At 45.1% G+C, this 70,290-nt stretch overlaps 4 protein-coding genes and 1 long non-coding RNA gene across 5 annotated transcripts in view; 4 read left to right on the forward strand and 1 right to left on the reverse strand.

The window, feature by feature from the left end:
• Positions 1-8,998: 8,998 nt before the first annotated feature.
• On the forward strand, positions 8,999-22,392 carry LOC307223742 (cytochrome P450 4V2-like). The gene is made up of 11 exons (XM_079990043.1): positions 8,999-9,227; positions 10,124-10,236; positions 16,339-16,424; positions 17,290-17,480; positions 17,824-17,893; positions 18,429-18,555; positions 19,103-19,294; positions 20,536-20,638; positions 21,002-21,136; positions 21,241-21,420; positions 21,821-22,392. The coding sequence occupies exons 1-11, from the start codon at positions 9,017-9,019 to the stop codon at positions 21,991-21,993; spliced, it is 1,581 nt and encodes a 526-aa protein (XP_079846169.1). The 5' UTR covers positions 8,999-9,016; the 3' UTR covers positions 21,994-22,392.
• A 3,821-nt stretch (positions 22,393-26,213) lies between these two features.
• Positions 26,214-43,061, forward strand: LOC307223745 (cytochrome P450 4V2-like). The gene is made up of 11 exons (XM_079990047.1): positions 26,214-26,908; positions 31,990-32,102; positions 34,468-34,553; positions 35,729-35,919; positions 36,139-36,208; positions 37,760-37,886; positions 38,673-38,864; positions 40,436-40,538; positions 41,543-41,677; positions 42,090-42,269; positions 42,698-43,061. Exons 1-11 carry the CDS (start codon positions 26,722-26,724, stop codon positions 42,868-42,870), a joined length of 1,557 nt encoding a protein of 518 aa, XP_079846173.1. The 5' UTR covers positions 26,214-26,721; the 3' UTR covers positions 42,871-43,061.
• A 3,058-nt stretch (positions 43,062-46,119) lies between these two features.
• Positions 46,120-59,558, forward strand: LOC307223744 (cytochrome P450 4V2-like). The gene is made up of 11 exons (XM_079990046.1): positions 46,120-46,381; positions 48,353-48,465; positions 50,015-50,100; positions 51,501-51,691; positions 52,290-52,359; positions 53,032-53,158; positions 53,785-53,976; positions 55,555-55,657; positions 56,952-57,086; positions 57,318-57,497; positions 58,123-59,558. Exons 1-11 carry the CDS (start codon positions 46,171-46,173, stop codon positions 58,281-58,283), a joined length of 1,569 nt encoding a protein of 522 aa, XP_079846172.1. The 5' UTR covers positions 46,120-46,170; the 3' UTR covers positions 58,284-59,558.
• Positions 56,951-57,341, reverse strand: LOC307223779. Its single transcript, XR_013842272.1, has 2 exons — positions 57,265-57,341; positions 56,951-57,120 (listed from the first exon to the last, which is right to left on the reverse strand). It is a non-coding gene; the product is annotated as an uncharacterized lncRNA (long non-coding RNA).
• Positions 59,559-61,864: 2,306 nt separating the features above from the next.
• The window catches only part of KLKB1 (kallikrein B1), a 22,460-nt gene continuing 14,034 nt past the window's right edge, over positions 61,865-70,290 (forward strand). Inside the window, exons 1-3 of the mRNA XM_079990056.1 lie at positions 61,865-61,933; positions 62,531-62,589; positions 64,243-64,402. Coding sequence (XP_079846182.1) covers positions 62,532-62,589; positions 64,243-64,402 — 218 coding nt within the window. The 5' untranslated portion in view covers positions 61,865-61,933; position 62,531. The remainder of the gene's footprint in view (positions 61,934-62,530; positions 62,590-64,242; positions 64,403-70,290) is intronic.

Genomic DNA, 70,290 nt, shown 5'->3' on the forward strand with positions numbered 1-70,290 from the left:
TAATTGAACCATTACGTGTAGTGCTGTATATAAGGAAACCATTACGATTGTAACTAACGCCTTATCTCGGTGGGGAGGGGTGTTATGTACTGAAGTTCTCACCCTGGGCCAGCAGGGGGATACTGTAGATAGTTTTCACTCAGGTCCATGTCAGTTATTTTAGGCGGGAAACCCTGGGTTGTTGTTGCTACAATGTTGACAGCCGGCTGCCTATAAAAGCAGGCCGGCTGAGCTGTTTGCTGTTCAGTTCTGCCAGTGTACAAATAAAGAGCTGCTCTGGAGAAATTGCTGTGTCGTCTGCTATGTTTGCCCACAACTTAACAGTGCTGACACTAATTGCACCCCCGGAAGAGATGGGAGTTGCCCCCCAATCCCACATCGTCCCGACCCAGCCAAAGGACCTCTGTCTTCAAAGGATTTAACTTCAACAGATAGAGTTGGGTGTCATCAGCATACTGATGACAGCCCAAACCAAAACTTCGGACAAGCTGGGCAAGGGGGCGCATAAAGATGTTGAAAAGCATCGGGAGTATTGCACCCTGCGGCACTCCACACAGCAAGGACTGGCTCAACAACAGTTCCCCCCCCCAAGCGCCACCCTCTGTCCCCGACCAGAGAGAAACGAGCGCAGCCATTGAAGGACTGTGCCCTGGATCCCCATGTCAGCGAGGCAGTGGTCCAGGAGTTTGTGATCGACCATGTCAAAGGCTGCCGACAGCTCTAAAAGAATCAGCAGCCCCGTGTCGTGAATTCCTCACGGCGCTTTTCAGCGAAACGCTCAGAGTCCCAGGTTTCTTTTCAGTGCAGTCTTTTTAATGTGAGCTATATACAAGTATTTACAAAAACAGTCCATACAGAGTATCTGCTCCTTAAGGCAAACGAATACTCTCCACCACAGCACCACCACACCACAGCACAACCACCACAACCACTGTTGAACAGGCTTTCCTTTTAAAAAAGGTGATAGCCAATCATATTCCTGCTGAGTCACTCTGACCCAGTACTTTACAGAGTATTGCATCAGCCTGTTGAAGCCTGCAGACTTACTCAGTATCCTGCGGATCCCAACACCCCGACCCACCTTGATCCAGCTGCCTGCAGAGATCATCTGTTAGGGCGACCAGAGCTGTCTCGGTCCCATGACAAGAGCGGAAGCCGGGATGGAATGGATCCAGAGCCGATATAGAAAAGAGGCGATAGGGAAAGGGTTGACCATGGGTAGGGAAACTAAGCCCCAGGGGCTGGATCCAGCCCAATCGCATTCTAAATCCGGCCAGCAGATGGTCCAGAAATCAGCATGTTTTTACATGAGTAGAATGTGTGCTTTTATTAAAAATGCATCTCTAGGTTATTTGTGGGGCACAGGAATCAGTTCTTATCCCCCCCCAACAAAAAAAATATAGTCTGGGCCCCCCATAAGGTCTGAGGGACAGTGGACCAGCCCCCTGCTAAAAAAGTTTGCTGACCTTGGGGTTGACTTATCAAGAGCTATTAGAGTGGAGTCAATAGGACTGTAAAATTAAAACAAGGGAATGGTTAACAATGGAAGGTTATAGATTCCAGTGGTTATCTCATTTACAACTAGCAGAATGATCAAAGTTGGATGAAAGGGCTAAGATTTACATTGTGCTATGGTATATAGATGATAGAGATATAAAGATGATAGAGATAGAGATAGAGATAGAGATAGAGATGATAGAGATAGAGATAGAGAGAGATGATATATAGATATAGATATAGATATAGACATAGATATATAGATATATATATAGATATAGATAGATAGATGTATTGACACTTTCTAACTCTGGTGAATTTATTTAGAATGTACAAAGGTGTTGCAATTATTTGTGGGAAGAATATGAAGGGACATTTTATCATGCCTGGTAGAAATGTAAAAAAAAAAAAAAAAAAACACCCTAAGAAATATTGGATGCAAATACAGAAGATTTTAAAAGTTAACATTCAGCTGAAACAGGAACTTTTCCTGCTATGAATCATAGAATCATAGAATCATAGAGTTGGAAGAGACCACAAGGGCCATCGAGTCCAACCCCCTGCCAAGCAGGAAACACCATCAGAGCACTCCTGACATATGGTTGTCAAGCCTCTGCTTAAAGACCTCCAAAGAAGGAGACTCCACCACACTCCTTGGCAGCAAATTCCACTGTCGAACAGCTCTTACTGTCAGGAAGTTCTTTTTTTTTATCTGCATAATTTTTATTGTTTTTTAAATCATAACTGTCAGGGACTCAGCGGGAGCGCAGGGAGGAGAGGAGATGGAAAGCGAGGGGGAGCAATCCGAGGGCAGCGTAGGAGAATATGACAGCAGCCCGATAGATTCCATGAGCCTCTCCAGCGAATCGGAAGATTCACAGAAGGGGGCGCCGATGGGCAGGGCAAGGGGCGACCCAAGGGGGACACCCCAGAAGCAAGGGGCCAGCGGGGACTCCCAGAGCAGCAGTTGCAAATCAGGACCAGCTTCCCCACCAGAGCGTAGTGGGGGGGAGGAGTCCCAGGTGTCAGAGCCCACATATGCACCACCAGCGAGAGAAGATGAGTCAGGGTGGACCACGCCTCCATCGGAGAGCGAGTTAACGGTTAAGAGGAAAGTTGCAGGCTGGGCGCGCGCGCCAAGTTCAAAGGTACAGGCGAGCGGCACAGAAGGTAGCCCGGATAGGGAACCAGGTCCTAAAGCCCGCCGGAAGGAGGGGCAAGAATCGTCAGGGTCAGCGTCAGAGGAGTCCAGGAAGGATGAGACCCTAGCGGGCAGGAGGGCCCAGAGGAGAAAGGAATTTAGGAAGAGGTGGAGCAAAGCGAGAGTCTTAAACTGGTGTGGAGGGGGAGGAGACTCAGACAGGACTTCGCCGGTCTAAGGTCGGGACGTAGAGCTGCACGCTGCGGCTTTAAAATGGAGACTGAATCTCAATAAAGACTTTTGTACATAACTACAGCCTAGCGTTGGTCCTCTGTGAGCTGGGACCTGGAGGCAGCTCTGACAATAACAAACAAAAAATAAAGCAGTTTACACCTTATTGTCACAGATTTCTCTCTTTGAGACTTCCTTCAGCTTCCCCTCGAATCATCCATACCCTTATTTAACAAATTCACACAAATCCTAGCTTATATTGACATTATTTTCTCTTTTCTTCTTTTTCTCTTTAGACAATATTCCAACCTTTTCACAGAGCCTTTTTAAACCCGACTAGCGTTATCCCGACCTCACTTATATTTTCCAGATATTCCACGAGTTTCCCCCAGTCCTCAATGAACCTTTGGTCTTTTAAATATCTAATTTTCCCCGTCAATCTGTCCATCTCCGCGTATTCTAGTAGTTTTGCTCTCCATTCCTCAAGCGTCGGTATGTTCTGTTGTTTCCAATTTTGAGCCAATAGGACCCTTGCGGCCGTTGTTGCATATTGGAAGAATTTACCGTCATTGTTCTTTATATCACTTCCTGCTAATCCTAACAGAAAAGTCTCCGGTTTTTCCCCAAAGTTATATCTTAATATACTCTTCATTTCATTATATACACTTTCCCAAAAACCTTTAACCTTTCTGCAGTCCCACCACATGTGGAAGAAGGATCCCTTTTTCCCTGCATTTCCAGCATTTATTGCAAGTTTTGTATATTTTTGCTAATTTTGCAGGTGTTATATACCAATGGTAGAACATCTTCATAAGGTTCTCTTTTAACGTTATGCAAGCTGTGAATTTAATATTTTTTTTCCAGAGTTTCTCCCATTCTTCATAGTATATGTTATGGCCGATGTCCCTTGCCCAGTGAATCATCACCGACTTCACTTCCTCATCTATCAGGTTATACTCTAATAGCAGATTGTACATTTTAGAAATAATTTTATAATCATTATTTATTATTTCAGTCTGGAATTTAGATTCTTTGTCCACATATCCTCTCTCTTTAACATCTTGTCTAAACATTTCGTTTATTTGGAAATAGTGTAGCCAATCATAAACTTTTTCTTTAACCTGGTCATACGGTTTCAGTTTCCATGTCCCCCCTACTTTTATTAACAGTTGTTCGTAAGTTATCCAATCACCTCTCATGTTTACTAGGAAGTTCTTCCTAATGTTTAGGTGGAATCTTTTTTCTTGTAGTTTGGAACCATTGCTCCGTGTCCGCTTCTCTGGAGCAGCAGAAAACAACCTTTCTCCCTCCTCTATGTGACATCCTTTTATATATTTGAACATGGCTATCATATCACCCCTTAACCTCCTCTTCTCCAGGCTAAACATGCCCAGCTCCCTTAGCCGTTCTTCATAAGGCATTGTTTCCAGACCTTTGACCATTTTGGTTGCCCTCCTCTGGACATGTTCCAGTTTGTCAGTGTCCTTCTTGAACTGTGGTGCCCAGAACTGGACACAGTACTCCAGGTGAGGTCTGACCAGAGCAGAATACAGTGGCACTATTACTTCCCTTGATCTAGATGCAATACTCCTATTGATGCAGCCCAGAATTGCATTGGCTTTTTTAGCTGCCGCGTCACACTGTTGGCTCATGTCAAGTTTGTGGTCAACCAAGACTCCTAGATCCTTTTCACATGTACTGCTCTCAAGCCAGGTGTCACCCATCTTGTATTTGTGCCTCTCATTTTTTTTGCCCAAGTGCAATACTTTACATTTCTTCCTATTAAAATTCATCTTGTTTGTTTTGGCTCAGTTCTCTAATCTGTCAAGGTCATTTTGAAGTGTGATCCTGTCCTCTGGGGTGTTAGCCACCCCTCCCAGTTTGGTGTCATCTGCAAATTTGATCAGGATGCCCTTGAGTCCATCATCCAAGTTGTTGATAAAGATGTTGAATAAGACGGGGCCCAAGACAGAACCCTGTGGCACCCCACTAGCCACTCTTCTCCAGGATGAAGAGGAACCATTGATGAGCACCCTTTGGGAGAAGAATGGATATACAATTAGAAAAGGACTATGGAACGTTATTTCAACACATGACCACAGCGGTGAGACGTTTATATGCACAAAGGTGGAAAGATTCATCATACACAGCTCCACATCTCACTGCTGTATGAGTGCCTTCCAGAGCTGGGCAATGAACAAGAGTTCCTTGGTCGGAGATGATCCACTGCCACTCCTGCCCTGCCCTAGTTAGTGCAGTAGCACCCTTGACACATGGCAGCCAAAACTGGAGATAATGCAATCTTCATACCTAACCTAAGTAATTTTTAATATCTGTAGAGAGATGGGAGATTAAATGGATTCTGGTGCATGATGGGTGTATCCAATAGTTCCTGACACTGGGCATACTCTGCTAGCTTTTTGGAGCTAGGGTAAAGGTTACTATCTATCCCAAATGTTTACATAAGTAGATATTTCTAAGTCACACAACAGTCTTTTAAGCCCTATGAAACCTTTGGACAGATGAGATTTCTTAACTATGAGCATGTTTTCTTTCACTGGACCTGATTCTGTGTGCAGCCGCTGCCTCGGATGTAGAAATTGAGTAGCCTTCCCCATCTCTTGATCTTTACGTGAGCAAAAGCTTCATCTGCAATGTTTACTTTTCTCCCTAGCATGAAGATAAAGGCTACCTCCAGACTGCAGCTGCTTTGTGGGAGGCATTCAACTGCATACCAGAAATTCAGGTTTGTGCAGTTATGGTAAATGAATTAAGGAGCTCTGCCACAATGGAGAGTGTTTGTGGGGGTGCAAGGAGAAGCAATTAAAGTGGATGTGGTTGCATTGCTCCACAGATCTGCTTAAGCATCTAGGTGGGGTTCAGAGCTTCTGCAAGATGAAGAGGTCTCCTGGCTGTTAGCCATGTGAAATACAAGAAAGGGCTGTAGCTCAATTCCAATCTGCTTTGCATGTGCAACATCCCAGCTTCAATGCCTGTCATCTCCAGATAGCATAAAGATTCCTGCCTGAAACTCTGGTGAGTTGCTGCCAGTAGTGTAGACACTGAGCAGGATGAACCAGTGGTCTGACTCTGAATATTCTACATGTTCTTATGAAAATGAGAAGAACAAGGGCTCACTCCATCTGCTCTGCTGTGACAGGCCAGCTTCTTCAGGCCTCCTCTCCCCCCAACTATCACCTGGGAAGCAGCCATTTCACCAGGCTGCCTCAGTGGGAGAGAGAGGAAGCAGGGTTCATTGCACCCACTGTACATCCTGCCCATGGGCATAGCCAGGATTTATTGGGGGGGGGGCAGGCTTGGTCAGCTGGTTGTGTTTTTATTTATTTACTTTATTTGGGGGGCAACTGCCCTCCTGTCCCCCTGCCTACGCCTATGCTTCTGCCTCTGGTCACAGTGGGCAGCCAGATGGCTGTGGGAAACCTGCAAGCAGGACCCAAAAGCACATGCTGCTCCAGACGATATTCAAAAGCCTCCATCATGGCTAGTAGCCACTGATAGCCTTTAATTTGTCTAAGGTAAAGGTAAAGGGACCCCTGACCATTAGGTTCAGTCGTAGCCGACTCTGGGATTGCGGCGCTCATCTCGCTTTACTGGCCGAGGGAGCCAGGGTACAGCTTCTGGGTTATGTGGCCAGCATGACTAAGCCACTTCTGGCGAACCAGAGCAGCGCATGGAAGCGTCGTTTACCTTTCCGCTGGAGCAGTGGCGTAGCATGGGGGGTGCAGGGGGGGCCGGCCGCACCGGGCGCAACATCTGGGGGTTAGGGAAATCCACGGGTTAGGGGGCGCAAATCCACGGGTTAGGGGGCGCAAATCCATGGGTTAGGGGGCGCAAATTACTTGCCTTGCCCCGGGTGCTGACAACCCACGCTACGCCACTGCGCTGGAGTGGTACCTATTTATCTACTTGCACTTTGATGTGCTTTTGAACTGCTAGGTTGGCAGAAGCTAGGACCGAGCAACGGGAGCTCACTCCATCACAGGGATTCGAACCGCTGTCCTTCTGATCGGCAAGCCCTAGGCTCTGTGTTTTAACCCACACTCCTCCTTTAAAGCCATCCAGGTTGGTGGTCAGCCATGGCTCCTGTTGGAGCCAATTCCACAGCTTAAATTGCGCGCTGTGTGAAATCCTTTCTTTTGCCTGTCCAAAATTCACGAGTTCTCCTGTTATATGAGAGGGGAAGAAAATCTTTTCTCTATATCAGGTTTTTTTAAGTGGAAAGGACCTAACAGAAGCAGAAGACATCAAGAAGAGGTGGCAAGAATACACAGAGGAATTATACCAGAAAGAAACGGATGTCTCATATACCCCAGGTAGTGTGGTTGCTGACCTTGAGCCAGACATCCTGGAGAGTGAAGTCAAATGGGCCTTAGAAAGCACTGCAAATAACAAGGCCAGTGGAAGTGATGGTATTCCAGCTGAACTTTTTAAAATTTTAAAAGATGATGCTGTTAAGGTGCTACACTCAATATGCCAGCAAGTTTGGAAAACTCAGCAATGGCCAGAAGATTGGAGAAGATCAGTCTACATCCCAATCCCAAAGAAGGGCAGTGCCAAAGAATGCTCCAACTATCGCACAATTGCACTAATTTCTCACGCTAGCAAGGTTATGCTTAAAATTCTACAAGGAAGGCTCAAGCAGTATGTGGACCGAGAACTCCCAGAAGTGCAAGCTGGATTTAGAAGAGGCAGAGGAACCAGAGACCAAATTGCAAACATGCGCTGGATTATGGAGAAAGCTAGAGAGTTCCAGAAAGACATTTACTTCTGCTTCATTGACTATGCAAAAGCCTTTGACTGTGTCGACCATGGCAAACTATGGCAAGTTCTTAAAGAAATGGGAGTGCCTGATCACCTCATCTGTCTCCTGAGAAATCTCTATGTGGGACAAGAAGCTACAGTTAGAACTGGATATGGAACAACTGACTGGTTCAAAATTGGGAAAGGAGTACGACAAGGCTGGATATTGTCTCCCTGCTTATTTAACTTATATGCAGAATTCATCATGCGAAAGGCTGGGCTGGATGAATCCCAAGCTGGAATTAAGATTGCCGGAAGAAATATCAACAACCTCAGATATGCAGATGACACAACCATGATGGCAGAAAGTGAGGAGGAATTAAAGAACCTTTTATTGAGGGTGAAAGAGGAGAGTGCAAAATATGGTCTGAAGCTCAACATCAAAAAAATGTAGATCATGGCTACTGGTCCCATCACCTCCTGGCAAATAGAAGGGGAAGAAATGGAGGCAGTGAGAGATTTTACTTTCTTGGGCTCCATGATCACTGCAGATGGTGACAGCAGCCACGAAATTAAAAGACGCCTGCTTCTTGGGAGAAGGGCAATGACAGGCCTAGACAGCATCTTGAGAAGTAGAGACATCACCTTGCCAACAAAAGTCCGTATAGTTAAAGCTATGGTTTTCCCAGTAGTGATGTATGGAAGTGAGAGCTGGACCATCAAGAAGGCTGATCGCCGAAGAATTTATGCTTTTGAATTATGGTGCTGGAGGAGACTCTTGAGAGTCCCATGGACTGCAAGAAGATCAAACCTCTCCATTCTGAAGGAAATCAGCCCTGAGTGCTCACTGGAAGGACAGATTGTGAAGCTGAGGCTCCAGTACTTTGGCCACCTCATGAGAAGAGAAGACTCCCTGGAGAAGACCCTGATGTTGGGAAAGATGGAGGGCACAAGGAGAAGGGGGCGACAGAGGACGAGATGGTTGGATAGTGTTTTCGAGGTTACCAGCATGAGTCTGACCAAGCTGCGGGGGGCAGTGGAGGACAGAAGTGCCTGGCGTTCTCTGGTCCATGGGGTCACGAAGAGTCGGACACGACTAAACGACTAAACAACAACAACAACATATCAGGCCTCGCACGAGTCTACACCTCACGTGGCCTTTTCGCTAAGCTAACAAGCACCCAAGGCAGCCACCTTTCTTCAGAGCGCACTCCGCCCTGTGTGAATGGAAAATGAACCCATCCCGCCGGTTTCTCCTTTGCAGTGACCTCCATTTCCCCTCTCGCGCTCCTGCCCCTCCCGGGCTCCGCCTCCTCTTGCCTTGAGGTTTCTGCTCTGAGCAAAGCGCTTCTCGGATCAGAGCGACGCCGTCCGCGCTCGGCGACGATGGTCCTTTGGGCGACGGCTCCGGAGGGCGCGCGGCTCTTCTCCTGGGCTCTCGCTCTGCTCGCCGCGCTCGCCACGCTGTTGGCTGTCTTGCTCGCCCGCTTGGTGCTCGACCAGTACTGGAAATACATGGAGCTGAAGTCCATCCCGGGATTCAGTCCCTGGTACCCGCTGCTGGGCAACGCGCTGCTCTTTGAACGCGATGGGGAAGGTAAAAGGCTGGTGCCAGGTGACGAGGCGCCCTCTCCCTCCTGCTGCCAAAGGCAAGCGCGCAGAGCGCGCGCGCAGTTTTCCCAGGCGGTTGGGGAGAGAGAGAGAGAGAGAGAGAGAGAGAGAGAGAGAGAGAGAGAGAGAGAGAGAGAGTGTTTGGCAGACGTCACCTGCCCAACGCGACGCATCTGGGAGAGGCACAAATAGGAGGCGTTATGAAGCAGCCGCCCTCCGCCTCCCAGACGGATCTCCTCGCTTGCGGTGGTTGTTTTGGGACCTTGCTCTTCCTTTTATCGCCTCATTTCAGCACTGTACAATACAAACATTATTTATTTGTTTAGCAAGAGGCGTTGCAGAAGATAAGATGAGTACAACACTTTTTTAAAAAAATAATAATATTCACAGTTAAAATGATGATCAAAACAGACATTTTGTCAGATAAGAGTTTGCTCCCCTGAAGAATTTAACTTATCACCCCGACAAACTAAAACTACCTCTCTAAAGACAAAACTGGCCACTTTTTCAGAGGTGTAGCGGGACCTGTGCCCCCAATAAAAGGTTAATCTAATAATCAATCTCTCACTACCCATCAGTCATGTGGAGCCCCTTTGTATGGAATCACCCATTAAAGGGGCTCATTTATATGGTCAGACTGAGTTCTAAGCAAATCTAAATATACTCTTAGATGGGAATGATTGAGCATGCTACATAAATTAAAACTTTACTTGAAAGTGGGAGGCTGAAATCAGCTCCCTGCCTGAATTTTGGAAGAGGGGTCTATTGTGGTGTGGCTTTTGATCTTAGTTTAGACTATGCGATAAATTTATTAGAACAAGTAGCCTAGAGGTGGGATATCACTGGATATATCCTATTCAAGCCAGATGCATGTCTTCTCAGCCTTCTTTCGGCAGATGATGAATTACTTTGAAGACTTCCGGAATGTCCCACTGCTACAGCTTTGGGTAGGACCACTGCCCTATGTCATCTTATATCATCCAGACACTATAGAGGTGAGTCTCTCATGCTTAGTTTTCTCTGCAGGGCTGGAGAACTCACCACCACCAAAGGCCCTGTTCTCTTGGGTTTAGAATGCCTAGTGGGGAGACTTCTGGGTTAGCACCATCAGCTAATGGCGGACTCCCTCTGATTAGGAGGGAGCAGCTCCGTGAAAATCGGGTCTGCACCGCTACGGCGAAGCGGGGACCCTACAGGAATCACAGGCGGGTGAAGCCTGTGAACGTGGGACTCGGCGGGCACCCTTTGCGCCCCCCCAAATCGCAAGGAAACCCATTTACGGGCTTCAGAGCGGAACGGGGTGAGTGGTGCGGTGCTGGAAGTCAACTGCTCTTTTCACGGAGCGAAGCCGCATAGCCGTTGCTGGAGAGCGCTGACTTTTTCTTGTGGACGATTGGATTTTAAACAACAACCCGTGAGTAGAACGGAAATTGGGCTTTTAAAATATCTTTAAATTGGCATCGATCAGGGAAGGTCTAAACAGGAAGTCCACCTCCCCTTTATGTAAATAAACTGAAGCAAAGAATATGTTAACTAAGGTCGTGGAGAGTCTTACCTAAAGGATTAAAACTCCACTGATTGAAACTACTATCAATACTCTTTTCGGAAGCAGGGAAGCCTGCAGGAGAAGGTTAAAATTTAGGAACTGAAGCGCCACTTCTCTAAACCCGGGAGCGGTCTGCAAGAGCCCGTTGACAGTGAATTGATAAATCTGACAGCTACCTGTCAAGATATAAAAGAAGGACATTGTTGCTATTGTCCGTTTCTGTGTACAAAAAGAAGGAAGGTAATTTGAACTGCTACAATTTTACGTCTGCGACTTTGGGACCGTGCTGGAAGGAGCGAATGGAAACTGTGTCCCTCTAGAGGGAGCTTTTGGATATTGTTGCAAGAATGCAGCTGGGCTAAAGATAAAGGCTCTGAGGGACTTTCTTCTCTGAAGCCAATTTGACTTGGACAAGAATAGACCAAATTTGGATTACAAGAGGGATGGCGCCCAAAATTCGAAAGGTGGAAATCTGCCCAAAAATCTGCTCCGACCATAACCCAGTGAGGATGGATATGAAACTAACACCGACTGGTTCCTTTAGATGGAGAATGAATGACACCTTGTTTAGAGACTCTGAAATTGTTAAGAAGGCCCAAAAAACTTTGAAAGACTATTTTGAAATAAATTTGAAGACTACTGTGGAGAAAAGAGTAATCTGGGACGCAAGCAAAGCTGTAATGAGGGGGTTTTTGATTCAGCAAAATGCTATAAAGAGGAAACTTCAAGAGGAGAAGAAAGAAAAGATTTTAGAGAAAATTAGAGAAGGCGAGAGGAGATTAAGGATTAAACCTAAGTCACAAGACATCCTACGAGAAATTAAACTACACCAGGCACAATATCTGAAAATGGTTAATCAGGACATAGAATGGAAAATTAAACAAATGAGACAAAAAACTTTTGAATCGGCCAATAAGTGTGGAAAGCTGCTAGCTTGGCAGCTGAAGAAAAGACAGAAATTAAACACTGTTACCAATCTTGAAGTAAATGGAAGAAATATACAAAACCCACGGGAGATTCAGGACTGTTTCCAGAGATATTTTAAACAATTGTACACACAAGGGCCACAGAATGAAAGTAAAATTGAGGAATTTTTGGTAACAAATGGATTACAAAAAATATCTCAAGAGAATAAATTAACACTGAATGACAAAATTTCTGAACAGGAGATTGAAGGTGCCATCAAGAATCTGCAACTAGGCAAGTCTCCAGGCCCGGATGGGCTAACCTCCAAATATTATAAGACATGAAGGACTATTTAATACAACCTCTAATGGAGGTTTGCAATGAAATTATGGAAGGGAAAAGAGCGCCGGAGTCGTGGAAAGAAGCTTACATCACGCTTATTCCGAAAAATGAGACAGAAAAGACACAACTCAAGAACTACCGCCCCATATCCCTACTTAATGTGGACTACAAAATTTTTGCTGATATTTTGGCTAAAAGATTGAAAAAAGTTTTAGTAACAATGATACATAAAGACCAAGCGGGCTTTCTCCCAGGTAGGCAACTGTCAAATAATACGAGAAATTTAATTGACATTTTGGAAAAATTACAAGTTAATATAAATACAAAAGCTGTATTGATATTTATTGATGCGGAGAAAGCCTTTGACAACATTTCTTGGAGCTTTATGAGGAAAAATTTGCAAGGGATGGGGGTTGGAGATAGGTTTGGAAACGGTATAGGTGCGATTTATTCAGAACAAAAGGCAAAATTAATAGTGAACAATGTAGTTACAGAAGAAGTTAAGATTGAGAAAGGGACACGACAAGGCTGCCCAATTTCCCCTTTGCTTTTTATTTCAGTCCTGGAGGTCTTGCTGAACATGATTAGAAGGGACCAACAGATTCAGGGTATACAGGTCGGAGTTAAACACTATAAACTTAAAGCCTTCGCAGATGACCTAGTACTGACATTACAGGAGCCAATCCCTAGTGCTAAAAGAGCTTTGGAAATAATACAAGAATTTGGTCAGGTGGCAGGTTTTAAATTGAATAAATCTAAAACTATGGTTTTAGAGAAAAATTTAACAACAGTAGAGAAGGAAAGGTTTCAGGAAGAAACAGGTTTAACATTGGTGAAAAAAGTGAAATACCTAGGGGTGAACTTGACTTCGAAGAATGTAAATCTATTTAAAGATAATTATGAGAAGTGTTGGTCAGAAGTGAAAAAAGATCTTGAAATTTGGACAAATTTGAAGCTTTCCTTACTGGGTAGAATAGCTGTTATCAAAATGAATGTATTGCCAAGAATGTTGTTTTTGTTTCAGACGTTACAAATCATTGACAAAATGGACTGCTTCGAGAAGTGGCAAAAAGAAATTTCTAGATTTGTCTGGCAGGGCAAAAAGCCCAGAATAAAATATAAAATTCTTACTGATGCAAAGGAAAGAGGGGGGTTTGCCCTGCCGGACCTTAAGTTATATTATGAAGCAGCAGCTTTCTGCTGGTTGAAGGATTGGCTACTTCTTGAAGACACGGACGTTTTAGACTTGGAAGGATATGATAATGTTTTTGGGTGGCATGCATATTTGTGGTACGGTAAGGCTAAAATTTATAAAGCATTTAAAAACCATATTGTCAGGAAAGCATTGTTTAATGTCTGGATGAAATATAAAGATTTATTGGAAAATAAAACCCCAAGGTGGCTTTCACCTATGGAAGCAAAGGCCCTGAAAAAACTTAATATGGAATCTGATTGGCCAAAATATTGGGAAATTTTGGAGCAGGAGGGAGACAAAGTGAAATTGCAGAGTTATGAGAAACTTAAGGACAAGGTGCGAGACTGGTTACATTATTTTCAAGTAAGAGAGGCCTATCATTTTGACAGGAAAATCGGTTTCCAGGTGGAAAAATCAAAGTTGGAAACAGAATTGTTAGAACCCAATGCTAAGATACTGTCGAGAATGTATAATCTGCTGTTGAAGTGGAATACTGAGGATGAAATGGTAAAATCGGCTATGATAAAATGGGCACAAGATGTTGGTCATAATATCATGTTTGTTGACTGGGAAAAGTTGTGGACCACCGGTATGAAATTCACGGCATGTAATGCCTTAAGAGAGAATATTATGAAAATGATATATAGGTGGTACATGACCCCAGTCAAACTTGCAAAGATCTACCATTTGCCCGATAATAAATGTTGGAAATGTAAAGAAACTGAAGGGACATTCTTTCACCTTTGGTGGACGTGCCCAAGGATTAAGGCTTTCTGGGAGATGATATATAATGAACTGAAAAAGGTATTTAAGTATACCTTCTTGAAGAAACCAGAGGCCTTTCTTCTGGGCATGGTCGGCCAATTGGTGCCTTTTTTATGTATGCTACAGCAGCAGCAAGAGTACTTATTGCAAAGCATTGGAAGACGCAAGATCTACCCACCCTGGAAGAATGGCAGATGCAAGTAATAGACTATATGGAACTGGCTGAAATGACCGGCAGAATTCGAGATCAAGGAGAAGAGCAGGTGGAAGAGGACTGGAAGAAGTTTAAAGTCTATCTACAAAAACACTGTAAAATCTTTGAATGTTGAGGACATTGAAAAGGAAAAGAAGGGGTTCTAGTGACTGAGTTAAATAAGAATACAAAGGGAGGGATCAAGAATCAAAATGAACAAAGATTGAGCTTGCTGAACTAATTATTACATAGAATACAAGATCGGGAGGCGGGTAGAAGTAAGGAAAATAAGGTTTTGAAGGTTATAATTGGAAAGTGAGTTTTTTTTATGTTAAAATTTCCTTTTTTTCTCTTCTTTTTTTGTCTATGTTTTCTTTTTCTTTCGTAATGTTTGTGAAAATTTGCTTTTTTGTTCTTTTTTGTGAAAAATGCAATAAAAAATTATTAAAAAAATAAAGATAAAGGCTCTGAGAAATCAGCTTTGACCTTGGATATTTTTAAGGATGGCGGTTGAGAAGGAAGTTGCGTCTGAATTGAACAGGACATTTTATCTGCTGGGAAAGCTGCAAGGACAGATAAATGTTATGGCTACTAATGTTGAAACTCTGGGAACAAAAGTGGGCATCGGCAAAGAGGTTGACAGGAACCCGGCACAGGAGGCTATCTCAATTGAACAAATTGGAGAACCAGAGAAGGAGAAAGTTGCTGCTGTGAAAGTGATGCAAGGGGGAGCTGTTACCCTACAGAGGCAAATGTTGGATTATAACTTGAGGCCCTATTTGATTGCTACTAGGAGAAGCCAGTCTTTGGAGGTGAGAGCCTGGCTTGGGGTGGAAAATGAGGGATGGAGAGATCACCCTATGTGGGGATTGGGTAATTTTTGGGATGTAAATCTGAGCCAGGTGGAGATTGGAGTCTTTGGGGCCTTTGGATTTGGAAGGAGTGTGAAACAAGATTTGGAATATTCTATGGGTCCTACCTTCAACTATGGAAGCCTGGCAGACTTGCTAAGAAGGAATATGACTACTGTTGGGTTGGAGCTCCCCCGAGATTTGTCTTTTAACACCAAAGACTATCAAAAAGATCGACAGAGGGGACATGAAAGAGAGCTAAGAGCCTCGGACTTAAGATCTCCGGGTTGATGGACTTTTATTGATGGAACTGTTGGTAGGGGCCGAGACCGGGGAGGGGAGTTGGTGAAAGAAAAATTGGGAATCTAAAGTGTATATCTTTTTTCTTTTTTTTTTCTTTTTTTAATGAAAGATGGGAAAATCGTGGAATGGAATTTCTATGATCTCAGGGGAAACGTCTTAAGAGAATAAGTTCAGATATATAAGTTTTAAATGAGAAATAAGATTAAATAAAGTAAAAGTGGATGGCTAATTGGTAAAAGAGAGAATGGAAAATTACAGTATATTAAGATAAGTTATAAGGATAAAAACAAGGATGAAGGATTTGCTGAAATATCTATCTGAAGTAGAATACAAAGAGGGAAGGTGTGAGGTGGTCAAGGAAATAACTTAAGAAAGGGAATTATATTAAGGTTGGTTTTTTTGATTGTATCTTTTTCTTTTCTTTTTTCTTTTTGGCTGTTTTTTGCTTTTTTATCTTTTTATTTTACTTTTCTTTTGGATATGTTGTGTTTCTATATTCTGTGTTTCTTTTTGTAATTTTTTCTTTGAAAATTTGAATAAATATTATTTGGAAAAAAAAAATAGAATGCCTAGTGGGTGGTGCTGTAGCAGGTGGTGAACAGCGGTAAAGTGTAAGTCAAAAATGTAAGAGGAGCAGAGCTAACTCAAAATATGGGTTGTAGTTTTGAATCAATGTGTGGCGATCAAGAGGTGGGGTCACAGTGGGAGTCATTCCCCTTCCTGCTATTTTGTGTGTGTGGTGCACAGTGCTTTGGTCAATACAATTTCCCATGGTCAGATTGCAGAGCTTCAGGGCGCTCTAGAGGTTCTTACCATTCTGATGTCAGGATCTGGCATACCTTAGGGCATAATCAAACTCGGGGAAACTAAACAGAAAGCAAATGAGCTGCTACCTACTTTGCAAACAGCTTAGGGGGATTTGTGGTCAAGTCTGCTAAAACACTAGCCATCACTTTGAACTCAAATATATTTTCAAATTTTCTCTCTCTTTGGCAGGTTGTTTTGAGTAGCTCTAAGCATATTACTAAATCCCGTCCTTACGAGTTTCTGCATCCTTGGCTAGGCAAAGGACTTCTAACGAGGTAAAGGAAAAAGCACCCCTGGAATGTGGTGGGGCAGTGTACCCTTTTGGAACCTAGGATAGGTGGCATGTCCAGTACTGGATGAACAATGAATCTTGTTCAAAAGTCTCACCATACATGTATAATGAATGAGTGAAGGAGGAAGTGGAGATGAAGTCATAGGTAAAGGTAAAGGGACCCCTGGGGTTGTGGCGCTCATTTCGCTTTATTGGCTGAGGGAGCCAGCGTTTGTCCACAGACAGCTGTTGTCCATGTGGCCAGCATGACTAAGCCGCTTCTGGTGAACCAGAGCAGCACACGGAAACGTCGTTTGCCTTCCTGCCGGAGTGGTACCTATTTATCTACTTGCACTTTGACGTGCTTTTGAACTGCTAGGTTGGCAGGAGCAGGGACCGAGCAATGGCAGCTCACCCCGTCATGGGGATTCGAACCGCTGACCTTCTGATCGGCAAATCCTAGGCTCTGTGGTTTAACCCACAGTGCCACCCTCATCCCAAGTCAGGCACACCTGAAATCCATCCCACTGCCCACTCTCTACCTGAATGTGTGCTACTGAAAAGTACCATTCCTTGTGTACAGAGGTGTCTATTGTAGATGGGCGGCCCCTTTCAGATACTCAGCCATGTGTGTGGACTTTGGGTGCAATTCTGCTCTATTTCTCTCCTGTTCAGTACCTCTGCAACCTAATAAAATGGCCAGCTGGGGGCAAGCGGGGTTGGGGTTGGGATGGAGTGTCTGGAAAGCTGAACAGGAACACTGCACACTGCAATGTTTTGTTCCAGGTCCTGCTTGAAAGCATTGCATGTATTTTGCTTTGAGATTTGTTTGTGTAGAGAAAGATAATGTTTAAGTTTTTCTTCCGCAGCACTGGAAGCAAATGGCGGTCCCGAAGGAAAATGTTAACGCCCACCTTCCATTTCACCATTTTAGAAGATTTCCTCGAGGTGATGAATGAACAAGCCAATATCCTTGTTCAGAAACTTGAAAAGCATGTGGGCAAGGAGCCGTTTAATTGTTTTTTCTACATCACATTGTGTGCCCTTGATGTAATCTGTGGTAAGTGCTGTGGTTGCTGTCAAAGTGTTGCAATAAATGAGGTTTAAACATCCCTCTCAATTTCTGGAAGAATTTACTTTTTTGTGAGGCCTGAACAGAAGAGTTGTTTGTCATCTATATTGAGCACATTCCATTTTATTTTTTAAAAAATCATAAATTCATAGAACTGGAGAGTTGGCAGATACCCCAACTGTCATCTAGTCCAATCCCCTGCAATGATGGAATCACAGCTAAAGAATCATTGACAGATGGCCACCCAACCTCCAGCGAAGAAGAGTCCACAACCTTTCATGGATTGCAGGAGCAGGATTCTTTAACTGATTTTTATTTCCTTTGTTCCTAGAAACAGCTATGGGCAAGAGCATAGGAGCACAACACAATAAGGATTCGGAGTATGTCAGAGCTGTCTACAGGTAGGTGCCAATGTGATTATTCTAGCAGCAGGGACAGGGAACCTGTAGTCTGCCAAAGGTCAGAGATGCTGGTGGCCGGAGTCAAACAGCATCAGGAGAGCCACAGGTTGCCCATCTCTGCAGCAGAGCCTTGATCCGCAAATACTTTTACAAGGGGCTAGATGGAGAAAAAGACTCTTTCCCCTCTACAATGCAGATAGCCTTTAGCTTGAACTTGACTGTCTGCAAGATAAATTTGCAAAGGCCTGCTTTGCATGATCTTCATCCCCACCCACCTTTTTGGAAGCAGATTGCACAATCAGACCTCTATATGGGCTTATGTAGATGCCCTGCTCAGTGGAGGAGCTGAGCACTGCCCCAGCTCTATGTCATGAACTGGAACTCTGATTATCTGTTTCACGTGTCATCCATATTTCTCTGCCTTTCTACATGGCACTCAACTTTGCTCAGCCTAGTAGCAAGAAATCTGGGCTCTTTGCTGTACTTCTCATCACTTTCCTGGAGATATACCCAGCCTTGTTGCTTGTTACCCTAGGATGAGTGTTCTGATTCAAGAAAGACAGAAGTCTCCTTGGCTCTGGCCTGACATTCTGTATCATATGTCCAGAGATGGAAGAGAACATTACAGGAACCTGAAGATACTCCACAGCTTTACTGATAATGTAAGCTGCTGAGTTTTCTCTTTTTGCATTATATTTCATAGACACAGGTACTAAAGTGTGTTCTGCTAAGATTCACAATGGTGCCCCCTGCCCTGGACTCTGGAGCCCTGTTCAGGGCTTGTTAGCCTGGGCATGTGTGGGCAAAAGTTTGCAAACGGACATGTTGGGCCAGCCCCCAACATTGCTGACAGTACCCCCTCCATTCCCAATCTTCGTGCATTTAGAGCAAAGATCTAATGAAGGCTTGCAGGTGTATTTTCCTAAACTCACTTTCAAGACTCCTGGAATTTGGAATCCCACATTCAGGCTACCTAATGGATCTCATGGTTGAGTCAGGATTCAAACTCAAACCTGAGTCCAACACTAACTACAATGCCTCACTGTCACCATTTTGTTATTGCTGGTACATCAAGTGTGTCTTCATAGCCAGGGACATAGTTAAGTCCAACAGAGATGGCTGATTGTTTTATTTGGCACTGCAGGGACTGTACACATTGGATTATGCAACCTGAGAAATGAACGGCTTTTCTTGTTTTTATTATCTAAGGTTATTGCAGAAAAAGCTCAAGAACTAAAAAACCAGGAGAAGCATAGAAGCGATGCTGTCAGCACTGGTGAGCAAAGCAGGCGCAAAGTCAGGAGAGCTTTTCTCGATATGCTTCTGAATGCCACAGATGATGATGGGAAGAAGTTGAGCTACCTGGACATTCGAGAGGAAGTGGATACATTCATGTTTGAGGTAGACAAGAGTGCTGGAGGAGAGTGGTGGTTAAGGATGCAATCCCAATGAACTGAATGAGCCTTATTTCCAAGCAGACATGTTAGAAGGATTGCATTGTAAGAGTAAGGAAGGTTTACAATGGGTGCCCCCAAAGGCAAGACGACCTGCCTGCTGCCTAGAGGGAGGCACTTCCAAAAAGACTCTTGATTTTCATCAGCTAAGTAATGGGAAGCAGTGGTAGGTTACAAAATAAATTAAAGTCGTATCCTGGAAGCAAAGCTAGGGAAAATCTGTCTCATAGCTAGATAGGTGTACTAACCATGCTACTAAGACCTTTTCAGATATGGGAGTGAGTCAGGAGTGTCATTTTGCATTTGGCACAGGGGAAGTGACCCGGGCAGCTAGTCTTGCCAATGCACTTAAAATTTTGAAGTATTCATTCTTGTGTATGAGGCTGGTGCCTTTGAATTTTGGAATTCTGCTATGAAAAACAGTTGCAGGTGCCAGAGGATTGGAACTATTTTTTTTTCAGGCCCTTGAATGGGCCATCAATATAATGGCCCAGAATTTGTTGTTGTTGAGAAAACATTGTTGTTGTTGTTGTTTAGTTGTTTAGTCATGTCCGACGCTTTGTGACCCCATGGATCAGAGCACGCCAGGCACTCCTGTCTTTCACTGCCTCCCGCCGTTTGGTCAAACTCATGCTGGTAGCTTCGAGAACACTATCCAACCATCTCGTCCTCTGTCATCCCCTTCTCCTTGTGCCCTCCATCTTTCCCAACATCTGGGTCTTTTCCAGGGAGTCTTCTCTTCTCATGAGGTGGCCAAAGTATTGGAACCTCAGCTTCACGATCTGTCCTTCTAGTGAGCACTCAGGGCTGATTTCCTTCAGAATGGATAGGTTTGATCTTGCAGTCCATGGGACTCTCAAGAGTCTCCTCCAGCACCATAATTCAAAAGCATCAATTCTTCGGCGATCAGTCTTCTTTATGGTCCAGCTCTCACTTCCATACATCACTACTGGGAAAACCATAGCTTTAACTATACGGACCTTTGTTGGCAAGGTGATGTCTCTACTTCTCAAGATGCTGTCTAGGCCTGTCATTGCCCTTCTCCCAAGAAGCAGGCGTCTTTTAATTTCGTGGCTGCTGTCACTCCTTTCCCAATTTTGAACCAATCAGTTGTTCCATATCCACTTCTAACAGTAGCTTCTTGTCTCACATAGAAAACATTATGTCTCTTTAATTCTTTCCTCCAAGGGTCATGATACCACTGCTGCTGCAATGAACTGGTGTATTTACTTGCTTGCTCGTTATCCAGAAGCCCAAAGAAAAGTTCACCGTGAACTGGATGATGTTTTTGGTGAGTTTTCCTTTCCCGTGGGTATAAACTTGGACAAGGGTGGGATGCAGGTTTATTTCTAGGTAAGTGCTCATAAATATCAGAAATCTTTTCTAACACCGAGTTGGGGAACCTCAGGCCCACAAATACAGATCCCAGTTTGGATCTTTGCAGCTCCAATGTGGTCACACCGTGTGCTAGCAGAAAGGAAGACATGCTGACTTACACCCTAAGCCTAAAGCACAGAAATGAATTAGTGGACCCAAACTGTTCCCAGCTCCATCAACATATAAAATAGTTGTTAGACCATCAAGGTTAAGGATGCATATTTTGCTAGTTATAAATAAGTTGTGTTTCTATAACCGCCTCTTGTTATCTTATCAGGGGACTCGGATCGTAACATCACAATGGACGATTTGAAGCAACTACGGTATCTGGATTGTGCTATTAAAGAAGCTCTTCGCCTTTTCCCTTCTGTTCCATTTTTTGCCCGTACACTGCTTGAGGAATGTTATATTAGTAAGTAGCCCAAGTGGCTTGATGGCTTGATCCGCTGTGGCTGTAAGCTCAGTGTTGGGTGGCTCTACAAGAAGAAACTTTCATGACTATCTGTTCTTTGGCAGGAGGATTTCGGATACCAAAAGGGGTTGAGGCCATCATTATGGCCTATGTACTACATAGAGACCCTGATGTCTTCCCAGAGCCTGAGGAATTCAGACCTGAGCGATTTTTCCCTGAGAACGCAGCTGGGAGGCACCCATATGCATATGTGCCTTTCTCTGCTGGGCCTAGGAACTGTGTTGGTACGTACAAGAATAAATAAAGAATAAAAAAGAGAGCGAAAAAGGATAAAAAAGAGTAAAAACATCAACTCTCAGCACCCTTAATGAACCACAGTTCGCAGGATTCTTTGCGGAAGCCATGACTGTTAGTAATATTATAGTGTTTTAAATGTATAGTGCAGATGTATCTAGAACTAAAGGTTATTTGTACACCATTTATCCATCCCTTCCAGTTTTTCACTCAATCCTACCAGTGGCTGTAAGTCCACCACCATCTGTATAACTATAAAAGTGTTTAAGAATTTAAAAATGAACCTGAGAACCTGACCTCTGTGTCACATGGCTCATACTGAATAATAATAAATATCTATTATCGCTCTGGTTAATTGTATCTTGTCATTGCTTTCCAACCCCTCTGCAGGTCAGCGCTTTGCACAGATGGAAGAAAAGGCCATTTTAGCCACCATTCTACGGCGCTTTCGTGTTGAAAGTACGCAGCAACACGATCAACTCGGCACTGTAGGAGAACTGATTCTTCGTCCAAATAAAGGCATCTGGATTCAGTTGAAAAACAGATCGTCTTCTGGCTCTTAAAACAAGAAACTTCAGGGAAATTCCTTACCACACCACATTAGGACTTTTTTTTATTGGGTAAAAACTGTTGGTTTTCAGTGCAGGACATTTCAGACTGCCCAGTGCTACTAGGACTTCTTTCTTAACCAAACCTGTGTTTTTGCTTTTTAAAAGCCAGCAGCTGCAATCCAAAATCTGATGCTTGTTCAATTGATGGGATCTTGCAAATGGGTATGGGATTTGTAGGCTTCAATCTAGGTTGCCACTATATGACTTTTCTTAATCCTAAAAAAAAAAAAAGCAGTGTGTTTTAATTTTTAAAACTCCTGTATTTTGAAATGTATGCACATAAGAAATATTGATAATATATATAATATATTTTAATGATGTATGAATATAATAAAAGACCTTGGAAGCAGAGATTAGACATGAGCATCACAGCAATCTCAGGTATCTGAAGAAGTGTGCATGCACACGAAAGCTCATACCAAGAACTAACTTAGTTGGTCTTTAAGGTGCTACTGGAAGGAATTTTTTTATTTTGTTTTGACTATGGCAGACCAACAAGGCTACCTATCTGTAACAGCAATCTCAGGGCCGCCTGTCCTGGACCCAGGGCAAATTAGCACCACCTAGTGCATGAAGACAGGAACTACAGTTGCTTCACAGGAACATTTAACAAGTCACCCACATCACAGAGCTCTCATTGCGCTTTTCTGTGTGAAGGGCTGCATTTGCCATTTTACTTCTGACTTTTATAGGCATCATATGCAAATTCCTATGTGTCATCACAGGCCACTGATAATGATTTGATGGACTTGATCACTGTGTTTGCTTGATCTGGTTTGGCAAACCAGAGAAATAATCGTGAATAATAAAAGGTAAAGGTAAAGGTACCCCTGCCCGTACGGGCCAGTCTTGACAGACTCTGGGGTTGTGCGCCCATGTCACTCAAGAGGCCGGGGGCCAGCGCTGTCCGGAGACACTTCCGGGTCACGTGGCCAGCGTGACATCGCTGCTCTGGCCAGAGCCAGAGCCAGAGCCGCACACGGAAACGCCGTTTACCTTCCCGCTGGTAAGCGGTCCCTATTTATCTACTTGCACCCAGGGGTGCTTTCGAACTGCTAGGTTGGCAGGCGCTGGGACCGAACGACGGGAGCACACCCCGCTGCAGGGATTCGAACCGCCGACCTTTCGATCGGCAAGCCCTAGGCGCTGAGGCTTTTACCCACAGTGCCACCTGCGTCCTTAGAATAATACCACATTATTATGTGAATAATACCACATTGCAATTTGGGGGAGAAATTTGGAATGGATCTAAATAGAGTGCTTCCTATTTTGGGGCAGAATACAATCCCAGCAAATTCAGGTGGTACAATTATCGCTGTTTTGGAGCTATTGCAAAAGAAAACCCCCAAAGATCAGCCTTTTTGCAATAAGAAAATGACAGGAAAATGCACTAGGAAGTCTGGGTTAACACTTGCTTGCTTGTTGTTGTTTAGCCGTTTAGTCATGTCCAACTCTTCGTGACCCCATGGACCAGAGCATGCCAGGCACTCCTGTCTTCCACTGCCACTTGCTTGATACAATTGTTGTATCTCCCCACAACAAATCAGGATGCATTCTCATTTTGTCTCTGAATCTCTTTGTGGACAAATTCAAGATGAATTCTCACTATCTCATCTAATCTCTCTGCAAACAAATCAGGATGAATTCTCACTAAAGAGGTCCTCTGTCATCCAACAATATGTCGACGGGGATTTGAGAAGCCACCTTTTGTCTGCTCTGTGCTTGTTTGCTTTGGATAAAGGAGTGGCAGTATGCAATCAAGAGAAAGTTCTGCAGATTATATTTTTTTAATCCTCTCACTTTAACGGAGGTAAGTCAATATTTTTGGTTTAATTTTAAATGTTGAGAAAGTGAGGTAGAGATTGCAAATCATCCATTAAATGGATTCTAAAACATGGTGTGTGTATCCAAGAGTTCTCAGCACTGAGCACACTCCGCTTGCTTCTTGGAGCTAGGGTGAATATTACAACTTGTCCCAACTGTTCATGTAAGTAGACATTCCTAAATTATGCATTCCTATGAAACCTTTGGACAGATGAGTTTTCCTAACTAAGATCACAATAGCATGGCTGTGTTTTCTTTCACTGGGCCTGATTCTGTGCGTAGCAGTAGCCCGGAACGTGGAAATTTAATAGATGAAGCTTTCCCTATCTCTTGATATCTATGTGAGCAAAAGCGTCACCTGCAGTGATTTCTTTTTCTGGCATGAAGATAAAGGCTACCTCCAGACTGTTGCTATTTTATGGAAAGGATTCAAGTGTGTACCAGAAATTCAGGTTTGTGTAGTTACGTGAATTAAGGAGCTCTTGTCGCAGTGGACTAAAAAATATCTGTGTGCATGTGGGCGTGCAAGGAGAAGCAATACAAGTGGATGTGGTTGCGCTGTATCGCAAATCTTCTGCCTGAGCACCAATGTAGGGTAATGAAGGGATTCAAGGGCTTCTGCAAGATGAAGAGGTCACTTGGCTATCAGCCATGTGAATAATGAGGAAGAGCTGTACCTTAGTGGGAGAGCATCCGCGTTGCATGCATGACATCCCAGGTTCAATGTCCATCATCCCCAGATATGCCTGGGAAATATTCCTGCCTGAAACTCTGGTGAGTTGCTGGCAGTCAGTGTAGACAATATTGACCTAGATGGAACAGTATCCTGACTTGGTGCAAGGTAGTTTTTTTTGACATGTTGTGATGAAAACATGAAGATAAAGCAAGAATTCTTTCTGAAACTCAAGTCCATTCATAGAATCGTAGAGCTGAAAGGGACTCCAAGGGTCATCAAGTGCAACTCCCTGCTTAAAGCATTCATCAAGAGAAATCTGTAGGGAAGTGGATGAGAAGATGTATACTTTTCACTGTTTTAGTCATACATTTCAGAACCTTTGTACATGGTGCACATTAAGTGAGGCTGCCTGTGGATTTCTTTGTTCCTTGGCTGTCCCAGGCACAGTGCAGAGTTTAAAGCTACTATGGAAACCATGCAGGTCAAGACTTGTCCAGTTCTATACAGTGGTACCTCAGGTTAAGTACTTAATTCGTTCTGGAGGTCCATTCTTAACCTGAAGCACCACTTTAGCTAATGGGGCCTCCTCCTCCTGCTGTGCCGCCAGAGCACAATTTCTGTTCTCATCCTGAAGCAAAGTTCTTAACCTGAAGCACTATTTCTGGGTTAGCGGAGTCTGTAACCTGAAGCGTATGTAACCTGAAGCGTATGTAACCTGAGGTATCACTGTATTTTGTTAAATGTTGAGGCACTGCGAAATGTAGTATAGTAGTAAGCTAAAGACCAACAGGTGACAGTCATATGCCAAGGCGTTACCTTATTGTATCTTATATTCTTCATTCACAAGTGGTCACAATACTGGGTAATTCCCAGAATAAAGAAATGCCAACTTATTTAATCCACCCACCAATTCCTCCAAAATCATTTTCGGCTTTATTATCTTATATTAGAGTGTCTGCCTCCCTAGTTCAGGGACCTGATGCAGCCCCCACCCCCAATTTTTCTGCTTTTAGTGGCAGCAGTAAAGGACAATACAGTGGACGCTCGGGTTGCGAACGTGATCCATGCGGGATGCATGTTCGCAACCTGCAGCGTTCACAACCCGCGTCTGCATGAGTTGTGATTCGAAGCTTCTGTGCATGCACAAAGTGCGATTTAGCCCTTCTGTGCATGCATGACTGCGGAAACCCGGAAGTAAACCATTCTGGTACTTCTGGGTTTCGGCGGTCCGTAACCTGAAAAAACACAACCTGAAGCATCTGTAACCCGAGGTATGACTGTATAGTACATTTAAAGAAGACATGGTGCGGTGGGGGTGCGCGCGCGCGGGTGAACAGGAGCCCAGGACCCTGGATTAAAGCAGCTGGAGTCCCTGGAATAGGGGATCTGGGGAGGCCCAAACTTAATAGCATCTGATCATGAGAAACAAAACATCGCTCTCTCCTTTTTCTACTCAATGAAAGTAGAACATTGCTGAAATTTTAGCATTGATACAGAAATTGTTTATAAATTTATAACCCCGAATAATTTTTCTTTTCAAAAAAGTTGGCAAGATGCCCAGCCTCTCCCACCCCCATGCAGCTCAGCCTGTATGTAAATCTTGCACTGTCTCTGGTGGTCGTGGTGGTTGTTGTTAAAATTGGTATACATCCATACATCTCAGGGTTGTTCGCAACCTGATCATCTGCTGAGCAGAGCCGCCTAGGTTGGTGGTCAGCCTTGGCTCCCGGTGGAGCAACTGCCATAGTTTATAAACTATGTGCTGTATGAAGTACTTTCTTTTGCTTCTCCAAAATCCTGCATCATTCAGCTTCCCTTGATGTGCTCTAGTGCTGCATAAGAAGAAGAAAAATGTTTTCTCTAGGTCCACTTTCCGCCAGGTCTGGCCCTGGTCTGATTTCATACCCTTTTCTCCTGTTGCACGCCTTTTCTCTTAAGCTAACAAGCCCCCAGGGCAGACACCATTTTTCCCAGAGAGGGGTTACTCCATCCCCTTGACAATTTGGCTCCACCCCTCCCTCACGTCTTCACTGTTTAAGAGAGATGGAGGCGATGCCTTCGCTCTCCCAGTCCTTCCCCTCCCCGGACTCCGCCTCGCCTTACCTTGGAGCCTCTTCTCCAAGCAACTCGCTTCCCTGGAGCCGAGGGAGGCCATCCGTGCTCGGCTGCTCTCGCCAAGGATGGCTCCGGAGGGCGAACTACTCTGTTCCTGGGCGGCTGCGGCGCTCGCCCTGCTCCTGGCCGTCTGGGTCGCCGGCTTCCTGCTGGACCAGTGTTGGAAATACGTGCAGCTGAAGCCCATCCCAGGATTCAGTCCCTGGTACCCGCTGCTGGGCAACGCGCTGCTCTTTGAACGCGATGGGGAAGGTAAAAGGCAGGCAGGCAGAGAAAGCGCGCACGGAGTTTTCCCAGGCAGGTGGGGCGATAGAAATCGAATAGGCTACTTACTAGGTTTTGGCAATCTTCACCTGCCCACTGTGACACATTCTGGAAAGGTACAAATAGGAGGCATTGCGAAATAGCCTCCCTGCGCCTCCTCCAAACGCATCTTCTCCCTGGAGCTGGCTGAAATTCTGCCTTTCCATGTATCTCTTAATTTCAGTAAGGTGAGATGCCCCGTCTCCGCTCGGAAACGCACCTTAACCATTTCCATGTATGCAATATCGGGATGATTTTGATGTAGCGATCCCCGCCCCCCTTTTAAACTGCAGATGTGTGAGTAATTTTTCTTATATTCCACATTGCACTTTTGAAAGAGCTTTTTCCTCATCCCGCCGGTGCAAGAAAGTCCGGACTCTAGATCAGTTGTGAATATTGATTCAAAGGTGTGATATTGTGTGTGCAGCATAATTTGGGAAGAATTGGAAATTCATAAATAGGATGGTAGGTAATTTCTGTATATACCCTGCTTATCTAGAAGCAACATCATCATCCAGATGCTAGATGTCCAGAGTTGCATAACAGAAAGTAGCAAGTTTTCCCCACTGGGAAATGCACATTTTATTTCCTCCTCTTCACAGAATTGTAGATTTGGAAGCGACCCAAGGGCCACCTAGTCCAACACCCCTGTAATGTAAGAATCACAGGTATGATTTATAGATTTAACGTAGCGTGCAATTTACAGTGGCACCTCAGGTTAAGTACTTAATTCGTTCTGGAGGTCCGTACTTAACCTGAAACTGTTCTTAACCTGACGCACCGCTTTAGCTAATTGGGGCCTCCTGCTGCCACCACGCTGCCAGAGCACGATTTCCGTTCTCATCCTGAAGCAAAGTTCTTAAACTGAAACACTATTTCTGGGTTAGCGGAGTCTGTAACCTGAAGTGTATGTAACCTGAAGCGTATGTAACCTGAGGTACCACTGTATTGCTAAAATCCAGCGCACCCATCCTTATAATTATCATCATCATTATTATCAGTTTATTATCCCATAGGGTAGCAGTGTTATGCTATAGCAGAAAACAAAAATGGAAAAAGTCCCGTGATACATGATTAAAGACTTCGCAGTTGTTTTTTAAAGGGATACTGTAATATTTGTAGATAAGATTTCAAAACATTAAAGGAAGGGAATCAATTTATTTATGGGATTTGTTTCAGGTGCCAAAATGCCTGGGGATTTGCTCCAAAGTAGACATAGCTAGGCTTGCAACCGTGAGCTTGCACAAGCTCTTCTGTCATAGGAATTTAATGAATAATAAAACAAACGCCTTCAACATGGCAAATCGGTGGAGCTTACTTCGGAGTAGAGCCACTTAGGTTTCGCTCTCCTCCTCCCTCGAGCCAACACGTCAGCTTTCCTCCAGCAGCTCGTCTTCGCCATCCCCCGCCCGGCTCAGAAAATGACGCCTCCACGTTAGGCTCTGCCTGGGTTGAGCTGCTCGTCAGAAAGCGTCTCCCCGGGAACCTCTCGGGGTTCCTCCCCCCCCCACTGCACTTGCCACCTCTGTTTCACTGCACCGCTTTGTCCTCGAGAAAGGAAGACGCCAACTGAAATATACTCAAGAGTCGAGAGTGGATTTCATGCTCTTTATTCAGCTCATAGTGGTGCGGAGGAATGGAAGTTTCCCCAGAATGTCTGCTTTATATACCGTATTTTTTGCAGCATAACACTCACTTTTTTCCTCCTAGAAAGTAAGGGGAAATGTCTGTGCGTGTTATGGAGCGAATGCCTACGGATGGCGGGGGGATCGGCTGCAGAGGATCCATGGTTCCCCTTCCTTCCCTCCTCCGTGGCTCGCTTTGAAACAGCAAAGCGGGAGAAGAGCCGCTGAGTGGGGAGGAGAGAGGGACAGAGAGCCTGCTTGCTTTAAAGGAGCAAAGCGGGAGAGGAGAGGAGCCGCTTACACTTGTGTCCGCTTACACTCCTGTCCGGTTGGCTCCTTTAAAGCAAGCAGGCTCTTTGTCCCTCTCTCCTCCCCACTCAGCTGGCTAAATAGCAGCAAAGTTTTTCAGCGAGCTGGGGAGGAGGGAGAGAAGCAGAGCCTGCTTGCTTCTCCTCTTATACCCCTCTTCTGCATTATTAACAGCATCCTTCTCCACCCACCCCACGCGTGTTCCTTGTCCCTTGAATGCTTTTCCTTCCCTCCCCACTTAAAATGTGGTTACAAAGCACGGATCTACATGGATCCTCAGGATTTTTGCACTGGGTTACCATGTCCATGGCTACAGCTTGCACCAAAAAAATCACGCACCCACTGTTGCCTGGGGCCGCAGTGGTGCAAAAACGTGGTTACAAAGTATGGATCCACATGGATCCTCAGGATTTTTGCATTGGGCTACCTCAAACTCACCGTCAAATCACATCTCTGTGGCCACAGCATGAACCACAAAAATCATACATCCACTGTTTCGTTTAGAATATTTTTTTTCTTGTTTTCCTCCTCTAAAAACTATGTGCGTGTTATGGTCGGGTGCGTGTTATAGAGTGAAAAATACGGTACATTATTTACACAATGGGCCCCACATGATTGGCTAATTCCGGGATTCACCTGTAGGCCAATCTGGTTGCGGATTCACTTCCACCTTGAGCTGGATTGGGTGGCTCCTGTGGACCAATCAGACTGCTGCATTCTGGACCCTATTGTTTTAGGACCAATCAGGCTGCTGCATTCTGAATCCTATTGTTCTAGGACCAATCAGACTGCTGCCTTTTGGACCCTATTCAACTCAGTACATAACACCAACCAAGCCCGCTCCCCTTTCTATGAAGGGCTTTTCTTGGCTCACAGCTGCGAGCTTGCAGCCTTTTCCTTTCTCGGGGAAGAGGGGCGCAGTAGCGACTCGGAGGCGGCAAACGCCGCGTTTCAGCTCTGCGCTGCAGGTGCTCCATTATGGAAACCGTTCCCCTTGCAGCTCCGCCCTCTTGTGCCTTGGGAGCAGGGCGAAGTTGTAACAGCGCCATTTTCAAAACCGAGGCGCCACCCCCAAGCTGCTTGCCTCATGGAGAGGCCGGCCAAGGGCAGCAGGTTGGAGCTGCCCCACCTGCCTCCAATGGGGAATCATCACCTCACCTTGCTCAGCCAGGGCAAGGCTGGCCCGCAATGGAAAGGGAAGCAGCACTGGATTGAGGGCACTGAGCCGAGAGGGCGCATAATAATAATAATAATAATAATAATAATAATAATAATAATATATTTATATGGGTATGCAACTTAGCTGGGGGCGTCAAATGTTGTCCTTGCTCAGGGCGCCATAGTACCCAAGTCTGCCCCTGCTGGAAGGCTCTCCTTGGTGAGGAGAGCCCTTCAGGCTGAAGGGCCAAGCAGACAGGTGCAGTGTCCAGAGTTCGTTCATTAAAATGTGCCTTAATACCAACATAGTAATAATACCATACACAGAAATAATATCACAAATCAGCAAGTACCATCAGTCCACACAACCTCAGAGTCACCAAAACAGTTACAGTGGTACCACAGGTTACATACACTTCAGGTTACAGATGCTTCAGGTTACAGACTCCGCTAACCCAGAAATAGTACCGTGCAGTGGCAGCGGGAGGCCCCATTAGCTAAAGTGGTGCTTCAGGTTAAGAACAGTTTCAGGTTAAGAACAGACCTCCGGAACTAATTAAGTACGTAACTAGAGGTACCACTGTACAGCAAAGGTATTTCTAATCTTTGCTGCTAGTGCGAGAAGAGTCGCAAAGCTGTTACTATCATTCCAAAGAAATGATTGTTTTTTTCTTCAAACCTCAGTGTTCCTACTTCCATATGTTATATTCAGAAATCTCTCTTGAATCAGTATATAAAGGGCAGGTTAACAATTACACCTAATAGTGGTCACAGATACAGAATCTACCTTCATAATAGACCTTGTTATAGCACAGGGGTTGGCAAGGTTTACCTCGCCTGGGCTGGTTCATTCCAGCGGAAATCCCTCCGTGGGCTGGATCATGTGAGCGTGTGCGCCTGCTATTTCCAGTGTCTGCATCTGTGCAGATATGATTTCTGGCGTCTGCGCATGCGCCGAGGTGATTTCCAGCGCCACAGAAGCGAGTCTCCATACCACGCTACACCGGTTTAGTGCAGCACGTGCGGACTTGCCGAGTCGGCAGCTCAGTTTGGGGGTGGCTTGTGGGCCAGTTAAACGACCCCTGTGGGCCGCTTGTGGCCCATGGGCCTTAGGTTGCCTACCCCTGTTATAGCACTTATCCAGGATTGCAGTTGGCATCATTTGAATAAAAGCTTTTATTAGGGAAACAGGCTTGAGTTTAGTTAAATAACTGGCTCTAAAATGCTTGTTTTAGAGAAGAGAAAATTTAGAGTTCTTAATTAGCTGCAATTCCTTTCTAGAATCTTACCTAGCTAAGCCAGATCAGGATTTTTCCAGGAATTCGTGAAACACAAACTTTTATGATAGGAATGTATTTGCTTAGGTGAAGATGTTTCTTCTATCATGGCTACATTGACTGACCAGTTAGATAGACTTTCATTAAACGTATATATAGCAGGACTTCTTTGTGCCTCATCTTCTGTACTTAAATCACTTAGGACCGAGGTTGTCTGTTCAGGACATATCTATTGCTTCTTGATCCATCTGCTTTACAGTTACTTCTGGCTCCCTTTCTCCAATTATATGGTCACAATAATCAAATATGGATTATTTTGTATGCAATGTCATAGTGGGGCACACTACCCATCAGTCACGCAGTGCCCCTTTGTATGGAATCACCCATAAAAGAGCCTCATTTTATATGGTCAATTTGATTTCTAAGCAAATCTGAATATGCCCTTTGATGGGAATGGCTGAGCATGCTATATAAATTAGAACTTTATGTGAAAGTGGGAGGTTGGAATCAGCTCCTTGTCTCTCGCAATCTGAATTTGGGAAGAGGGTTCTCTTACTGTGTGGCTGTTGATCCTAGCTTAGAGTACGTGAAATGAGAACAAGTAGCGTAGAGGTGGTGTCATTGAATTCCTCAATTTCAAACTGGATGCATGTTTTCCCAGCTTTCTTTCAGCAAATGATAAATTGCATGGAACCCTTCCGGAATGTCCCACTGATGCAACTTTGGATAGGACCACATCCTGTTCTGCTCTTATATCGTCCAGAAACTGTAGAGGTGAGGTTGTCATTCTTATACTTTACTGCATAGCTGGGGAGCTCCCCTGCAGCACTACCAAAACCCACCTTCCCCTGAGTATAATCTGCCAAACAGTGCATGCCTGGAGAGGATGGTGAATAGGACTAAAGTGTGAGCCAAAAATGGGGGTGGGAGAGTAGAGTTGCCCATTCTCTTTCACACATTGGTGCACTCTTATGAATATTCACTCAAAAATAAGTCTCATTGTGTCTAATGGGGCTTGCTCACTTTCTTGGGAGCAAGCTCCATTAGATTCATTGGAACTTATTTCTGTATAGACTCAGATGGGATTGCAGTCTAAAGACTCCTGGGAATGAGTCCTGTGGAAGCTGCTAGGGCTTAATTTCTAAGAAATATAAAGAAAGGTGCCAGATCAGATTTGGGATTCTTCTGAAAAATACTACTGTAATCCAAGAACATGAGAGAGGGAGAAATAGTTTTTCTAATGTGTGCACTCAAGAAAACCTTGCACTTCATTTTGTAGGATGAGCATGAGGATTATGTTTAATGCAGATATTCTGTCTGAAGATCTTAGCTGAGTGCTATTCATCAACAGTGTGGAGGTGGTGTTTTTCAAAAAGCAAATGCCATAATATCTACTCTGATTTATTTATTTATTTAAAAACCGGGCAAAGTCCCCCCGCTTCCTTTGGCAGGATTTTGACAAGTGCAGCTGTTTTAATGCAAATTACTGGATCCTGTTAAAAGGGACTGAAATCACTTGCAACTGCCAGCTGCATGGAATAGGTCTAGGGTTGCTGCCACTTATGCTGGACAAAGAGCTTTAAAGCAGATGGTCCTCCGGATGTTTTTGGATCCTCCTCCCTCCATTCCTGACTATAGGCCATGTTGAATGGGGCTGATGGGAGTTGGGGTCAACAACATCTGGAAGGCTACAGGTTCTCTCCACTCCCGATTTAAATGATGCAGTGCAGCAAAAGGAAGAGCAGCCACATTTGCTCTCCCAGTCCCATCATCTGTCCCCCCACCTCATTTCCTTTGAAGAACAGCTGACACCCTCCTTGCCACAGCAAGCAAAGGAGGTAGATTGAAGCAGATGGGCTGAACGGGTGGGAGCAAGAAATATGGCTGTGTTGTTCCTTGGAATTCTAGGCTTCAGCCCTATAATCCACATTCTGGAATACATGAAGAAATAATAAAGGGGGGTATGTGTGTCGAGAGCCGTTCCTTGAAGATGGGTTCACACAAGCCCTCATGGGTGGGTGGGCAGATCTCCAGCACTTGCAAGAGTGAGACAGAAGAGAAAATTCCAGCAGGACACCTGTTGAAGTTCCTTCTTCAACACAGCTATTAAAAGTGCTGGAGTTCTGCCATATTTTGCAACTAGCCAACCTACTTACAGACTAGGTTCTCCTGGCAGAAGGAAGGGCCCTCAGGCAGGCTGGAATCAGGCCCCTTTTGCTAGGTTCTTAATAGCAGAGTCATTAACCTGCTAAAAGAGATCCAGTGTGGTGTAGTGGTTTAGAGCGGTGGACTTGTAATGTGGTGAACCGGGTTCAATTCCCCACTCCTCCATATGCAGCTGCTGGGTGACTTTGGGCTAGTCACACTTCTTTGAAGTCTTTCAGCCCCACTCACCTCACAGAGTGTTTGTTGTGGGGGAGGAAGGGAATGGAGATTGTTAGCCGCTTTGAGATTCCTTAGGGTAGTGATAAAGCAGGATATCAAATCCAAACTCTTCTTCTCTTCTAAAACTGGTCTTACAAATAAAGGTGGACATGGTGATAGGGAAACAGAGTTGACACAGGGAAAGAAGCATCTGACAATCATGTTGGAGACAGATTGTGTTGCTGTCTGCAGCTCCCTATGGAGGCAGGCCTTCCACTTGGAAAATGACACGATGCCCCTGGCTGCCTGTCACACAGCAGGAGCCAAGAACAGATGCCAAAGGTGGTTTTCAGCACAACATGCACCTTTCTGAGAATCTCAACTGCTTTTGCAATTATCAAAGAACATTTGAAAGTACATGAGTGATTCCAGGTATACACTAGATGGCGAATAAGCTGAGCCAAGTTCAGGTGACCTGGGATGTCCTTTTGACCTCCATACATTGATTGAGCTTTCAGAACAGATGTGTGCATGAGCTGTGCACTCACAGGTCCTCACATCCTTACTCTGTACTCTAAAAAGAAAAAGAATGAAAATGCAAGTTGTAGAAGGGAGCCCTATGGTGGACAGGCTCTGGGTCTGCCTCCTGGTGACCCAGCAACCAGTGGGAGCTAGTGAGTCCATCAGCCAATCAGGAGAAAGAGTGTGGAATTCAAGTTAGATTCATAGAAAGGCAAAGTCACAAAGTTACATTTTTCCTTGCTTCTGTTGTCAGGTAGTGTTGAGGAGCTCTAAGCATCTTGCAAAACCCTTTATCTACACGTTTTTGCATCCTTGGCTGGGCACAGGACTCCTAACGAGGTAAATGGATCCACATAAGTGGGAATTGTACCCTTTTGTCCTACCCTTTGGAATACAATGTAGCTGGTGTGTTCAGAGCTGGTTGGCTTATCAGTCCTGCCACACATGCATAATGAATGTGTGAAGGAGGAAGTGGGACTGGGGTTACAGGCCACACCCATGACAGCCCACTGGCCACACAACACCTGCACATGTCCTATTGAGTGTGTGGACTTTGGAGGTGGGCCATTGGGGGTAGTCTTGCTTAATTCTTAAGAAAAGTAGTGAAGAGCTGATTGGTGCTGACCTCAGGACCTGCTTTTAGCAGAGGTCAGCTGCTCTCTATGGAGTTCTCCACTGGTTGGGCTTTGAAGGCAGTGCCAAGCAGCTGATTGATACTGACTTTAAGGCTCCTGATGGTTTATTTGCAGCCACATCTCTATCTGTCCCACACAGACGGCATCATGTATCCTTGCATAGCTCAGTTGGTTAGAGCACAGTGCTGATAACACCAAGGTCTCAGGTTTGATCCCTATATGGGGCAGCCGCATATTCCTGCATTGCAGGGAGCTGGACTAGATGATCCTCAGGGTCCCTTCCAGCCCTACAATTCTATGATTCGATGTGAGGGCAAAAATGAAATGGCCTAATGGGCAAAATTGAAACCTCACCCCTGTATTAACATAAAACTAGTTGGGAGAATCTGCAGTGAGCTGGAAGTTTTCAGCTGGCAGCTGGAGCAGGAAAGAGAGAATAGTTTATGAAGAAAAAGCCTTAGGAGGTGACCACTCATTGCTTATTAATCCAGAATTGGCATTGAGATCCATGAGATTTGAAAAGTGGTGTATTGCTTGAACACCACCATACTAATGACCTCAGTCTGCTAGGTTCCGGTTCTTTTTGTGGTCAATCATCCTTTTATGTAGCCTAGGGAAGGGGGCACCAGCAGGTTCAGGGAAACCCCAAATTTTCCAGTGCCAAATCTTTATTGCAGGGATGGGGAGACAATGTGGAAAGAACCAGTAAAAAACACATTGGAGACTGAGCATGATCAGTGACTATGGGCTGTTGACTGTTAGAAAGAAAAATGGTCAGTTGGGGGTGAGGAAGAATGGAGTGTCTGGAAACCTGCACACTGCAATGTTTTGTTCCAGGTCCTGCTTGAAGGCATTCATGTTTCAGTCTTTGTTTTGCAGCACTGGAGGCAAATGGCGGTCCCGAAGGAAAATGTTAACGCCCACCTTCCATTTTACCATCTTAGAAGATTTCCTCGAAGTGATGAATGAACAAGCCAATGTCCTTGTTCAGAAACTTGAAAAACATGTGGACAAGGAGCCGTTCGATTGCACTTTATACATTACTCTGTGTGCCCTTGATGTAATTTCTGGTAAGTGTAGTTGCTGCTGCCAAAGTGTTGCAGTGAATGAGGTTTAAACGTCCCTGCTAAATTAGACACATGCCATTTTAAAAATAATGTGAATAGCTTGTTGTTCATTTAAATACTGTCAACACTGAGCTTGATGGGCCCTCTGCTCCGATTATGTCCCATTCTTGGTTTCTAGGAGAATGATTCTTCGTTTGATTTCTCTCTCTCTTCGGTTCCTAGAAACAGCTATGGGCAAGAACATAGGAGCACAACACAATAAGGATTCCGAATATGTCCAAGCTGTCTACAGGTAGTTGTTAGTGGGATGACGCATTCCAGCAGCAAGGATTTGGAACCTGTGACCTGTCAATGATCAGAGATGCTGATAGTTGGAGTCTCAACAGCATCTGGAGGGCCACAGGTTTCCATCTCTGAAGCAGAGCCTTGATCTGCAGTGTCTTATTGGGGGATTACATGGAAAAAAAGGCCCCTTTCCCTTCCACCATGCATATATAATATTAATATTAATATGGTGGTATCTTGGGTTGCAGACGCTTTGGGTTACAAACTCTGCTAACCAGGAAGTGGTTGCTCCAGGTTAAGAACTTTGCCCCAGGATAAGAATGGAAATCGTGGGCCAGTGGTGCAGCAGCAGCAGGAGGCCCTGTTAGTGAAAGCACGCCTCAGGTTAAGAACCGTTTCAGGTTAAGAATGGACCTCTGGAATTAATTAAGTTCTTAACCTGAGGTACCACTGTGGTAATAATAATAATAATAATAATAATAATAATAATAATAATAATTTATTTATACCCTGCCCATCTGGCTGGGTTTCCCCAGCCACTCTGGGTGGCTCCCAACAGAATAATAATAATAATAATAATAATAATAATAAGAAGAAGAAGAAGAAGAAGAAGAAGTGATAAAAGATCAAACATTAACAGGGCTGCCTTCAGATGTCCTCTGAAAGTCAGATAGTTGTTTATTTCCTTGACACCTGATGGGAGAGCATTGCACAGGGCGGACACCACTACTGAGAAGGCCCTCTGCCTGGTTCCGTGTTACCTCACTTCTCGCAGTGAGGGAACCACCAGAAAGCCCTCGGAGCTGGACCTCAGTGTCCGGGCTGAACGATGGGGGTGGAGATGCTCCTTCAGCCTTTAACCTGAACTTAACTGTCTGCATGAAAAACTTGCAAAGGCCTACTTTGTACAATCTTCCTCCCTACCCCTCCTTTTGGAGGTGGATTGCACGAACTGGGTTGAATGATTATGTAGAAGCCCCGTTCACACTGGAGGTGACCTGTGCAGCGGAGGGGCTAAAAACGGCCCAAACTGTATGTCCTGAGCTGGGGCTCTGTGTATCTGTTTCACATGTATACCATATTTCTCTGTGTCTTTACATGACACTAATTTGCTCAGATTAGTAGCAATACATCTGGGTTCTTTCCTGTACTTCTCACCATTTTCTTAGGGATATACAGTGGTGCCTCGCAAGAGGAAAAGAATTCGTTCCGTGATTCTCTTCGTCTAGCGGTTTTTTCGTCTTGCGAAGCAAGCCCATTGACAGCTTAGCGGATTAGCGCTATTAGCGGTCTAGCAGCTTTTAGCGATCAGCTGTTAAGCAGCTTATCAGCGGAACAGCTGATAAGCAGCTTAGCGGCTTAGGAAAGGGGGGGGGGGAGCGAAAAAACCCACGGGAACTCGCAAGATTTTTTCGTCTTGCGAAGCAACCCATAGAGAAATTCGTTTAGCGAAGCGCCTCCAAAACGGAAAACCCTTTCGTCTAGCGGGTTTTCCGTCTTGCGAGGCGTTCGTCTTGTGGGGCACCACTGTACCCAGCCTTGTTGCTTGTTACCCTAGGATGAGTGTTCTGATTCAACAAAGACAGAAGTCTCCCTGGCTCTGGCCTGACCTTCTGTACCTCATGTTCCAAGATGGAAGAGAACATTACAGGAGTCTGAAGATACTTCACAGCTTTACTGATAATGTAAGCTGCTGCATTTTCTATTTCATAGGCACAGATACCAAAAGGTATTCACAATTGTGACCCTCCCACTCCCAGCCTTTGTGTCTTTAGGGAAAACATCTAATGACGGCTTGAGGGTGTTTTTCCCTGAACTCGCTTACAAGGCTTCTGAAATCTGGATCCCCACATTATCAGTGTTCCAGATTGCAAAGAGTGTTGTGTATTCAGGCAATTGTGCTCCCAAGCTCCCTTCACACGTTTGCATTCAATGAACGAAGGTTAGCTTAGAGACATTGGGGGGCAGGACCAAAGTGACACCCATTTTCTTCTACACCCCTTGGCTCCTGAATGTCCAGGATGACATGCCATGAAGAGTACTATTTTCTGGAGTTTATGTGATTCCATCCATCCATCCATCCATCCATCCATCCATCCATCCATCATAGTTATATTTTTCCCTGTGGTAACAGTGTGCATGTGGCAATTCCCATTTTATCTTCACCACATGCCTGCAAGGCAGGCTGTGCTATGAGAGAATGACTCAACCTTCAGGCTACCTATTGGAGTTAATGGCTGAGTTGAGATTCAAACTCAAGCTTCAGTTCAACACTATCCACTGTGCCTCACCAGCAACAGTTTGTTATTGCCAAGACATCAAATGCATCTTCATAACCGGGTATACAGACCTAGCACAGGTTCAGGGGGCAACAGAGATAGCTAGTCATGTTATTTGGTACTGCAGTGAGTGCACACACTGGATCCTGCAATCTGAGAAATGAATGGCTTTTTTTGTTTTTATTATCTAAGGTCATTGCAGAAAAAGCTCAAGAACTAAAAAACCAGGAGCAGCATAGAAGCAATGCTGTCAGCAACGGTGAACAAAGCGGCCACAAAGTCAGGAGAGCTTTTCTTGATATGCTTCTGAATGCCACAGACGATGATGGGAAGAAGTTGAGCTACCTGGACATTCGAGAGGAAGTGGATACTTTCATGTTTGAGGTACAGAATGCCCAGTACAAGAGTGCTAAGAAAAAAGCGCACCAAGAACTCTGGCTAATATAAGTTTCAGTAATGGGAGTGGTCCCTACTCGAGTACAAGAGTGCTGGCATAGCATGGTGGTTAAGGATGCTATCCTGTACCCATATATCTGGGAGTAAACCCCATTGAACTCAATGGTGTTTACTTCCAAATAGAGAGGTGTAAGTGTTAAGAGGCTGTTCTACAAGTCAAGAAATCTCTGGCTATAGGCAAATGCCTACACATGGGACCTGCCATAGCATACTTCAGCTTAGTGCTGAAAAGAAGTACCTAGGCTTGGTTTGAGCTTGTTAAGAGAAAATAATTGAAAATAATTGTTTCAGATATGTGTTTGCTAATTTAACACATGTAAAACTTTGCTGTAGAAAATATGTATCTGAAGCTGCCCTTAGCTAGATGGTAAGCTTGCATTTGCCATACCCGATTAGTCTGGTATTCTCTTCCAGTGGAGCCTAAATAAATCCTCAATGATGCATCTTATTTCATTAACAATACATGGGCATGAAATAAATCATTGCCTGATATTAATTTGCTTTAATAAAGAAAACAAAGAACTACTTGCACACAAACAGCTGCCAGACAAATTGCTTAATGGTAGTTCAGTGAGTATAATTAAAACCTGACCTGATTCACCGATAACTTTGTTGTGTGTGTTTGCCCTCTGGTGGTTATAGCGGTACTGAGGCATGGTTGTTTATTTATTAATCATTTAATTCCATTTATGAATTCCTTCCTTTTTAAATATCTCAGAAGTGCTTTAACAATACAAAGACTTTAAGAATACAATGTATAAAACAGTTCCAAATCCAGATATAAATGGGCATTAAAAAATCCCCACTTAAAATGCTTGTTGAGAAAGGAAGGTCTTCGGTGGGCACCAAAGAGGCAAGAGGGATCTATCTATCTGCCTGCTGTCTAGTGGAGGCAGTTCCAAAGGAACTCTTGTTTTCAGTTGACTGAGACATGGGAAGTGGGGATCAGTTACAATGCAATGGGCAAAAACAAAGGAAAGCATGTTTTTATACAAGAGATTGTTTTTCTATGAAATATGCAATTGTTTTATACATGACACATTTGGGATTGTGTGAAAGCAGGAAAGGTGGGATAAAAATGTCACATGTCACATGTCATATATCATATAAAATAAAATAAAATGAAGGTACCTAAAAGCCAAGCTTCAGTGTATATGTTTGTTTCATATTTAGATAGGTGTGTTAACCATCCTCCCAAGATCTTTTCAGAGATGAGAGTGACTCAGGAATGTCAGTTTGTCTTTAGCACATGGAAAGTGACCAGGCCTGGAAGAAACCCTGGGACATGGTTTTCCTTAATTTCCCCCCAAACACTTACAAGACTTACTCGTGTATGTGGCTGGTGCCTTCAAATTTTGGATTTGTGCTAAGAAAAACTGCTGTGAATTTCAGAGGGTGTGAAATACTTTGTTTAGGCCTTGGATTGGGACATCATTGTAATGGCTGAGGATCCCATTTTTTCTGATAAACATTAGGCCTCTTTCATTTTCCCCTTCAAGGGTCATGATACTTCTGCTTCTGCCATGAAGTGGTGTATTTACTTGCTTGCAAGTCATCCAGAAGCCCAAAGAAAAGTTCACCATGAACTTGATGAGGTTTTTGGTAAGTTTCTTTTTCGTTTCTGTGGGTATAAACCTGGGTAAGTATGGTATGCAGGAATATTTCTGGGTACTCATGAATATTTATTGATTCTTCTAATGCAGAGACGGAGAACCTCTTGTAAAACATTGAGGCTTAACGGCATAAAATATTTTGTGGAGATTTCCGTTTGCAGAGAATTGTAGCAAATCGCCTGTTGCTTAAGAGCGATGTGTTGATTTGTATTTACAATGTATTTTGTAACAGGTTTAAAGACAGCTTGCAGTAAAACTTTGAAACACTTTATTGGTGTGGAAGGCTCATTTATTCATACTCTGTACGAGGCCAGATCAGAGAATTCCGCTCATATAAGTCCAGTATCTTTGGCCCAGCATGAGTCCCAGTTTGGCCCATGAAGCTGTTTTCACCAAATCATACCCACTTGCCCCTCCATGTCTAACAGGAAACATTTAAATAATAAACTCTGTAGGTGGGGTCTACTCTGGCTTGGCATATTTCTCCAAGGCTCCCAGATAACATTCTGCAGATACAATCAATGATGCATAGCATCCTTTCCCTTCGCCAGGCAATGATGCTCCGCTGGTTTAGCTCTCTTAAGAGGGACCACCTATAAAAGGATTACAGCTAGTCTCATACCTAAAACAAAAGAGATGGAAGTTAGGTATTTAGTTAGTTATTTTTCTGGCAGAGTGGGGCTATGAGTGCTTGGAAGCTCTGTCCTTTAGTAGCCTCAGCAGCTGGCAACTGCTGCTGACAAAACACCGTTCTGGAGTCAGGAAGCTGGCCTAATGCTTTTTATGCTTTATCTCAACCTCTGGCCTAGGAAGGCATGCTGACTTGCATCCTAGGCCTAGAAATGAATTATGACAGTGACTGAACTAGTCCCTCAAATGTCCCCTGTTCCACCATCCTTTAAAAATAGGTGTCCGAACTTCAAAGTTAGGATGCATGTTTTGCTGGTAATCAATAACACATGTTTCTCTAACCGCCTCTTGTTATCTTATCAGGGGACTCGGATCGTAACATCACAATGGATGATTTGAAGCAACTACGGTATCTGGATTGTGCTGTTAAAGAAGCTCTTCGCCTTTTCCCTTCTGTTCCATTTTTTGGCCGTACACTGAGTGAGGAATGTTATATTAGTAAGTATTTCAAGTGGGTTTATTTATTTATTTACTTTATTTATTAAATTTGTATACCGCCCTATACCCTGTAGATCTCAGGGAAGATTCACAGGATAAAACTACAATATAAAAAAATAAAAAATACATAATAAAAATGAAAGCAACCCAATAATCCGCCCCTCCTTCCACAACACATTTTAAAGGGGCATCTGATGTCAATCAGCCAAAGGGCTGGTTAAAGAGGAACATTTTTGCCTGGTGCCTAAAGATGTATAATGAAGGCACCAGCTGAATCTCCTTGGGGAGAGCATTCCACAAATATGGAACCATCGCAGCTTGATGCCTTGATATACTGTGGCTATAAGCTTAGTGCTAGCATGGCTGGTTTTACAAGGAGAAGTTTTCACGACTATCCATTGTTCTTTGGCAGGAGGATTCAGGATACCAAAAGGAACGGATGTCATAATGGGGTCTTTCATGCTGCACAGAGACCATGTTGTCTTCCCAGAGCCTGAGGAATTCAGACCTGAGCGATTTTTCCCTGAGAACGCAGCTGGGCGGCACCCGTATGCATATGTGCCTTTCTCTGCAGGGCCAAGGAACTGTATCGGTATGTGTGAGAGTCAAAAGTCAGAACTCCAGAGCACAGTATGCTTCTATCACTGATCTTTCAAAACAATTCTCAGCATCCTTAACAAATCATAGTCCCCAGAATTCTTTAGGAAAGCCATGGCGGTTAGTTTTATAATGGACAGTGCAAACACACCTAAGTCTAAAGGTCATTTCTGCACCAATACTATGAGCCCCTGCCTTCTACTTTTCCCACATTTTCATTCCTTCCATTGGCTTGCCCCTCCCCACACACTGTTTATTTGGGTGGATTTGATTATACATCTGTATCGAAAAATGTTTAATTGTTTAAGAATTTAAAATTGAGTTTTGGGAACCTGACCTCAGTGTGACGTGTTGAATAACAATAAATATGCACTACTGCTATGGTTAATTGCATCTTGTAATTGCTTTTTAACTACTCTGCAGGTCAGCGCTTTGCAAAGATGGAAGAAATGGCAATTCTAGCTACCATCCTGCGGCACTTCTTTATTCAAAGTACACAGCGACGTGATCAACTCTGCCCTGTAGGAGAACTGATTCTTCGTCCAAATAAGGGCATCTGGATCCAGTTGAAAAGGAGATCGACTTCCCACTCTTAAAATAAGAAACCTCAGGGAAATTCCTTACCACACTGCATTAGGACTACTTCAGTTAAAACTATCAATTTTCATAGCAGGACTTTTCAGAGTGCCTGATGTGACTATGACTTATTTTTTAAACTGCCCAGGGTGGCTGGGGCAGCCCAGTCAGATGCGCATGGTACAAATAATAAAATTATTATTATTACTAACCAAGGTGGTGTGTTTCTTTTTAAAAGCAAACAGCTGCAATCCAGGTTTGCCTTTCCCTTCTCAAGAGGGAGACTTCAAGACTTCAGGAGTGAGAGAGGCTGCTTTGTGCTTCTGGGATTTCCAGAATTGGAATCCTGTTCTTAGCATGTAGTGGAAGTCTGCCTTTAGAGAGATTTTAAAAAAATTAATTTGGGAACCCCTCTGTCCTGATGGAGAGAAATTTGGAATGGATCTAAATCACCAGGGTGCTGCCAGACTGTCTGCATTTTGAATTGGAATTCAATCTCATACCAGCAAATTCAGGTTGAACAATTAAAGCTGATTTGGAGCTCTTGTAAAACAGGCCTGCTTTCTCAAAAGATCAGGTTTTTTGTTTACAACAAGGAAGGCGAAAGCACATTGGAAAGCCTGGAATAACACTTGCTTGACCCAGTGTTTTCTTATGTCCCTCAAAACAAATCAGGATGGATTCTCATTGTCTCACCAGAATTCTCTCTGCAAACAAATCAGAGTGAATGCTTATTAAAGAAGTCCTCTGGAAGTGACCTCAGTATCATCCAACACGTTGTGGTGTTGAGAAGCCACCTTTTGTCTGTTCTGTGGTTCATTGCTTTAGATAAAGAAGTGGCACTATCCAATCAAGAAGAAGTTTGCAGACTATAATCAACCCTCTCACTTTAATGCAGGTATGCCAATATTTTTAATTTAATTTTTAAAGTTAAGAGATTAAAGTAGAAATCATGAATCATCCATTAAATTGATTCCAGAGCATGATGTTTGTATCCAAGCATTCCTGACACTGGGCAGGATTCTAATCCAATCCCCAGACTATCTCCCCACCTTTGACCCAGCTAGCTCCACTGATTGGCTGGTCAGCTCCTCAACTACCATAGAAATATTTTGCTCTGGAGGTGATGTGGCAATGGGCACTGCTGGTTCTCCCTTCCCTTCTGGGATGCTTGGGATTGCTGGGATGGGTTCCTCATCTGAGTCACTGCCCAGTCTGCCTCTGCTCCCCACCTTGGAGTTGTTGTCCTCTTCTGACCACGCATGCCACTCCTGTGCTGTCCTAGTTGGTGCCACACCACCCATGACACATAGCAGCTGAAAATGGGGATAATACCATCTTATGGCTACCCTATGTAACTTTTAATACATGGAGAGAGGGGGAGAGATAAGGATTAAATGGGTTCCGAAGCATGGATGTATCCAAGATTTCCTGGCACTGGGTAAATACTCTGCAGGCTTTTTGGATCTAGGGTGAAGGTTACAATCTGTCCCAACTGTTTGCGTAAGTAGAGATTTTTAAGTTACACAGCAGTCTTTTAAGCTTCATGAAACTTTTGGACAGATGAGGTAAGAAAACTATGACCATAATAGCATTGCTATGTTTTCTTTTTTCTTTTATGCCTGATTCTCTGCATAGTAAAAGCCTGACAGGTGGAAATTTAACAGATGGCGCCTTCCCCATCTCTTGACCTTTGTATGAGCAAAAGCTCCATCTGAAACATTTTCTTTCTAGGATGAAGATAAAGGCTGCTTCCAGACAGTTGCTATATATGATGAGAGGGATTCAAGCGCACACCAGAAATTTAGGGGGGTTTTTTTGCATTAAATTGTGAATTAAAGTGCCATGTCACACTGGACTTGTGCAGATGGGTGTGTAAGTGCAAGGAGAAGGTATAGAAGTGGATGTGGTCATACTGCTCCACAGATCTTCTGCCTCAGCATCTATGTGAGGTAGTAGAGGGATTAGGACTTCTGCAAAATGAGGGCAATACCTACCCAGCTATCAGCTATGTGGAACATGAGGAAGGGCTGTAGCTCAGTGGGAGAGTCCCAGGTTCAATCCTGGCATCTCCAGATAGGTCTGGAAAAGGTTCCTGCCCAAAACCTTGGATAATTGTAGCCAGTCTGTTTAGATGACACTGAGCCAGATGGACAAGACGTCTGTGCTATTTGGCTGCCCTGGGACACTGCAGAGTTTTAAGCTACTATCATGGGCGTAGCGGGAGGTGGGCAGCTGCCCCCCCCCATCAAGGAAAACAATAGAAATACTTAACTGACTATTCACATCGGTTCTGCCCTCCAACAAAAGTCCTGCCCCTCCAAAAAATAATAATCTTGGCTATGCCCATGGCATCTGCCCCCCCCATCAAGTAAGTAAATAAAAATACTTAACTAACTGACCAATCACCTTGCAGATAACTCGGTTCTGCTCCCCCCCCCAACATAAATCCTGGCAACGCCCATGCATGCCAAGACTTGTCCAGTTTTAATTTATTCAACCGTTTAGGCATTATCAAATGTAAAGAGAAAACAAAGATCGACAGATGACACTCATATGTGAAGGAATCACCTTTATCAGTGTTGAGTTCTTGGTTTGCAAGAGGCCACAAGAACTTCCAACACAGTGGTACCTCGGGTTACAGACGCTTAAGGTTACAGACACTTCAGGTTACAGACTCTGCTAACCCAGAAATATTACCTCAGGTTAAGAACTTTGCTTCAAGATGAAAACAGAAATCGTGCAGCGGCAGCGAGGGGCCCCATTAGCTAAAGTGGTGCCTCAGGTTAAGAACAGTTTCAGGTTAAGAACGGACCTCACCTCCAGAACTGTACAGTGGTACCTCAGGTTAAGAACTTAATTTGCTCCGGAGGTCTGTTCTTAACCTGAAACTGTTCTTAACCTAGAGCATCTCTTTAGCTAATGGGGCCTCCTGCTGCCCCCGCGCTGCTGGAGCAGGATTTCTGTCCTCATCCTGAAGCAAAGTTCTTAACCCGAGGTACTATTTCTGGGTTAGCGGAGTATGTAACCTGAAGTGTATGTAACCTGAAGCATATGTAACCCGAGGTACCACTGTATTGAGAAATGCCCGCTCCTTTTATCCTCGCCTATCACCTCCATGCCACTATCCTGTTTCGACGGAGACGGAGCGCACCCCGCCCTTCTCTGCCCTGCCCGCTTCTCCCTCCCGTGACCTCCTTCTCCCCTCTCGCAGTCCTGCCCCTCGCCGGCTCCGCCTCCTCCTCTCGCCCCGGGGCTTCTTTTCTCAGCAAAACGTCCCGCTTCCCGGAGCAGAGCGACGCCGTCCGCGCTGGGCGACGATGGGCTTTTGGGCGACGGCTCCGGAGGGCGCGCGGCTCTTCTCCTGGGCTCTCGCTCTGCTCGCCGCGCTCGCCACGCTGTTGGCTGTCTTGCTCGCCCGCTTGGTGCTCGACCAGTACTGGAAATACAGGGAGCTGAAGCACATCCCGGGGATCCGTCCCTGGTACCCGCTGCTGGGCAATGCGCTGCTCCTTGACCGCGATCGGAAAGGTAAAGGCGCCCTCTTCCTGCCTCTCCTCCGGGCAGCTGATGCGCGCAAGCAGCGCAGAAAGGCAGCTCTGTGAACCAGCAAACCCGCGCCGGGTTTCAATAAGGATTTCCGACCGACACGTACTCCAGACACTTCCTTTTGTGCAATGTCTGTTTACCGCAGTTGTGTGAGTGTATTAGGTGAATTAAAAAAGGCAAGCAAGCAGGTTGAGTTTTATTTTTTAAAAGCACAACTGTCAATTAATTTATTATCGAATAAAATACTGTATCTTCAGTTGTTCCAGATGAAACTACACAGAAAAGCGCGCGCGGGGGGGGAGGTCACCCTCAAGGAAAAAAAATCTCAAAAAATAAGGAGGAAATAAAAGAGAAGGATGAAGCTCTCATGTGATTGAAGAATGAGGCAGCATCAGGAAGTGTTGGTGGGTGGCATAAAATGAGTTTGCAAGTTTTTCTGAATGCTCTGTTTAGGATCCTTGCTGGTTCCCCAAAGAGCTAAAATGTTAGATTTAAAGAAATCCTGAAGCCTAAAGCAAACATGCTAATGAGGAAGTACTCAGAACTCCATTATATGTAGGCAAATCATACTGGAGCCAATTATCTTTTGTAGTATGAAGTCCATATTTTGTAGCATGTTTAATCAGCTCTGGTGATATTGGAAGTAATTATCCTCCACATCCCAACCAAATCTAATAGGCTGCCTGAAACCTGTTTAAGGCATGTTGGAAACATCTCAAAAGGTTGCCCCTTCTCCATTACAGTACTGAACACAAGCCCTGTGTAGATAATGAACTGTGAGTGGGGTGGGGGTACTGAATTTTTATGCCACTATGTCAGTGGTTGCCAACCTTTTTGGACCCATGGGCACATTTGCCGAATGGAGAGGTTATTGTGGGCACCACCTCCGTGCCAACTCCTATTTTATCGGCTACAGCAGAATCCTTTCAAATTTCATGGGGGGGGGGGAGAGAAGGGGACCTTGTGGTACCAGGAAGGGCTTTGTGGATACATGGCCACCCACAGGCACCACATTGACAACCTCTGCCCTCCCTGTTCATTTGTATTCACAGCTGCACGTTTGGGCCGAGCTACAGGCAAGTTACAAGATAGTGTGGCATGACCCATAGGAGTTGAACTGCAAAACTTTTAGATATCTCTTGAACAATTGGTTTATGGCATTTGCATGCCCTTCATGAAACTGTATATCCCCAGGGCAGTCACAATATGAAACTATGACAAAACGCAATGGCATAATTAAAACTCCGCAAAAAGGACAGTAAACATAATTGCAGCAAGAAACTACAGCAGTTTCCTGTCCTACTTAGATTTTCTACACATGATTATTTTTTATTTTTTTAAAAAAACAAACAAACAGGAATGAATTAGTTAAGAAGAGCATTTGAACAGGATCTTCAGGTATTTCCAACACAAGGTGTCATTGTCAGGAGGCTTTTTATCAACAATGCTAAGTCAAGGGTTAAGTCAAGGGAAACACGTTTGTGCTGCTCTGCCTGCTCCCAAGACTGCAACACCTTGCCTTGTATCAAGAGCAAGGTTGGCTTTGCAATGTAACTGGAAGCCCTTGGGGCCTCCATGAGCTCTCCCCTCAAATGTTCTCCCAATATGTTACGAGGTTGGAGGACAGAGCCAAGCAACCCGGTGCAATGTTAGAATGGGGCCCACTACCCATTAATCATGTGGAATCATCCCTTTGTATGGAACCACTCATAAATGGGGATCATTTATACGGTCGAAATGAATTCTAAGCAAATGTAAACTATAGTCTTAGACTTTCACATAATTGTTCTCTTTGAACATCAGGAGGTGGGAGGCTGGAATCTGCCCCTCATCTCTTGCAATCTTAATTTATTAATCTTAGCTTAGAGTGGGTGCTGTTCTCATGAGAACAAGTAGCATGGATGTGAGATCATTCACTTTCTCATTTTCAAACTGCATGCATGTTTTTTCCAGGTGCCTTTTCTCAGGTGATACGTTCCACTGAAATGTTGCGGAATATCCCACTGCTACTCCTTTGGGTAGGGCCATTGCCCTTTTTAGTGTTATATCATCCAGATACTGTAGAGGTGAGTCTCCCATTGTTGCTCTTCCTAGCAGGGCAGGAGAAGTCTCTCCCACCCGCCTCCACCCAGGGTTGCATTTGCGGGGATTAAACTGCCAATGCGTACATGTCAGCAGTGGGTGGGGCCAGTGGTGGAGGAAGCCGCTCAGGCGCTGGCGGACGAAGGTGGGGGTGGGGGGAGTGGGCCACACCGGGTGCCATTAGGGGAAGGGGTGCCATTGCGGCCGCTCCCCAGGCCGCGCACTGCGCCCTCCCGGGATACACACCGCATGCCGCGCAACCCCGGGATGCATGCTGTACCCCCGCGGGCGGTGTGCCACACCCCTGTGCTGTGTGCCACGCCCCCATGAGTGGTGCGCCATGCCCCCGGGACATGCACCACGCCCCTCAGGCAGTGCGCCACGCCCCCGGGACATGCACCAGCCACGCCCCCACCTGTTCTCCGCTCTGGGGGCTGCAGCATGTAGCTCCACCACTGTGCTCGGGCTTCTGGGGTGGCGCGCCCAGGGGCAGGGGGAGCCACCCATAGGGGCGGGGCGCACCATGGGGGATCTGAAGTCTGCCTGCCTTATCCCACTCAGCTGCCCTACAGCTGGGGGGGGCGAGGGGGAGGCAGCTGGTGGACTGTTTGGGCAGCACGGAGCCTGCATGCGCCAAACCACCATGTCTCTCCCAGGAGAGACGTGTGGCTCGGGTGCACTGCAGGCCCCAAGGTGAGTGCCGCCTGGCATTTTGTCACCCCCCTCAGTGGTGACACCCGGGGCAGACTACACCCACCGCACCCCCTTCCTCTGCTGGAATGGGTAGTGAATAGGGCCAGAGTGTCTGCTAAAACTGTAGAAACACCCACCCACACATTTCCTCACACACATCATCCATCACCTTGGCTACCTTACCTTAGTGGACTGCAAGTTGTGTAGTGGTTTTCTAGGTTGACCCTTGGCATTATTATGTCATGAAAGACTTTTGTGAGAAAAATCCTAAATCTGTCATATGCATGCCTTGGATTATTGCATGAAGAGAGAGAAAATAGGGAAAGAATGTTGACATTCATCTGGTGACCTGGTATAATCTGAGCAGACATCAAAATGGTGATAGATGGAGCTGTACACATTGCTCAGTGTATCCAAGTAAAGTTCATTTTCAGCCTGGTACTATCAGTGCAATCCTGTGAATATTTCCTCAGAAATAGGTTCCATTGAGTCTCATGGGGCTTTATTGCTAGTGTATGTTTTGCAAATCTATGTACACTTATCTGGGAGAAAGCTTCATTATTCTCATAGGAACTTACCTTGCATCCCTGATGCAGATTAGAGAATGTTGTTTCTGATTTCAGGATCTGTCATACCTTGGGGCATAATCAACACTGGCATATAAAGATAAAGCAAACCTGCCTTGCAAACCACTTTAGTCAAGCCCACTAAATCACTAAGTCACTTTGAACTCAAATAGAATCTATTTCAGATAGTTGACTTACTTTAAAGGTCGAATTGAATAGATAGCATAGAAGGGCAAAATCGATAATTTATGCCCTTGATCTCTTCTGTTGGCAGGTTGTATTGAGTAGCTCTAAGCATATTACAAAACCCGATCCCTACAAGTTTTTGCATCCTTGGCTGGGCACAGGACTTCTAACAAGGTAAATCAAAAACAACCCAGAACATGGGTGAGGCAGTGTACCCTTTTGTCACGCCTTGTGTAGGTGGAGTGTGTGGCAGTGGTTGAGCTATTAGTCCTGTTCTCAAGGCCTGCCCCACATATTTAATGAATGTATGAAGGTGGAAGCCATACTGAGATCATAGGCCATACCCCCAACATCCCACTGATTGTGTGAAAAGGGTCTCTTCTTGTGCACAGAGGTGTTTATTGCAGATGGGAGGCCCCTTTCAGGTGCTCTGCTGATTGTGTGGACTTTGGAGATGGGGCTTCAGGTGCAGTCCTGCTCCATTTCCCTCCTTTTCAGTACCTGTGCTAACTAATTTTTAATCATGAAAAGAAGTATTGAAGAGCCAATTGGTGCTGACTTCAAGACCTGCTTTTGGCAGAGGTCACCTGCCCTGTGGAGTTCCTCACTGAGAACACAGTAGCGTAGCTTATTATAGTGGGCTTGAAGACAGGACCAAGCAGCTGATTAATACTGACTTTTAGGCTCCTGATGGTTCATTTACAGCCATGTCTCTAGCTGTCCAACATAGATGGCATCATGTGAGGGGAAAGTGAGCCTGGTTTTTGAGAAATGGCCTCATGGGTAAAACTGGAACCTCACCCCTGTGTTAAGGAGCATAAAACTGGTTGAGGGAATCTGCACATGCTTCCTGAAGCAGTAGATGGTTTGAGGTCATTTTATCTGTCTAAAATACCAATTGCTGAGAAATAGGCAATGTTGCAAGTTGGAAACAGATGTTTTGACAGGAAGGAATTTCCAAAACAGTAAAGTTCAGGACTGTATTAAGTCTGGAAATGTAAGTCTTCCATGGCACTGAGGTAGTGAACTGGAAGTTCTGCCTGGTATCTGGAACAGGAAAGAGATAAGAGTGTGGGAGGAAAAAGCCTTAAGAGGGGACTCTTCTTAACTGATAAATCCAGAATTGGCATTTTAGAGCCATGACTTGGGGGTTTGAAAAAGTGTTTTAGTGCATGAACATCATCATATATCATACTAGTGATCTCATTTCACCGAGCACTGGTCCTTATGTGGTCAAAATGACACCTTTATGTAGCCCAAACGAGGGTGGTCTCAGCAGGTTCAGGGGAACCCCAGGGTTTGCAATAGCAAATCTTTTTGTGTTGGATGGAACAGAGAAAAAACCAAGGGAAAACAGCTCATTGAGGACTGAGCATGCTCAGTGACTGTGGAATGTTGGCTGAATGTTAGAGAAAGAAATTACCAGTTGGAGGCAAGGCAGAATGAAGTGACTGGAAACCTGAGCAAGAGCACTGCAATATTGTATTGCTGGTTCTGCTTGAAGCCATTACATGCATTTTGTTTTGAAATTTGTTTGTGTAGAGAAAAATAAAATTTAAGTCTTTGTTTTGCAGCACTGGAAGCAAATGGCGGTCCCGAAGGAAAATGTTAACGCCCACCTTTCATTTCACCATCTTAGACGATTTCCTTGAAGTGATGAATGAACAAGCCAATATCCTTGTTCAGAAACTTGAAAAGCATGTGGACAAGGAGCCATTTGATTGTTTTTTATACATCACATTGTGTACCCTTGATGTAATTTGTGGTAAGTGTTGCAGTTGCTGCCAAAATGTTGCAGTGAATGAGGTCTAAACATCCCTGCTCATTTGTTGGATGAATGGACTCTTTGGTGAGGTCTGACCAGAAGAGTTGTTCATATTACTTACATTTCGCTTCCTAAATTGGGTACATTTACATAATACGAATAGCTTGTTATCCATTTTAAATACTGATTGAATAATCCAGTGGAGAACAGGGATTTAAAATATACACTGATGGAGCTGGAAAATATAATAACAGATTGTGATCAGTTTGAATAATTGTTGATTTGCCATCAGTCTGAATACAGGTCATGATTGGGACACAAACACACAATACTATGGGAGGAAATGAGAAGTTCTGGATACAGTTACTGTCGTAGTGGTGCTGTGTTAGCACAAGACACATTTGACTGACCAGTGGTAGAGTGCAGCAGATCTTGGGTTCAAATCCTGGCTGGGAAACACCTTGGCTCTGAAACTTGGAAAACCATTGGAAGTCAGCATGACTTGATATATGGTTGCTCCCTGTGTTCCTTTTATGCCCCACTCTTTGGTTTGTAAGCAAATGATTCTTTAATTGATTTCTTTCTCTCCTGTTCCTAGAAACAGCTATGGGCAAGAACATAGGAGCACAACAGAATAAGGATTCCGAGTATGTTCAAGCTGTCTACAGGTAGGTGTCAATGTTATGATCTATTCCAGCAGCAGGGAATTAAAGATGGTAGTTAGATTCTAGCCACATTTGAGGGCTGCAGGTCCCGCCCTCCTTCAGTGGAGGCAAATACTAAGAGAAAAAGTTTCTTTCCCTTCCATGATGCAGACAACCTTCAGCTTTAACTTGACTGTCTGCATGATAAACCTTCAAAGGAAATGATTTTAGAATGTTGTATTATTATTTTTTTGTTGATAGCCGCTCTGAGCTCGGCTTTGGCTGGGGAGGGCGGGATATAAATAAATTATTATTATTATTATTATTATTATTATTATTATTATTATTATTTTATTTTCTTCTTCTTCTTCTTCTTCTTCTTCTTCTTCTTCTTCTTCTTCTTCTTATTATTATTATTATTATCATTAAGGTCTGCTTTGTATGAGCTTCTTCTCTGCACCTCTTTTCTGGATCTGGGTAGCAGAAACTGGGCCTCTCTGTGGGTTGAATGCTGATGTAGAAGCCACATTAACCCTGCAGGCAATAGGGGCAATAGCTGTATGCCATGGCATATCTGTTTCACATTTAAACTATTTTTCTCTGCCTCTTTACATGACAGCCTAGTTGCAAGAAATCTGGGCTCTTTGCTGTACTTTGCAGCACTTTTCTAGAAAGCGTTGTTGCTTGTTACCCTAGGATGACTGATCTGATTCATAAAAGACAGAGGTCTCCTTGGTTCTGGTCTGACCTTTTGTACCTCATGTTCCCACAAGGAAGAGAACATCACAGGACCCTGAAAATACTTCATAACTTTACTGATAATGTAAGCTGTTGCATTTTCTCTTCATGCATGATTTTTTATAGACACCAATATCAAAGTGATTTCTGCTAATATTCACAATTGTGGCTCTCCCAGCTCAAGAGTCCTGTTCAGGGCCTGTTCACAGGGTGTATGTGAGGCCTCCCATTTTATCTTCACCACATGCCTGTAAGGTAGGCTCTGCTAAGAAACCGATTTCTCCCTAGTGGGTTTTTTCCAATTCAGAATGCAGGTAAGATTTCAGCTTAAAATCACTGTCTCTGTGAGGAGTTGTCACTTAGAATTCTTTTGATACAAGGGATAAGATGACCTTTCATTAGATTTACTCAGTCAGGCATCCACTTTCATGCAGTGCATTTACATCCAGACAGAGATATTTGAAATGCCTTGTATCCTGATTTTATTACCCAGAAGTAGGTTTTTGCCCATGGCAGTGTCCATAGGGCGCTTTAGACAAGTTGGGTGCAATTGGATATATTCCTCTTTTTCCTTGTCAGCGCAGTGCACTTTGCTAGGTCCAGGGTGCAACAGAGATAGCTTATCACTTTATATGACACTGCAGGGAGTACACACAATGGATTATGCAACCTGAGAAATGAATGACTTTTCTTTTCTTTTGACTGTCTAAGGTTATTGCAGAAAAAGCTCAAGAACTAAAAAACCAGGAGAAGCATAGAAGCGATGCTGTCAGCACTGGTGAGCAAAGCAGGCGCAAAGTCAGGAGAGCTTTTCTCGATATGCTTCTGAATGCCACTGATGATGATGGGAATAAGATGAACTACCTGGACATTCGAGAGGAAGTGGATACATTCATGTTTGAGGTACAGAATGCCCTGTATAAGAGTGCTGGTTGTTCTCCCCTATTTAAAGGATCACAACAAACTAATGTATGTGAAGGTCTTTGAACAAAGACAAGACGTTAGGGTCTTTCTATCAGATGACTTGGTAGTTTGGTGGTCATCCATCTGTCTTGGGAGACATTGGAGGTGTGTCCCTTTGGGGGTGAAGTCAAACCGTTGGAAGGTTGCAGAGCCTGTGGTGGCTGTAGAGACTGATACGGGAGAGACATGTTTTGTTGCAGCTGGGGCACATGAAGGCATCTGGTTGTGCTGCTGCAGATGCACCATGTTGTTTCTTCTCTCTATGCTTCTCCCAGTGGTCATTCCTCCTCTGGTCACTGCTGTGGTTTCACAACCTGTCTGTCTTGGACGCGTGAAACCAACCACCTGTCTCCTTGATCACAGCTGTCCATGGAGGTGCAGGTCAATTCTGTATCCAGGGCAGCTGTCTACCAACTCCACCTGGTACGCAGGCTGAGACCCTACCTGCCCGCGGACTGTCTCGCCAGAGTGGTGCATGCTCTAGTTATCTCCCGCTTGGACTACTGCAATGCGCTCTCCGTGGGGCTACCTTTGAAGATGACTTGGAAACTACAACTAATCCAGAATGCGGCAGCCAGACTGGTGACTGGGGGCGGCCGCCGAGACCACATATCAACGGTCTTGAAAGACCTACATTGGCTCCCAGTATGTTTCCGAGCACAATTCAAAGTGCTGGTGTTGACCTTTAAAGCCCTAAACGGCCTCGGCCCAGTATACCTGAAGGAGCGTCTCCACCCCCATCGTTCTGCCCGGACGCTGAGGTCCAGCGCCGAGGGCCTTCTGGCGGTTCCCTCATTGCGAGAAGCAAAGCTACAGGGAACCAGGCAGAAGGCCTTCTCGGTAGTGGCGCCTGCCCTGTGGAACGCCCTCCCATCAGATGTCAAAGCGATAAATAACTACCTGACATTCAGAAGACATCTTACCTGACATTCAGAAGACATCCCTGTTCAGGGAAGTTTTTAATCTGTGATATTTTAGTGTATTTTTGGTTTCTATGGAAGCCGCCCAGAGTGGCTGGGGAAACCCAGCCAGATGGGTGGGGTACAAATAAATTATTATTATTATTATTATTATTATTATTATTATTATTATTTGTATGAAATTTTCTATTGTTAATTTTTATGACATTTTCTGGAATTGTGTGAAAGCAGGAAAGGCAGGATATAAATAAAGTAGCACCTTAGAAGCAAAGCTTCAGTTTATATGTCTGTCTTATTGCTAGATAGGAGTATTAGCTGTTCAAACAAGATTTTTTCAGATTACGGGAGTGACTCAGGAGTGTCATTTTGCCTTTGGCACGTGGGAAGTGACCAGGCCTGGCAGATTCCCTGGCACCTGGTATTCCCAATATACAGTACTTTAAATTTTGAAAGACTTACTATTGTGCATGGGACTGGTTTCTTTCAATTTTGGATTTGAACTAGCTTGTTCGGGCCCTAGATTGGACCATCATTATAATGGTTAAGAATTCTATGTTTTGTGAGAACATGTTAGACCTCTTAAATTCTTTCTTCCAAGGGTCATGATACTACCACTGCTGCCATGAACTGGTGTATTTACTTGCTTGGAAGTCATCCAGAAGCCCAAAGGAAGGTTCACCATGAATTAGATGAAATTTTTGGTAAGTCTTTCTTTCCTGTGGGTATAAGCCTGGTTAAGTTTAGAATGCAGGGCTACTTCTAGGTAAGTGCTCATGAGTATCACCTGATTCCTCTAATGCAGAAATGGGGACTCTCTGGCCTGTGGGCCTAATTTGGCCCAGCACAGACCCCAGTTAGGCCCATGAGGCTGTTTTTCCTCAAACCACACCCACTTGCTGCACGTTTGATGTCATATGTGACTGGAGTAGGTGAGGCTGTGGTTACAGAGGGAGCTTAAAGTGAGAATGACTGCTGGGATTGGTTGCCCTAAGAAGTTGCTAGAGAGCAATGCTGTCTACAGGGGGGAAATGTCTGCTTGCAGATGTAGTTTTTGAAACCATGCAGCATCTGCAAAGAGGCATCAAAGGAGATTTCTATAATTGCCAATTGGCTGGTTGGGAGTTACAGCAAGATCCGGTGAACTTTGAATGGTGGGCAGCCCCACCGACTTTCAAAACTGATCCGTACTGAGAAGATTAAGGGTCTGGTCCCCTGGTCAGTTCCTGTTCCCCACCACTGCTCTAAATCATGTCCTGCAGACATTCCTGGAACCCCAACTTGCTTTAGCCTCAGCCAGAATGGCCCGTGCTTAGGAAAGATGGAATATATACTTCACTAACTTCTTCTGGAGGGCCACAGTCTCCCCGTTCTAGCTCTCAGAGGACAGCTTTAAACAAGAAACCTCTCTGGTGGGGCCTACACTGGCTTGGCTTACTCATCATTCTGCAGATAGAATCCATGATGCATATGATCCTGTCTATTCACCCATTAATGGCCATCCATTGGTGCAGCTCTCTTAACCAGATCTCCTTAGGCAGCTCAGTTAGCCCAGCCTTGGATAGCTCAGTTGTTTAGCATGACACTGGTAATGCCAAGATTGCAGGTTTGATCCCTGTATGGGACAGTTGCATATTCCTGCAATGCAGGGGTTTGAACTAGATGATCTGCAGGGTCCCTTTGAATTCTATGATTCCTATATAAGATGTGCTGTGGTCTTCACAGCTTCAGTGTCTGTCAGCAAAAAGGAAGTCTTGATGAGTCAGTGTATTGTTTTATCATAACCCATGGCTTAGGAAAGTGTGCTGACTTAAAGCTATCCAGGCTAACTTCCTGAGAATAAGCACAGAAATGAATTATGGAAGTAACTGATCTAGACCTAAAATTGCCCCCTGGTCCATCACCATGTAAAATAGCTGTAAGAACTTCAGTGTAAGGATGCATGTTTTGCTGGTTATAAATAACACATGTCTGTCTCGCTGCCACTGGTTTTATAAGGGAACTCTGATCGTCATGTCACAATGGACGACATGAAGCAACTACGATATCTGGATTGTGTTATTAAAGAAGCTCTTCGCCTTTTCCCTTCTGTTCCACTTTTTGCTCGCAAACTGAGTGAAGAATGTTATATTAGTAAGTAGTCCAAGTGGGTTTCTGGCTTGATGAGCTATAGCTATAAGCTCAGGGCAGTGGCGTAGCGTGGGGGGTGCAGGGGGGGCCGGCCGCACCGGGCGCAACATCTGGGGGTTAGGGAAATCCACGGGTTAGGGGGCGCAAATTACTTGCCATGCCCCGGGTGCTGATAACCCACGCTACGCCACTGGCTCAGGGCTAATTTAATGAATATCTGCTCTTTTTTCGCAGGAGGATTCAGGGTACCAAAGGGGGTAGATGCCCTCATTCTGCCTTTTGCACTGCACAGAGACCCTGATGTCTTCCCAGAGCCTGAGGAATTCAGACCCGAGCGGTTTTCCCCTGAGAACGCGGCTGGACGGCACCCATATGCATACGTGCCTTTCTCCGCTGGGCCTAGGAACTGTATTGGTACATATGAGAGTCAAAAATCTGTATCTGGAAAGGAAAAAAAGGGGCAATCAGTCAGTGGCAGGGAGTGTTTAAAGGGGAAGATTATTTAGACATTGGCATTAGGCATTTAAAGCAGTGTCATATCCATTTAAACAGTCTGGCTTCCTCCAAAGCATCCTAGGAGCTGTAGTTTAAGGGTGCTACGAGTTGTTTAGAGAATTCTGGGAATTGTAGCTCTGTGAGGGGAATCAACATCTCCCAATAACTCTCAGCATCCTTAACAAACTACAGTTCCCAGGATTCTTTGGGGTGTGTGTGTGCCATGACTTGTTAACAGTATCAGTTAACAGTGCTTTAAATGTATAGTGTGAATGCACCTCAGTCTAAAGTTATTTCTACATCAATATTATCAGTCCTTCCCTTCCAGTTTTTCATTTACTCCTTCCAATGGCTGCAATTCCACTGCCTCACCCTCTCTGTGTTTGTTTGGTGGTTTTGTATAATTACAGAAAAGTGTATAAGGATTTAAAAATGAATCTGAGAACCTGACCTCAATGTCACATGACTCATGTTGAATAATAATAAATATGTACTATTGCTCTAGTTAATTGTATAATGTCATTGCTTTCCAATTCCTCTGCAGGTCAGCGCTTTGCACAGATGGAAGAAAAGACTATTTTAGCCACCATCCTACGGCGCTTCTCTGTTGAAAGTGCACAGCGACGTGATCAACTTGACCTTGTAGGAGAACTGATTCTTCGTCCTGATAAAGGCATCTGGATTCAGTTGAAAAAGAGAAAATAAGTTAAAATAAGTTAAAATAAGAAACCTCAGGGAAATTCCTTACCACCTTGCATTAGAACTGTTTCAGACTGCCTAACCCTTCCTGGACTTCATTTTTTTAACCAAGATTGTGTTGTTGCTTATTACAGGCCAACAGCTGCATTTTAGAAGCAGATGATTATTCCAATGATGGGTTATTCCAATTGTCTTTGCAATTTGCAGGCTTCAGCCTAGGTTGCCACTAGCTGACTTTCCTTAATCCTAAAGAAGATGAGCAATACAGTGGTACCTCGTGTTACATACGCTTCAGGTTACATACGCTTCAGGTTACAGACTCCGCTAAGCCAGAAATAGTACCTAGGGTTAAGAACTTTGCTTCAGGATGAGAACAGAAATCGTGCTCCGGTGGCGTGGCGGCAGCAGGAGGCCCCATGAGCTAAAGTGGTGCTTCAGGTTAAGCTCAGTTTCAGGTTAAGAACAGACCTCCGGAACAAATTAAGTACTTAACCTGAGGTACCACTGTATGCTTAATTTTTTTTTAAAAAAACCTCATTCATTTCAATATTTAAAGACCTTGAATATATGAGAAAAATTAGACCTATGTTTTGTAAGCATACAGACAGGATGGAGGATCTGCTCCTGCTTAGCCTCTGGTTTGCCCCTTCCCAATTACATTATAAGGTCCCTTACAGTCTAGTTCAAGTGTTATATCCTATGGTGATTTTGCCTGAGGATGGTATCTAAGTAAATTGTTCAAAAAGCACACAAGACTTTACTTGAGCAATGTTTCCAAGTGAATGTTAATGGATTTTACACACATGCATCGTTATACATGGTGGTCTGTTGTCCACTTCTCTCTCTCTCTCTCTCTCTCTCTCTCTCTCTCTCTCACACACACACACACACACACACACACACACACACTTTTATTTTAGTGCAAGTGACCTGACCAAGAATGTCAGAAACATGGAGTGTTCCAGAAAAGAGACTGAACCTTTAATGCTAAGGGAACTAAGGTAGAAATGGCCAGTAGGCTAAAGTGTTCATAAATGTATACACATATACATGCTGCATTATACAGCTATTACCCAGCTCTAGTTAACAGTTATTTACAAGTTTACATTGTGTGTAGCTTCCATTTCTTACCCATTACTCATTTTATTGCTGTTTGTTACCTGTGTAAATTCAACTACTTTGCTTCCTACCTCCTGAACATTTTAAAAACAATCTGAAATCAGTTTAATAAAACTGAACATGACACTAAAAATAAATAAATACTGATGGAAACAGTGGAAATTGCCAGTGTTAAATTATGGAAATCATCTAGTGAATATGATCATTTTTGTTGTTCTTGTTGCTTTCAGTCTGCAAACAATACAGAATTCATTACACACACACACACACAGCCATTTGCATTGTGTCATTTGCACTGAAATGAAGGGGATGGAATAACATCATGACAGCGTAATTTATGTACATTACATAGTCACATAAATTATGCTTGTTAGATAATTTTGCCACTGCAGATAGCACAGTGAATAACAGGTTTTGGCAGAAGGCAAACTGCAGTAGAATGGAAACGGCCTTGCATTTGACAAAGACGGTTGAATGGAAAGCGATGCCTTCTTACATCCCTACTTCCAAGACTTTTCTTCTAGAATGGGTTGAGGAACCCTGGACCACATGGATGCCATTGGACTCCCAACTCCCATCTGTCCTAGATACCATCACTGCTGGTTATGGATGATGGGATCAGCATTTGGAGGGACATAGTCTCTCCATCTTTGTTGTAGAAGATGGCTAGCTTTACAATACTATCGTGTGACAGGGGTTGGGTTGTTCAGACTCCTATGTCTGGAGATAAAAGTGGTCCCTGAGAATAAAGAAGCTGGTCATCCCTGAAATAGATGAGCGACACATTTATGCATTTTTTTTAAAAAAAATACCAATGGGCAAGAGTCACTCAGTTTCTTCCTCCTTGGCATCTCTGCTCATAGCCTCTATTTCTGTTTCTCAAAAGGCTCCCACCTCAGAGGTGCCAGAACCAAGTTTCAGCTGAAAAAAAGCCTTGGTGCATAAGCAGGCTGATGTGGAGGAAGGTGATTCTCCAAAGAACTGAGCCAAAATTTAATCAATCATAAATCTGCCCATGAAAAACATGGGGACGGCTGAAGGAGCCTCTCCACCTCCATCATTCTACCTGGACACTGAGGTCCAGCACTGAGGGCCTTCTGGCGGTTCCCTCACTGTGAGAAGCCAAGTCACAGGGAACCAGGCAGAGGGCCTTCTTGGTAGTGGCACCCGCCCTGTGGAACACCCTCCCATCAGATGTCAAGGAAATAAACAACTATCTGACTTTTAGAAGACGTCTGAAGGCATCTTAATGTTTGATGAATTACTGTATTTTAATATTTTGTTGGAAGCTGCCCAGAGTGGCTGGGGAAGTGCAGCCAGATGGGTGGGGTATAATGGAAAATGCAGCTGTGGAGTTTAAACAGAATACAGATAAATACAGTCATATCTCATGTTACGTTCGCTTCATGTTACGTTCTTTCAGGTTACATCCCGTGGCAACCCGGAAGTACCGGAAAGGGTTGCTTCTGGGTTTCTTCACTCGTGCATGCGCAGAAGCGCAAAATAATGTCACACGCATGCGCAGAAGCAGCGAATTGCAACCCGCGTGTGCGCAGACATGCCACTGCGGGTTGCGCTCTTTTCATGTTGCGAACGGGCCTCTGGAATGGATCCCATTCACAACCAGAGGTGCCACTGTATTGATCAGTCTGGAGAGAACAGGACATGTTCCTGTGTGAGCACATGCTCACATGTGTGTGCTTGTGGACTGGATCAGTGGTGGAGCTTCATGCTCTGGCACCAGGGGGTGGAGAGCAGACGGGGCGGGGCTGGAATGTATATTGAATGTTCTTGTAGGTCAGCAAACTTTTTCAACAGGGGGGCTGGTCCACTGTCCCTCAGACCTTGTTGGGGGCCGGAATATATTTTGAAAAAAAAAATGAACGAATTCCTATACCCCACAAATAACCCAGAGATGCATTTTAAATAAAAGGACACATTCTACTCATGTAAAAACACGCTGATTCCCAGACCATCCACGGGCCGGATTTAGAAGGTGATTGGGCTGGATCCGGCCTTAGTTTCCCTAGCCATGTTGTAGATTTTGATGCATTCATTTTCTATGCAATGTAGTTGTTGTTTAGTCGTTTAGTTGTGTCCGACTCTTCGTGACCCCATGGACCAGAGCACGCCAGGCACTCATATGCCTGTTGTCTTTGTCCATGGAGTTTTCTTGGCAGGGATACTAGAGTGGCTTGCCAGTTCCTGCTCCAATGCAATGTAGTACCCATAGTAAACACCAGATGGCTTAGCTCATATAAATGAGAGAAAATGACATTTCTCAGAAAAGAAAAAAAACCTTCCGGTGTCACCGGTCAGCTTACGTCAGCTGAGAATCACTTTCAAGAAGGCAGAAGCAGTATTTACTGTGTGAGCTTTCCTCAAAAGTAAATATCACAGGCAGATAAACATTGGCAGAGGCAGCACGACTTATCACAAGTGGAATGTGTACATTTCCCCCTCTCCACCGCATTTTTGGGTACTGCAAATTGCATTTGTTCAGAAAGAAAAGTTACAAGTGCAGCAACTATCTCCAGGTAATGAATTTCCTTTATTGCTTTCAAATAAAATATACATCTACTGCAGGGCTTATATTAGATAGCTGGGAGCAAATCAAAAGTAGTAGTAGTAGTAGTAATAATAGTAGTAGTAGTAATAATAATAATAATAATAATAATAATAATAATAATAATAATAAAAACAAACCCCATACCTCTGGCTGGGTTTCCCTAGGCAGTCTGGATAGCTTACAACATATATTAAAAATTGTTTAAAAAATTGTCAGAAATCAGGCTTTGTTGATATTAGACGCATGCTTAAAAAAAAATCTAACTAAAGCTGCGGTAATCAACCAATCAACCAATGGGCTGATATAAAAGTACAGCACTAACTGCAGTAACTCATTATAATAAATCTTAGCTGATAGTTTAAACAGATGGGAACAAAAATTATTCATCTTTATATAATAAAAGCACTATACTTTTTGAAAATACTGAGCAATGTTAATGACAACTTTTGATGCCCATTTGGTTAAACTCCTTCTGAGACCTTGGAAATGTGAGCTTTTGAGAAATCCCTCCTTATAGCACACTTTTAAAATGGGCATTGAATATTTTATTGCATTTATTTTTTAGGATGGCATGGATTTCACAAACATGTTCTTTCATTCTGTTAATTTCTTCAGTCTCTAGCGGTAAGTACCTCTAGATTGCTTCTTGTATGTGAATATTTGTAAAGATATACCTAAATGACTTCATCGGACCAAGCTCAGAAAATAAAATGTGGAACGGTAATAGTTTATCTAACAAATAATACTGAAGGAAATCCAAATACTCTGAATTATTAATTCTAGGGTAGCCAAATTTCAAAATATTTTGCATCCTCCAATGCTTTTTTCCAGAGGAAGCTGGGGGTTTCAGTGGTGACTAATGGTGCCTCTCTCACAATTTTGCTGGACAGTGTTAAATTTATACAGTGGTACCTTGGGTTAAGTACTTAATTCGTTCTGCAGGTTTGTTCTTAACCTGAAACTGTTCTTAACCTGAAGCACCACTTTAGCTAATGGGGCCTCCCGCTGCTGCTGCACGGCTAGAGCATGATTTCTGTTCTCATCCTGAAGCAAAGTCCTTAACCTGAGGTACTATTTCTGGGTTAGCAGAGTCTGTAATCTGAAGCGTATGTAACCCGAGGTACCACTGTACTGGAGAATTTAGGTTTGAGCAATTACAGTAGATTAAAACACTCAATTGCCCTCTACTTAAAAAAGAAAAAAAAGAAACAGACCTTTTGTGATTAGGAAAGTTTCCAACAGTGACAGTGCTGGAGGGGAAAATGGGACATTCCAGGATCAAATCAGAAGCTGGAATGGTTTTGGCAATTCTAGGAATGCCCCAGGAAAGTCTGGACACTTGGAGGGTACGCACCAGTAAGTTAACTTGTCAACTGTGGGGGCAGATGCGGTTCTGTTGCCAGCACTGAAATAAAATTTAACTGCCAGTTCAGTAGGTCTTTTTGCATGAAATAGAGGAGGATGCCATTTTAAAAAAAAATATTATTTTTGTATCAGGCAGCAAAATGTCTTGGGCTAGCCTTGGAGCTGATTGGGGGTGGGGATTTGTTACAAATCATAAATAATGAGGTGAAGCAATGAGCTTCCATCTACTCCAGCCATAACATAATGGTCTACTTACACCTGCTCTGGCCACCTATAAAGGCATGGCTACTTTTCCTGATATAAAAACTCAGAAAGGAGCAACAGGAACTGTAGTTTTGTAGAGGTTAACAAATAGGGTTGTGTTAAAAATAGCACAATGTGATGCATCCCATTGATGGAAGGGTTTCTTTTTGCTCAGTGGGACCATGGTTTTTAACTTCCTGTGTTCTTCATAGGAACTCGTGAACGTAAAGCTGGTTTATAAATGAAAAGGGTCTATGGGACGGAAAGAACTTGAAGTGCAGGGGTTGAAAGTGGCTGGGTGGCTGAAGTAGGGATGCTTGCGGATTTCATTTGTTCCACACTTTGATGCTGACAAAACCGGTTTGCATTCCCTAACCCACTGTACAGAAACGTAACAAAACAGTCCGCTGGATTTTGCCATTCTCCAAACCTTGCAATTTGAAAATGAGCTCAGAAAATGCACAAAATGTGCAAAATACCCTCACTTGTTTTTAAAACACACACACATAAAATGCAACCAGAAATAAGCAAAATATTGCAAAAAGGACTATGGCAAAAGCTTTTAATAGCAACTAGAAGCCATCTTCTGCCTATCTACCCCTGCTTTGGAAAACAGCAACAACTATGTACCATGAACATATGCTAACATTTTGCATTTTTGTGCCTCAGAATGTGTGTCTGAAATCTACAAAAACACATATTTTCAAGGAGGAGATATCTCTAAGGTTTATGCTCCCAATGCAGACTACTGCCAGATGGTGTGCACGTATCACCCAAAGTGTCTATTATTTTCCTACTTTCCAGGAGACTGGGTGAAAGATATTGGAAGGTAACATTCACATTACATCTCTGATTTGTTTGTTTATTTGTTCATTCATTTAGTGGCATCTATATACAAGTGACATTAACCTTTGTCTGCATTTATAATTGCTCTTTCTGATTTGTATACATTATAAAATGAAATAATGTACTCGAACAAGACAGGTACCTCCTGTCCCAAGCTGGGTGTAATTGAATTTCAACAGCAGGGGACAGTTTTAGGAGGGGACAGTTGGTGGTTCATTTTGTTTGTTTTTACCCAGGGAGGGGGTTTCTTTTTTTCTTTTCGCATAGTTCAATAATCCACACTATAAATAAATAGCTAGATAAAGGGGAAGAAAAATAAATGCACGCTGTCAGAGCTGCCCAAGATCCCAGCTCACAGAGGACCAACGCCAGGTCGTGGTTATATACAAAAGTCTTTATTGAAGTTCAGTTTCCATTCCAAAGCCGTGGCGCGCAGCTCTACGTCTTAAACCCTAGACCGCCGAAGTTCCGTCTGAGTCTCCTCCCCCTAGACACCAGTTTAAGACTCTAGCCTTACTCCACCTCTTCCGTTGTTCTTTCCTCCTCTGGGTCCGTCTGCCCGCCGGGGTGTTGCCCTTTCTGGACTCTTCTGATTCTGAAGAGTCCCCGGATTCTTCCCCCTGCCTCTGGCGTGCTTTAGGACCTGGCTCCCAATCCGAGCTCCCTGCTGTCCCGCGTGCCTGTACATTTGAACTTGGCGCGCGCGCCCACCCGGCCACCTTCCTCCTGACCGTTACACTGCTCCTGTCACTGCTTCCCCCTTCGGGGGGGCTAGCTGGATCTGACTTCCCCTCCGTTCCCTCACTCAGCGATAGGGGCGTGGTCAGCCCTGACTCATGGGACTCTTCCCCCCCGCTACGCTCTGGTGGGGAAACTGGTCCCGATCTCCAGCTGCTGCTTTGGGAGTCGCTGCTGGCCCCTAGCTTCTGGTGCGTCCCTCCCGGGACCCCCCTTGCCCTGGCCATCGGAGCCCCCTTCTGTGAATCTTCCGATTCGCTGGAGAGGCTCATGGAATCTCTCGGGCCACTGTCATCTTCCCCTACGCTGCCCTCAGATTCTTCCCCTTCGCTCTCCATCTCCCCTCTTCCCTGTGCTTCTGCTCCTGAGCCCCTGACATCCATCCCCCCTCGAAGCCCCCTTCCCCCTCCCCCTCTTCTGGTGTGGGTTCCGGGTGCTCCAGTGTTGTGGGGGTGAGTGTAGGATACAGTTCATCTCCCCTGGTGTGCAGCCAGCCGGCTGGCTCCTGCCAGTCCGTGACGGGCTCGTCGACGTCGATCTCTGCTTCCATTTCTCTGCCGGTGTGCTCGAACCCAGGATCCTCCCCCAACACGTCCATGTCCCCCTCTCCCCCTGTTGCCTCGGGTGACGTTGCGTGCAAGGGCCCTCCCGGCAGTTCCCTGCTCCACCCCACTTCCGGTTGATCTTCCCACCAATAAGAGCGGTCTGTGCCAAACCCAGAGATTGATCCCTCTGGGGAGGTAGTCTCTGGCGCCGTTTCCTCAGCTGGTGAGAACCCCTGGAACGTGCTGGCTGAGAGTGTGGGTGTGAAAAGATATTCATCGAAATAATCTGCCGGCATGGGTCTGTGTGGGAAGAGTGCATGAAACTCGTCTTTGAGGTAGTGCTCCTCCACGGCATAGTACGGTACCCACCTGTTGGCGCTGGCCGGGGCACCTTCCCTGGCGAGGAGATATTCAACCCCCTCTTCCCCCCATCTCGAGTCTAAAATCTCTGTGACCTTGTTGAGTGGCTCTGCTCTCGGTGACCCCCCCTTCGTGGGCGCCTCGCTGAGCGGGCCTGGTGCGGTCCCTGGCGCCTGAAACCTGTGGGGTGCCTTGTAGGGTGTGAGCACTGATCTATGAAAGACCGGATGCATTCTGGAGCCCTCCAGGAGTGTCAACCGGAAGGCTACTGGATTGATCTGTGCCTCGACTAGGTAAGGCCCTAGCTGCTTGTGTCCGAGCTTCTTCTTAGCTAACGATCTGGCCGGCACTGCCTGGGCTGCTAACCAGACCCAGTCCCCCACCTGGATGTCTTCCCCAACTCTCCTGTGTTTGTCCGCCTGCACTTTGTAGGCGTGTTTTGCTAGCTCCAACTGCCGTCGGAGTTGCTCGTGGACCTCCTGTAGCTCCGCTGCCAAGGCCTCTGCTCCCTATGGCTCCCCTTTCCCCACTCTCTCTAATCCCGGGAAGGTTCTGGGATGCCGCCCATTATTGGCGAAGAATGGTGTCACCCCCATGGACACGTGCTTCGTGTTGTTGTAGGCAAACTCGGCCAGCGGTAGGTAGTCCACCCAGGTCGAGGGTTGTTGATTCGCGTAGCATCTCAGGTACTGCTGCATGATGGCGTTGACCCTCTCCGCTTGTCCGTTGGTCTGCGGGTGTCGTGCCGACGCTAAGTTGAGCTTGACGTTCAGGATGCCCAGCAGCTTCTGCCAGAAGTTCGAGATGAACTGGTGACCCCGGTCGGACAGGATGGACCGCGGTAAGCCGTGCACTTTGAACACGTGGTCTATGAACAGTTTGGTGGTCTGTTCCGCCGTGGCCACCTTCACGCAAGGGATGAAGTGCGCCATCTTGGTGAACATGTCTACGACCACGAGTACCGCCGTTTTGCCCCGCGAGCTGGGCAGATCTGTGACAAAGTCCAGGGCCACTTTCTCCCATGGTTCGAGCGGCGTCTGTAGCGGTTCCAGCAGTCCCGCCGGCAGCCTGTGTACTGGCTTGGCCCTTTGGCATGTGTCACACCTAGTAACGTACTCTGCGACTTCTCCCCTCATCTTGGGCCACCAAAAATCTCTGGCTACTAATTCCGCCGTTTTGTCCTTGCTGAAGTGCCCGGCGCTGGGCGCGTCGTGTAACTGCTGCAGTACTTTCGCGCGGAGGTCGTCTCCCGGCACGTAGAGGGCCCCTTTGCGGATGAGCAGTCCGTCGCGTATCTGGAACTCGTCGTCCTTCGCTGTGCCTCTTCGCACCTCCTCCATCTTGGATTGTGCGAAGGAATCCGCCTGCAGCGCGCGACGTACCGCGTCCAGGTCCACGGTGGCTGAAGCGCACGCCCACGCTTTCGGTGCAAAAATGTGCTTGGCCGCCACCGGTGCCGCTTCCTCGAGATACTGCAGCTTCCTGGATAGCGCATCCGCCATGACGTTGTTGTCTCCCAGGATGTATTCTATCCTGAAGTCGAAATCCGCAAAGAACTCCACCCAGCGGATGTGTCTCTGGTTCAGGAACCTCGCCGTGCGCCAGTACTCCAGGTTCTTATGGTCCGTGCGGACCTGCACCGTGTGTTTGGCTCCTATGAGGAAGTGCCGCCATGCCTTGAAGGCTGCATGAATGGCCAGCAACTCCCTGTCCCAGATGGTGTAGTTCTGCTCCGACTTGCTGAGTTTCCTGGAGTAGAAAGCACACGGCCTCCAGTCCCCTTGCGGATCTTGCTGCAACAGGACCGCCCCCACGGCTCTGTCCGAGGCGTCCGTTTCAACCCTCATTGGTCGGCTGGGATTGACGTGTAGCAGCTGTTCTTCGGACGTGAAGAGACGCTTGAGCCGCTAAAAGGACTGCTCCGCTTGGTCCGTCCAGACGAATTTCTTCTTCTTGGAGCTGAGAGTGTCCGTGTTGGCCGCCGTCTGCATTGCGAACCCCTTGATGAACTTGCGATAAAAGTTGGCAAAGCTTCTGGACCTCCTTCCGATTGCGCGGGCTCTTCCAATCCAACACCGAGTGGACCTTGGTGCTGTCCATGGCGAGTCCCTTGTCGGACAGCTTGTAGCCCAGGAAATCCACCTCCGTCATGTCGAACTGGCACTTCTCCAGTTTGGCGTAAAGTCTGTGCTCCCGTAGCCTCTGCAGAACTTCCTTGACGTCCTTCTCGTGAGCCTCCTGCGATTCCGAGAAGATCAGAATGTCGTCCAGGAAGCAGACGCACTTCTTGTAGAGAAGTCCTGCTAACACGTGGTGCATGAAGGCTTGGAAACAGTGGGAGCCATTTTGCAAGCCAAACGGCATAACTCTGTATTCATAGGTGCCCAAAGGCGTAAACATGGCTGTTTTCCACTCGTCGCCCTCTCTCATGCGTATAAGGTTGTACGCCCCTCGCAGATCCAACTTGGTGAAGATGCGACCCTTCCTCACCGTCGCCAGCAGGTCGTCGATCTTGGGCATGGGGAATGCCGTGGGCTTCGTCCTCGAATTTATGACCCTGTAATCAACTACAAGCCTCTTTTGGGGCGTGTCTTTTTTCTTCACAAAAAACACTGGACTGCCCCCCACTGCTTTGCATTCTTGGATGAATCCCTGCTTCAAGTTGTGGTCTATGAAGTCCCTGAGTTCCTGCAGTTCGTCTTCAGACATGGAATACAGTTTTCCAGTCAGCAGCGTCGCCCCCGGCAGGAGGTCAATCTTGCAGTCGTAGGGCCTGTGGGGAGGCAGCTTGTCCGCTTCCTTCTCACAGAAGACCTCCAAAAACGCCTTGTACTTGTCGGGTACCGCTTGTAGCATGCCCAAGTGTAGCTGTGGTTCATCCTCTTGCCCCTCATCTTCCTGGCTGGTCAGGATGCAGTGTTCTGCGCAGTAGGAGGAGCAGAAGGTCAATTGATGCTGGTACCATGCTAATGCCGGGCTGTGCCTGTCCAGCCAACTCATGCCCAATACTATGGGTGTGTCTGACAGGTGAGTGACGTTGAAGCTGATGACTTCGCGGTGATTCCCAATTTGCATCACCATAGGCGGTGTTTGCTGTACCACCTGTCCTCCCAGTAGCTCTCTTCCATCAACCGTGACAACGTTCAGGGGCATAGTGGCTGGTAAAAGCGCTATGCGATGTTGTTTGACGAAATCCCCTCCTATAAAGTCTGCATTACTACCAGAGTCAATGGTAATAGGGACTTCCATGGTGAGTCCATTGGGTAGCTGGAGTGATGCAGTGAGTTGCACCACTGGTTTGGGTGGGAGGGGGTCTGTGGGCTGTAAAATCCCTGGGGGCTGCTTCACTGACTCGCCTGGCTGGGCTCCAGTGGCTCTGCCTCCAACCAGGCTTGGTCGTTTCCCTGTAGCTGTTCCCCCTGCTGAACTGCTCCCCTTACTGTTGCTGAGGCTGCAGTGTGCTTGTGGAGCCTCTGGGAACACTCTTTGGCCATGTGCTGTGCACTGTCGCAGATGTAACACTTCCTGCTCCCTCTAGGAGGCTTCGCCTTGACTGCTCCCGGTGTTGGGGCTCTGGTGGCTGTCTGAGCCCTGGCACCACCTATCTCCATCGGCTCTTCTCCCCCTCCCAGTGGAGGTGTGGACTGGGTGCGCGCTGTCTCTCTGGGTAAGAAAGGAGGTGATCTGGCTAGTGTGCGTCCCCAACGCCCTTCATCCTTGCTCCACAGGCGGTCTTCCAGACGCACCCCTATCGCCAGGGCTCTTTGGACGACTTCCGTGGTGCTCTTGGGCCTCTCCCCCCTCGCAATTTCATCTTTCACCGCCCCATTCAGCCCTTCCCAGAACAGGTCTCGGACGGCAGCTGAGTCCTTTTCCCATCCCAGCGCATTAACCAACGCAAAAAAGCGGGAGTGATATTGTCTCACAGTGGCTTTGCCTTGTTTCAATCCATGCATTTCCCTCCTGGCAACATCCACATCCACTGCAGATTGAAAACAAGCGTCCATAGCCTTAATAAAGGCATCTGAATTTTGGAGGGCGGGATCATTGTCGCGCCAAAGATTGCGCAGCCACGCTTTAGCTTCTCCATGCAGATGAGTTATTATGAACCCCACTTTCTCCTCCTCATCTCTAAAGTCTTTCTGAAGCAACTTGAGCGCGAACACTACGTCTGCTCTGAAGTTAGGATACTGCTGCAGGCTCCCATCGAAATGAGACACGAGGCTGC

The sequence above is a fragment of the Podarcis cretensis genome, assembly GCF_951804945.1.
Source record: "Podarcis cretensis genome assembly, chromosome: 9".
NCBI classification, from domain to species: Eukaryota; Metazoa; Chordata; class Lepidosauria; order Squamata; family Lacertidae; genus Podarcis; species Podarcis cretensis.

Coding starts and splice junctions, on each gene's coding strand:
- LOC307223742 (XM_079990043.1), top strand. CDS start 9,017: ATGGTCCTTTGGGCGACGGCTCCGGAGGGCGCGCGGCTCTTCTCCTGG. Junction 9,228..10,123: donor CTTTGAACGCGATGGGGAAG/GTAAAAGGCTGG, acceptor ATGTCTTCTCAG/CCTTCTTTCGGCAGATGATG. Junction 20,639..21,001: donor TGAACTGGATGATGTTTTTG/GTGAGTTTTCCT, acceptor TTATCTTATCAG/GGGACTCGGATCGTAACATC.
- LOC307223745 (XM_079990047.1), top strand. CDS start 26,722: ATGGCTCCGGAGGGCGAACTACTCTGTTCCTGGGCGGCTGCGGCGCTC. Junction 34,554..35,728: donor GGCACAGGACTCCTAACGAG/GTAAATGGATCC, acceptor TTTGTTTTGCAG/CACTGGAGGCAAATGGCGGT. Junction 36,209..37,759: donor TATGTCCAAGCTGTCTACAG/GTAGTTGTTAGT, acceptor TTGTTACCCTAG/GATGAGTGTTCTGATTCAAC.
- LOC307223744 (XM_079990046.1), top strand. CDS start 46,171: ATGGGCTTTTGGGCGACGGCTCCGGAGGGCGCGCGGCTCTTCTCCTGG. Junction 48,466..50,014: donor ATCATCCAGATACTGTAGAG/GTGAGTCTCCCA, acceptor TTCTGTTGGCAG/GTTGTATTGAGTAGCTCTAA. Junction 57,498..58,122: donor TGGGCCTAGGAACTGTATTG/GTACATATGAGA, acceptor ATTCCTCTGCAG/GTCAGCGCTTTGCACAGATG.